This window comes from Choloepus didactylus, chromosome 12 (genome assembly GCF_015220235.1).
Source record: "Choloepus didactylus isolate mChoDid1 chromosome 12, mChoDid1.pri, whole genome shotgun sequence".
Lineage (NCBI taxonomy): Eukaryota > Metazoa > Chordata > Mammalia > Pilosa > Megalonychidae > Choloepus > Choloepus didactylus.
This window is the reverse complement of record NC_051318.1, coordinates 29,801,478-29,873,566: the sequence shown is the minus strand read 5'-3', so window position 1 is coordinate 29,873,566 and position 72,089 is coordinate 29,801,478. Positions and strand designations below refer to the sequence as shown.

Here is a 72,089-nt window from a genome sequence, read left to right as displayed (position 1 = left end):
ATCATGAGGCTGTTCCTCGTAGTTAATCTCACCTATCCTAACTCTGGGTTTTTATGGAAGTTGGAACCCATATAGAATCCTTGAAGCACCATATTTCCAAACTTATAACTGATTTTAAAGTTTACTTCCTAAAATAGCTTTTGCTCAATGCAATATGTGATGATTCATTCAAATGTAGCCATTTACCAGAATCTATTCTTGCCAGGTTAATCTTCTAGTTAAAATGATGCTTTCATCTTACCATATCCATGCTCACAATAAAAATGTCTGTCTGGATTTCAAAACCTTCTAGCCATCAGTTTAATTCCATTCATTCCCCAACAATAGGGTAAGGGTGTGTATTTATTTCCTAGCTTCCAAATCATATACCAGGCAATAAATTGGCTTAAACAATGGCAATGTATTGGCTCATGGTTTTGAGACTGGAGAGGTCCAAAATCAAGGCATCATCAAGGTGATGCCTTCTCACAGAAGACTGTGGCATTCTGGGACTGGATGCTGACAATCTTTAGTCCTTAGATTTTCTGTCACATGGCAATACACATGGTGACTTCTCCTGGTTTCTACCTTCTCTTCCAAGTTCCACTGATGTTCAACTTTTGGCTGCTCCCCGTGGCTTTTTTCTATCTCTCACTCTGCTTATAAAAGACTCCAGTAATCAGGATTAAAGACCAATCTGCTTCAGTAAGGCCACACATTAACTGAAATAATATCTTGAAGAGATTTTATTTACAATGGGCCCATACCCTCAAGAATGGATTAAGTTTAAGAACATGTTTTTTGGGTACAAGGCTCCAAAGCCACCACAGGGCAGAAACTTAACTATTACAGAATTTTAGGGATTTTGTAATTTAGGAAAAAAAGATGAGGTAGTAAAATTGAATTCTTTTATTTGATTTTAAGACTTAGGAGTTTGTATTACTTGTCTAAAGTTGACCTAGAAAGTTAATGAAAAGTCAGAACCTGTCCACATATTACCCAACAAACAGGTCACTTCATTCCTATATTTCTGGACCTCATTTTTTAAGTTTCAAAAAAAAAACAGTTTTTGTTTGGAGTGATTACACACATATACACACAAACACCCCTATTCAAATCCCTCATATACTGATGAATGAGATCAATATCCAGACTACCTCAATAAAGTCTTCCCATAAAAGTGGAAAATGCACTGGACTGGGCATCACAGAAGGAATTCTGGTCCTGGCTTCAATCTCAGTTCAGTTACTTTCTGATCATGTTAACCTGAGGGAATGACTTAACTATTTTTGAACTTCATCTTCCCCATAGATTTTGAAAATCTTATTGATTTATTGTGAAACTCAGGTTGCACCATCATATGTAAAGCCTGACCCTTTGAGCAAGTCATGGTAGCTTTGGGTCACAGCTCTCTCTTTTTTTCCCCCTCTCCCAGTTAATTACTCAAAATCTCAGTGCACATTTTACCAGGAAGTCCAACAGCTCCTTCTGAAATATCCCCTCAAACTCAAATACTTCAGAGACTGGCTTAGTTCAAAGTGGTCAGTCCTACTTCCAAACACTAGACAAAGAAAGAGAACTGGAAAGCCAGATCAGTCCAGTAACACCACTGCTTTGATTGCTTCCACTTGCCACTACTGAACTAGCCAGCACTGAACTATAGCTCCGAACACTCTGCCTCAAGATGCCCCTGCTGGTCCAGATTCACCATAAACCAGAGTGGAGCCACACACTTGGAGGTGTGGAGACAAGAACAACAAAAAAAATAAGTCTGTGGGGTGAAAAATTCAATTGATGCGTAAAAGACTCCCAATATTTATTGACCTTGTTGTTTTGGATTTCCCAAATCACACTGCAAACCAGGCAACATGCTTTGTTGGTTATGATGGACACCATGGAGTTTAGATCCCCTCTGCTGCAGTTATATATTTAATTGAAAGAACACTGGAGAAGATGGTGAAGTGTTGTTTTTATTGTTTGTTTTTTTTCCTTGAAAGTTGGTGTTTATTTGAATTGTGGTTCATATTATTGGAAATACAACCAATCACACAGATGTGTATACAAATGTCTACTTTTTGAAAGGGCTATTGTAAGGGTAAATAAATAACAAGAGTCAAGGGACATTAACCAACACTCGTCAAGGAACTATACTAGCAGCTGAAAATATAAATAAGACATTTTTTTGTAGTATCTTTGACAGGCCTTCAATGGCAGAAAGTAAATATTACTTTCACATTTATTATTCTTTCAGTCCACACTTGCATGCCCTGCCTGTGTTTCCCAAAACATAGCACAGCAAGAATGACTGAGTCCTCACATGTCTTCCAGCTTCAGCCTCATGCTCTGCAAGGACCAGTCCTCCCCGAAAATGTTTAGGCCCTAAGTAATGCCACGCTCAGGTCACCAGTCAGTTTTCACTCTTTCCTCCTGGGAAGTTCCTCTTTGGAAACTGCACCCTTTCCTATTAGCAGGCTGTGGTCAGGGCCCCCATGTGTACCCCCAAAATATTTGCTTCTACGGGTTCCTCATTAAATTAATTCTTCCTCCTCAATGCCTCCCCAGTCTGCCACAGCCCAAGAACTTGGGCTAAGTAAAACCAAAGACCTGGTTACTCCTATTCCCCAATGCCAAGGGTAGCTCACTTTGCTTTTACCTAAAAATGACAACTTTAGTAAAGGATTCCAAAAGATGGCTGCACGCTTTACCATGAAAAATGGAAAAGCCAACTCAAATCAATTTTGTGTAGCTCTACCTGGCTCCTTGTTACACACTAGTTATTGGTATGTAGTATATTCAGGTATAAGTGGTTTGTTGCAATATAATAAAATACTTTCTTCACTCAATGTTCTCCCTTTCTTTTGAAACACTAGAGCACTTATTAAATGAACCACATAATTTAGCCACTAATGATACACCCTCCTATTTCAAGCAAGTTTTATCCCTTACAACTTAATTTTAAACTCCCTGAGGAGAGGGGTGATGTCTATATTTTTTATAACACTTACATAGCACCACAGTGCTAAGGACATATGAAGGGTTCTATAAACACTTGTCACTTTATTGATTTATAGTCATAACTAATTGTTACTGCTTTCAAATTGTTTCTCCTCAGGTAAACATTTTACACACAGGGTCTATTTGTTGGCTGTTAGATGCTTCAATATTTGCTTTCCTTTACTGATGTCTTTTCAAGGATGAGAAGAGATGTCTCATCTATGTTTTTAGTTACTTGGAATGTGCTTGATGGCTGATTAGTACATTTTCATGGACTCTTGGTATTTATTTTTCCTCACAGTAGCCTCATGAAGAAGTGGGCATTTGCATGCACATTTGTGTGTGAGTGTACATTTCAAGTAATATGAGCTCCAATGAAATAAACACCAAGTGTAAAAAAGCACACTTCACAGCCTACTCTGTAGCCCACTCCCAATTAAATACTCCAAAAGAAGAATCTGAACTCCATGGCATCCATGGTAAAAATGGAGCTTGCTGCCTGGTTTGCAGTGCAGTATGCAAATCCAGGGGCCAAGACCAGGAAAATTCAGAGTATTTTAAGACCCATCTGTAGTTTTTATTTCTTGCTATCCTTTCTTTCTGTATCATCTCCACATTCAACAGTATGTCCTTCTGTGCCACTGCAGATGAGAAAATAAGTTTACAGCTTCAACAAAGTGGTATCAGAAACATATTTCACGCTTTCCTTGCATATGGTAGCTTATTATTATATGACATTTTCTAGGTAAGGGCTTCATTTTTCACATGAACATCTAGCTGACTCAGCATTAAAGTAACCATGGACTTTGCCTCTGCCTTGAAGTAGAAATGCTTATATGGGTAAAGCTGTATTTGTGGGAAATTACATGAAGGAGAAGCTGTGGGGGAGGGAAGTTATCCTGTTTTTCATTTCAACTCACAAAGTTACATTTTCACTTACCAGAAGACACAGCCAGTGAACATACAGTTTACCTTTGGCAGTGAACCAACCCTAGCAATTCAAAAACCTCACGGGATTCTGGCAGATAACATCAAACAGGACAAGTAGAGCAAAAAACTAGGGTGAAATTGAATGTATCTTGGGGAGGAAAAACCCTGACCAGGATCAGAGGTTTTATGAAATTTTTAAATAATTCAAACATTGCTGGTTTCAGGGAGTTTAATGAAATGCATACACGCTTTAGATAGATAGGAAAATTCAGTCTAAGCTGAGCTAGTAAAAACTCCGTTTCAATCTCCCAAATAGGCAATTTTTTTAAAATCAAGTACAGGAAGGCAAAAAGCATAGGATTAAGTTAAGTCACAATTAGTCAGAGTAAATAAATAGGAAGTAGAGAAAAAGGTGGCACAAACAATAAATTGGAGGCTCAGACTGGAAGCCAAAGAGAATATGTGCTGAGTACGGGTGAGTGTTGCAGACGAGTCAGGGGAAGTGGGTTCTAAGGGCTGAGGTAGCCTATATAGTAATGAGTGCACTCACTGAGTAGGGCAGCTGTTTTAGGGGCAACTGCCTAGCACACATAGGTCATCGCAGGAACCCAAACACTCTGCTCCAATGAAACGGCATTGACTCCATCACTCACTGTTTTACTCTCAAGTCCCGATGACCCACGCTTATTAACATTCTTCACAGAAATCAACCTGAGATTCCCCAGTAGTAATAAGATCTAAAATGCCTTGAGGGCAAAACTGTGTGGCGGTCATATTCAACCAAAAACTAAGCAAGTCTGGTAAAAAGCTGTTCTTATGGGGCAGAAGCCTGGGTACCAGAAAGTAAACAAAAGATGAGAAGAGGAAAGGGTAAAGGGCGTGGAAACAGAAAGTCAGAATTTGTGGGAGTTTGCTTATTTTTCTCATTTTACCTAGCCAGGTCTGCCAAGAAACATGAGCAAGGGTCTTGATTTTTTCATTGAGAATACATAGAGTGAGCACCTACTGTGTACCAGATCCCGTACTAAAGCACTGAGCTTACACTGAAAGATGAATGGCCTACCTTTTCCCAAGACATGTCAACAAACTTCCCTGCAACTGTTGTAAGGGCTATGAAGGCATGCAGATAAAGCACCTGAGTGCACACAAAGGAATGTGACTATATTAGGAAGTAGCCTATTCTGCCTGCATTTTCTCCTCAAACTCCTCCAGTCAGGTTCCTGCCACCACCATGTCACACTCCAATAAAAGTTAATGAGGTCACCAAATCACACTCAAGTTGATAAAAGCCTCTCCAAACCACGTATTTTTCATTCTTCAAGATCCGGATGGACTGCTATTTCCTGTGATGAGCCTCCCTCAATTTCCCTTAGAGAGCCAAGTGCCAGCACCCTGTTTCCAGGGAAGAACTTCAGGCACAGGCTCAGTCAGAGTGAAGCTTAGCTGGGCACAAAGACAGTACTGTGTCAGCAGCAAGGACACGCTCTCTCTCCTCTGTAAATATTACCAAGTCTGGCTTCTGTGAACACCACAAAAGTTCCTCCCCTTACCACCTCTTTCTGCTACCATTTTTCTCCTACTTACCTTTTATCTGCCTGTGAAGCAAGCAGATAGAGTTGGAAATAATGAGTCTTAAGGAATAATTTTCACACAGAGACCAGACTACTTAATCATTTCAAATCTTATAATTTAAGCCTATATAGACGCTTTATGAACTGAGGTTTATGTGTCTTATTAGTTCATTACACTCAGGCATAGCAGCAGTATTCCCAGACACCGTCAGGATGTAACAAGTGTCAATAAGAATGTTCTGGGCATCTTGAAACTTTTTAATGTTAGAAGAGAAAATCCAGCTCTTCTCCTATCCCTACCCGGTTCTTTCATTCATGAATGGAATGAAACCCTTCATTCCATACATATTTGAGCTGAGCATTCTTCAACGAGAAGGATGCATCAAATCTGGACCAACATGGGAGAGGAAGGAATTATAATAATGAAACTTAAGTGAATTTTTATTCTAAATGCATATACTTCCAAAAGGCATAGCCATGACTATAATCCTCAGTAGTTGTCAAAGTGCTCAGGACATAGAAAGTGCACTCAGTTGTTGATGAATGGACAAACAGCATGAAGACCTATGACAGCATCCTGGAGTGGAGACAGAAATTACCACTGGGTGCTCCCTTATAAAACCAATCGCTTCTACACTCCACCCGTAGCCTGAAAACATGAACAAACAAACAAAACCATAAAAGACTGACAAAAGAATGATGAATAATATATAATATTACAGAAGTGTAGCTGTGAGGAGCAAATAGTAAATAGGGACTGAACTAATCATCAACTCAGTGGTTCCTACTCTTGTTACCTCAGTCAATTTCATTAACATTTCTGGCCTCAAATTTTCTCTTCTGTTTTAAGGGCATTGCCAGAACTGGATTTCTGTGCTCTCTAATGTCCTTTTACCCCAAAGCACTATGCTTCTTTTGCTTCTTGGGAATCAATGTGACATGGATTTTAAACCTTTTTAAAGCAGCAGGGCAGTTTCTTCAAGTGAACTTTTATTGGAGAGCATAATTTAAATATTAAAAGAAATAAAAAGCCAACATTGCTGAAGTTTCAGAGGAGGTCCCAAGAAAGGAACCCTCTACTCCACATCCATGCCCTGAATATGTTGAGATGAGAGAGAGAGAATGAGAGAGAGAAAGAGGAAGGTAGAAAGAGCGGGGCAAAAATATCATTTTTATTATTGATAGAGTCAGAGTTGGAAGGAGTGACCTTAACTCTAAGAGCTAAATGGACTTGCTAATATTTAATCCCCAAATTAGGCAGACTTTCCCACTCAGTCCCAGGCAGGACTTGATGGGACAGAGCTGGTGTCCTGGGGAGGTGGGGCATCCAGGTCAGACATTGGGGGGGAGGGGGAGCCTCATGTCCTCTAGCGAGGATCACTTCTAACACTGAGGAAGAAGAGCCAGCAGAGACCAGCATGCACCGTTATTCTTTCCAGGACAGAATGTATAAATTATTGAGTACTCTTTGTGGGTAAGACATACTACTGTAAATGGTTTTAGGAGTAGTAGTCACAGGATCTTTTACTCCATTTATTTTAAATTCTAATATTCTATTCTATTCTACTCTATTCTATCCTATTCTATTCTATTCTAGTATTCTAGTATTCAATTCTTACTCTAAATATACAAACATTTCATCCTTAAAAAAGAAAATCTATAGTATTCTGAGCATTAACATTCTCCTTTCATTCAGCCCATCTTCAAATTTGATATTCTACACTGAGGTCATCAGGAACATATTCAAACAATTGTAATTTTCTACTAAATTTTAATCAAACATCAGAGGAATTCAATTTTGTGTCCAAGAAAACTTAGATAACTTCAGGGGATAAGTAAGAATCTTTCTTCTCATTCATGAAAGGAATGATCAGGTTCATCTCTAGAATATATTAAGAGTCAGACTTTATTCATCAACCCAGAAATATTGGTCTGAATGGCATGCCCTTAACATGCTATTTTAGATTCTCTATAGTTTCTTGCAGTAACATATTTGCAGCAGGAGTGAAGGAATTTTTTTGTTTTGAAAAGCATCTTGGGACATATCAGGCATCTTTTCAAAAGTGGCTGCCCAATTACAAATTAGAATATTATGGATGAGGGGTGCAAACAGATGGAACTTTTGAATTTCTTTACTGAATAAAGAAGTTTATGCCAACAGGGTATGATTAACGATTTACACATTTTATAATCACAAAATGATTCATGGGAGACTGAGAGTAAGAAATTTGATAGGAGAAAGCACAGTGTAGTAGACGGAAGTAATGGCAGGAAGTTTGCTGACAAACTTAATAAACAGCAGGGTAAATTCAGTCATGATTCTGAGCCATTATTTGTTTACCTGATGTCTAATGAGAGAAAATTGTTTTCAGGAGTACAGAGCTTATGGTTTATATTTAACCAATGTTAGCGACTGAATCATGTCTCCCATAAAAGGCATGTCCTGGTCCCAATCCCTAGTCCTCTGGGTGTGAACCCATCTGTAAATAGGAGCTTTGAAGCTGTTGTTAGTTAAGGTGTGCCCACACTAAATAAGGCTGAAAGATTTCTGAAGTCCTTATACAGAGAGGAAGTTGGACTCAGAGAGGAAGCCTTGGGAGGCACCCAGAAGCTGAAGTCAATGGAGTCCATAAGAGAAAGAAGAAGATGCTTCCATATGCATTGCCACGTGATGAAAGAGCCAAGGAACCCAGAAGATTGCCAGGCAGCTATTAGATATGGACACAGGAAGAAGCAAGCCTTCTAGACTCTGAAACTGTGAGCCAAAAAATTCCTGTTCTTAAGCCAATGAATTGTATGGTACTTGTCTTAGCAGCTGGGAAGCTAAAACAGGCAATAATAAAACAGGTGATTGTTTCTCCTTAATGACATAAAACACCGAAAGTAAACTGAGCTATATAACAGGATCTGAGTATTCCCTGCTATACTTGATCACAATTAATGCCATGCTACCTTCAAATCAACCATGGTCCCCAAACTTCCAGAAATGTATTGAAAAATAAAGAGATTTACTTCTTAAAATGTTGTGCCAGTTTGGATATAGTACGTACCCCCCACTCCCTGAAAAAGCCATATACTTTAATGCAGTCTTGTGGGGGCAGATCTATTCATCTTTCTGATTAGGGTGTGACCTTTTGATTGAGTGTTTCCATGGAGATGTGACTCACCCAAGTGTGGGTAATACCTTTGATTAGATTATTTCCATGAAGGTGTTACCCAGACCATTCATTGTGGGTCTTAATTAAATCACTGGAGTCCTATAAGACTCATAGACAGAAGGAGCTCGGTGCTGCAGCTGAGAGATACTTCTGGAAAGAAGTATGCTGACACTTTGAGATGCTAGCCAAGAGTTTGGTCTGGAGAAGTTAAGAGAGGACAAAACGTCCCAAGAGGAGCTGAAAGAGACATTTTGGAGACGACTGTTGAAAGTACATTCTTGAAAACATTTGGAGATGCTAAGCTAAGGACACACAGGAGCTGAAACACAGTCCAGGACAGAAACCAGCCACATGCATTCCCAGCTGAACAGTGGTGCTGTGGACACAATTGGCTATCCTTAAGTGAAGGTATCTTGTTGATACCTTAGCTTGGACACTTTTATGGCCATAGAACTGTAAATTTGCAACTTAATAAATCCCCTTTATAAAAGCAATCCATTTCCAGTATTTTGCATAATAGCAGCATTAGCAAATTGGAAAAATTGGTAATCAGGAGGGAAACAGGGGTAAAGTCAAATAAAATATGCTAAGTTAGTGGTCACAGAAGGGAAATTCCTAATTTGAAAACAGACACACAAGAAAAAATTAATATGGGAAATTCCTTCATGTATATAGTTACTCATCCATTCATTCACTTAGATAATCAATAAGGAAGAATAAAGCATTGTGGGTTAAATACTTAGTATTAGCTAAAGTTTTTGAGTATGAGTGTGATTTAACCAAAGCTCTGCTTTAGGACAATGAATCATGCATCAGTTTTTTGGATGAATAATGGAGAGGGGAGACTTGACTATAACAGTGCTTCAATAAACAGTAATAAAATAGAAAATTCATAAGATATTGTGAGATGAAAGCTATCGGCCATGGTGACAAATCAGTTGTACTGGATAGTCTCATCTTAACTATCATTTCCCTCCAGAAACAGGGAATGATATTATTGTTGATATTTATAAAAGAGTCTGCTAATGTTAGGTTTGGGTTTTTTTTTTAGGGGAGAGACATGGGGAAGATACATGAGCTCAGTATTAGACTCATTTAGATGAAAATAACCTCTAGGTAGAGTGTGAAGCAAGAATTTAGAAGCAGGAAATTTGAGTCAGTCAGTTTCTGATTGTAGGGACCATCTCAGCTTACATAACAGCCCACAGCAGCTATGTGACATATTTGCTAATTTAGTTGTTCATTTCCAAGGATGATATAGCTTTCACTTTTGCATCTCCAGCATCTATCCAAATGCCTGACAATAGGGCTACTGAATAAATGAATATGTGAATGAATGACTCAAGAAATTAACTACTTCAAAACCAGAAGCATATAAATTTAGTAGCCACACCCATGGGGTGGAGGGCAAGACGTAGTAGAACTGCAGAAATCAAGTCCAAATCTTAGGAAAATAACTACATGTTAAGAAGGCGGTGGTGGGGGGGGGGTGGCAAGGAGGAAAAGGGGAACAGAAGAAAACAATTAGGGTATAGTTTGTGGGAGCAGAGTGCAGTCCAGAGGGTCAAACATTGCAGAGTTAAAAGATAGTGTGAACTATGGAAAGTATTAGGGACTCTCAAAAGCAGTTTCCAGAGAGTACTGGGAACAGATATTGTGGGTGATGAGTAGTAGAAGCAGGGAGGAGAGAAAAAAGACCAGAGAGCCGAGGATGGGGTGGACCAGACCGGATGTCATGAGAAAGTAGAAGTTCTAAACTGTCACTAATAGAGGAAGAGAGAGTTGGGTTGATGTATGGAGAGGAGCAGAGACCCAAGGAAGGAGACCCTGGAAGCAGTTGGGCTGGCCAGCCACCAGCTTTTCAGGCAGCTTTCCGGACTGCATTTCAATGCCAGTGCCCAGCTCCTTTGCAAATCCGTCTTCTTCTGAAGTGCTTTGCATCCCAAGAGCCCTCCCAAAGGTCTGGCACATTATGGGTAAGGGAATTCCTGACTGTGTTTCCAGGTTAAGGGAAAAGAGTCAACAGAGAGATTTATAGTTGAAAGGAAGAAGAATCCTTCTTCTTTCAAAACTGGAAAAACAGAAAAAACGAGGCAAATAAGCTTAATATTTAAAATACAGTATGTTTAAAGTTCTAGAATGAACTTCATTTCTTTTCCATAAGAAGAAAGAATTAAAATACAAAAATAAAACCAAAAACTCACGTAAAATTAAAATAACCATCTATGTATAAGCCAGGGGCTTTTTCACATAGAGTCAATTTCAAGAAAGAGTCCATCAACCAAAAGTAGTTTTCAATAATTGAATCATTACTTGACTCTCTTGAAAATACATTTTTAAAAGATTCAATTCACAGCCTGCAGCAATGCATCAAAACCACATTTCTCTCCTTTCTAGTTCTAAGACATTCTGAAGCTGGACTAGAGCGCTGACTCACTAACCACCCCGTTCTCCAGCAAACCTCTCCACAACCGACTCTTCTGACCCCACTCCTCCTACCGAAGGGCCATTCCATCACTTATTTCTTCCCGTCCACACTATGCAGCCTCTCAAGTCCTCTCTCCCTCTTCTCGCAATTCTGCTTCAAACAAAGCCAAGGACGATTCTGGATAACAGTTTCCTTTGCCTACAAAGACATGGCAAGTTGAAGTGACATTTTTTTTAATTGTCTTGGAAAGAAAATATAGCTAAACATCACATTACTTCTAATACTTTCACTCAAATATCACTTACTCTTGCACTTGAGAAATAATGTCAAATTAAGGAAGACTTTTGAGCTATCCGTATCTTGTTCACCCAGCTTAAACAATCCTAGAAATACTATATCCATTTCATTTTACCTGTTTACATCCATTCTTTAGCTATGGTTCATTTTAGAAGGAAACTATATGTTTAAGGGAGGAAAAAGAGTAAATAAATACAGTATATGGAAAGGGAGCACATGATTAATGTGGAAGAAGAAGAATTAGATAACTCCATCTCCTTGGCTAAGGTGTACAAATGTGTGTCTGTGTGAGTATGTGTCTGTGTGCAAGTGTGCATGCATGCCTGTGTGTATGTTTCTGTGAGGCTTGTAAGTGAATGGCCATTAATATGTCTTTTCACTTTTGGATTGAGGGAAAATAAACCCCCTCTTATTTCACTAAATTAGTTCTAAATGACCATATGTCCTTTTTTCCCTGAAAGTTTGGCCTTAACGAAAAGCAAATTTCACACTCATAACCATGATGCAATTTTAATTAGCTTCATAAAGATATAAAATGACTCAAATTAATATTTTAAACTAAATTGAAGAATTTAGCACATTTCAAATCACATACAATATCTGTTTTTATCAGACGAAAGCCCATAAAGTGTCTGACTCAAGATAATAGTAAATTATATGCATATTAACAAAAGTGAAACTTCCACCTTCAAACAGCATAGGCTAAAGCCTTAGAGGAAACCATTAGCACTCACCACAGTAAAACAGATAAAACATACTTTGGACAATAAAGTTTCATCTTCCATAATAAAATACAGTGGGTCTTTGTTATTTTCATGAGCTCAAACTTTCAAAGCATTAAGTATAAAAAGAGGCTACATAAGAATAATATGGCTTGTGGTGTTTTGAGTCCAGTTTAGTAAATGTCAAGCGCAAAATATAGACAAATTTTACCCGGGGCAACATGTATACAGGGTTCTCGGAATCTAGCATGTGAAAGCCTGAGAACATGGTATTTGCTTCCTTGCCTGTCTCTGCTTGGGCTGAGTAAAACAATATTGGATAACTCAAGATCCAAAATAATTATGAAGTTGTCTAAGGGGATACAGTGGCCTGAAATAAAAATGGAAATGGCTTCAGAGCAAATAACAGAAAAAGGCAAAATTAATCTATGGAGGCCCTGTGTTTGCGAGTCTTCTCGTTTCTGGTGATGTCCTCTCCGTCAACAAACTCCTTCCATCTTCCACAAGTACCCAGTGTTTTCATGTAATAATGGGCATCTCTACCTGTGCCTTGGGAAGGAGGCCCTTCTCGCTACACTCCATATTCCAAATCCTTTCTCACATTTTTTGTCCATCCAAATTTGCTATTTCTCCTGGACTTGACTTTTTGACCATTACAAATGTGCTTCTGAGAAAAAAATTGCAGGATGCTACTATGGACAGTGCTGGTCTAGCAGGAAAACATATTTGAAAGAGTAAAACATGATGGTTATATGTGCAATAGAAGATGATACCATCGATTCTGAATATATTTGGTGAGACTATGGTGATTCTGAATGTAGCTTAGACTGTAAAAGTACTTGAAGCCACTGGCAAAGTCTCTCAAAAATCAGATACTTTTGTGTCTGTCTCAAATCCCTTTGGGCACTAAAATAGCATATCGGCCAGGACTCTCGGTTGCACATGACTGGGATGCATCTCAAATAACTAAAGTGACAAAGGGCCCATGTTCCTGAGAAGAGGAGCTGGTCTCAGGCGTTACTGGATCCATGGACACAAACAACATTTACAGTCAGGCTGCTCTGACACCAACTCCCAAACTCACCCTTCATATATAAGTTCTTCTCTTTTGCAGTTCATTCTTCCCACTGCCCCACCATTTTGTATATATCAGTCTCAGCAAAGGAATCTAATTGGCCCCATTTGGGTCACATAATTCATCCCTTATCCAATCAAAACAATGTGAAATACTGCAGGTGGTCCAGCCAGAGCCACAGATCCATTCTTGTAGACCAAGGTCATTATCAAGAAAAAAGGGAGAGGAAATCTTGTGTGATGGTCAAGAAGCAAAAACAATAACACGATTCCACTAGTGAAGGCATTACATAGATACCTGCTGGTTCTGGTCAGTTTGGGTTTTAATCCTGCCTTTGAGAATTAAATCAAAGAAGTCACAAGGAGAGCAGCTTTGTGTAATGGGATAAGCGCTGGACCGGGAAGGTAGAGATAGGGTTTTCATGCACAACTTTATCCAAACAACTCCACCTCTCTGTATTTTTTTATATAGGTGGTCTCTAAACAACTTTCCAACTTTAAAATTTTCTTTTTCTATGAGGCAATAAGAAACATATTTGGTAAATCCAGGAAGAAAAGGCAAGAAAAAGAAATTTTAATTTTAGTGAATCAGATATCCCTTTGCTCCCTGTTCTTTTCCTTGCTGTCAATTCCTCTTTCTTTCTCCCTCCATTGAAAAAAAAACAAAAACTAAAACAAAAAAAAAACTGAGTGTTTTGACAATCCAGGGATTTTGAGCTGCTGTCATACCCAATTTGACCATAATATTCACTGACATTCAGCTCAGTTCCTTCCCTTCTTGCATTTTCCCTCCTGTTTTGAAAAAGTAAATGGAAAGAGATAGGGACAAATAAATTTGTTTCACATAGTCATATTCACAGAGAAGAATTTTCCACTGCAATCTAGGCTATTGGGAACTTTGAGCATCTGAGTTGTGTTTCAGAAACATCTCAAGTTCTCTAAGGTGGAAGGGTGGGAAATGGAAACCACTGGACTAGAAGCCAGAAGCTGTGGGAGTGGTCTGTTTTTCCACTTACTGGATACCTTTCTAGGGCTCTCTGAGCCTCAGTATCCTTATCTGTGAAACGGGGAATGACAGTTCTTCTCTCACAGGGGAATTGTTAAGGCTGAAACAAGGAAAACATATGGAAAAGCACAATAAATTATAGAGAGCTGTTCCAGCTTGCTAATGCTGCCATTATGCAAAATACCAGATATGGATTGACTTAAAAAGGGGTTTTATTTGGTTACAAACTTAGTCTGAAGGCCATGAAAATGTCCAAATTAAGGCATCAACACAAGTATACCTTCAGCAAAGGAAGGCCAATGGTGTCCAGAAAACCTCTGTTAGCTGGGAAGGCATGTGGCTGGTATCTGCTCCAGGATTCTGGTTTCAAAATGGCCTTCTCCCAGGATGTTTCTCTCTAGGCATCTGAGGGTGTCCTCTTAGTTTCTCCTAGGCAAACTCCAAACTAGCAAAAGTCTACTTTCAATGGCTGTCTCCAAAATGATTCTCTCAACTGCAGTACTCAACTCCTTCTGTCTGAGTTCTTACATAGACTCCAGTGATTAAATCAAAGACCCACACTGAATGAGCAGGGCCACATTTCCATGGAAACATTCAATCAAGAGCTCACACCCTAATCAAAGGTGTCATTCACAGTTGGGTGGGTCACATCTCCATGGAAACACTCAATCAAAAGGTTCCAACCTAACCAACACTAATACATCTGCCCCCACAAGATTGCACTAAAGAACATGGCGTTTTGGGGGATATGCTACATCCAAACTGGCACAAGAGCCATACAAATGAAGTACATTATCTTACTATCTTATGTATCTGTGAGTTAGCCAGTAATTTACCCATAAAGTCAATATTTGAAGAAGCACGACTATACTAGTGCTTTCCCCTGTCTCTGATCTGTCTCTGAACTGACTCCACTGGAAACACACCTGCTCTTAAAGGGCAATCTAGAACACACTGGTATCTCTGGACTTAGGCCTCTTACCACCATTATCAGGATGGGACATCACATGTTTAAACCACCTTCCATAATGACCCCACCAGCCCCACCCTCCATCCTTGGGCCCATCTCTGCAGATGCAGAAGCATGCCGATCACACCGGCTAGAAACCTATGGTCCTAGACTTCTCCATTGGTAGTCATTGACAATGTCCCTCTCACCGCAACAATAATACCTCCTTCTCAAGCCAGGAAACTTACTTCCTGCCTAAATGTGGTTTTCAGTAAAGGGATTAAAAAGCCTGAATGGGAGTCAGTAAATGGGAGATAAGAGAAAAAATAGAAATAATAATTATTCATTATTGAATATTTCCTATGGGCCAGGCACTAAGCTAAGTGTTTTATATATATTATTTCCTGTTACACTAACTATAAAATTATTAGACAGATAACACTATATATGAGGAAACTAAGACTGAGAAAGAAGAAATAACTTGCCCAAGATCACCCTGCCAGTGAGTGGCAGAAGAAGAATAGAACCAGATCACCCTGAGTCTACACTTGGTGCTCTTAACCCAAATATTTGAACCTTGCTAAACAAGTGTAGCCCCAGAGCAGAGCATGTAAGGGATGCAGGCATTTACACTTTACCCATGATCTATTGAATCAAAATCTGATTTTTAACAACATCCCCAACGGAGTCACATGCAAGTTAAGATTTGAGAAGCCCTATACTAGACTTCAAGAGAAGAGGTAAGTGGGTAAAAGAAAGGAGACCTAAGAAAGAGAAATTCTACTAAAATTCACTGAGGACTTTGGGAAACATAAAATGCATGCTTTGGTACAGCTAATTACTGTCCAGATGTTTATCCAGAACATCTATAAATAGTTTTCTCATTAGAAACTTTTAATGTAACTATCAGAAAGGGTATGACCACTTCTTGTAGGAAGGTATTGATTTATGTAGGATAAAAAAACACTTTTGAAAGATGTAGTGTTTAAAAAATGTTTTTAACAGAGTTAAATGGACTGACAATAAAGGCCTTGCATTTGTTAAAGGTTTTCATTCATCCTGTCCTGTTTTTAAGATTATGTTGCTGAGAAAGAATAAAATGCAGAGACTAATGACAGGCAAAATGCTCTTCTTATTTATCAATTACCACTAGGACTGGATTTTTGGACATGTGTCCTAGTAGACATTTAGACTGCCAAAAATGAAACTATGCATAATACATTGAGCAAAAAAATGCCATAAAATTAAAAAGGCAATAAATTTAGAATCAGTAAAGCTAAAGTGCTTCTTTGTATAGTACCTTTGTATACTACACAGAGCACGGGTAGTTAGATAAATGCTGAGGTAGGAACAAAAACTTGGAGTCCTTTCCTTGCAGCCATTCACAGCTGTATAGAAGCAAGCCAAGAATGCCTCTGACAACCCTATAAATGAAAGTTTGACTGAATCCACTGTGAGGAACAGGAAAACAAGTTGCCAAATCAGGCAAAATGTGTTCACAAAATTTAATCCACTCTACAATTGCAATGCTTGGGTCCTTACCAGAAGAAAACAAAGATACATTAACAGTGATTGAAACTGATGGATGAGCTACACAGGCTCTCTTGGTTCTCAGCCCTCCCGAGCAAGGAGTCACAGGGATGTAGGCTGGGAGGGAGACAGGAAAGGGGTGAAGGAGGCAGGATGTGGGGACAGCTGGGGACCAGCTGAAATCAAAGGGCAGCCTGAAAGACCAGTAGGGGGTGGACAGGAGACCTAGTCGATTTTGAGCAGCATTGTTTTTTGTTGGTTCTTTTTTTTCCTTTCTTTCTGAACTGGAAAAGACAAGGAAACAGCTGTGCTTTGAGCCCAAGACCCTGTTTAAACCCTAGGAATGGCCATAGCTCATTTGTTCCCTAATGAAATCCAGAGTGGACACTTTTATATTGAGAGCTCTCCATAATCTCCTGTCCAACAAATAAAAGTCTACATCAACATCTGGCCCTGCAGAGAAGCCCAATACATCATTTACAAAAACAGAGGGAGACTGTGAAGATTGATTCAGTCAGTAAGAGGCTGCTTTAAAATCTCTCTGGAATTTAGGCTGCAGCTTTATTTAGAAAAGTACTGAGACCAAAAAAGGAGGATTTCAGTTCCTCTGTGATGATCCCAAATTTTTCATGTTAGTCATCTGGCCTTAGCTCTGCAGCAGAACAATATTTCTATAAAAGTTTTCATTGAACCAAGGGCTCCACAAATAGTCCCTTTTTAGGTTGTTTGTTGTTTCTTGGTTGTTGGTGGGTTGGTTGGTTGATGTGCTTTAGAGCTTCCAAATGGTAGGGCAGGACATACCTTATCGTTGATCCTGGGTCAGTTAGGCTCTGTGTCGATATTAGTCTTGTATTGTTGCTATAAACAATTACCACAATTTCGGGGCATAAAGCAACCCAAATGTGTTATCATCTAGGCTGACCAGCTGGCTTCCCTGTTCCAGGTCTCACAAGCCCAAATTCAGGTATTAGCCGGCCAGGCTCTTATCTAAGGACTCTGGGAAGATTTCCTTTCCAAGCTCAGTCAGGGTGTTAGCAGAATCATGTGTCTCGTGGTCAGAGGACTGAAGGCCCAGTTTCCTTGCTGGCTGTCAGCTGGTAGCCACCCTAAACCCTAAATGTTTCTTGTCAGACAATATATGTGGGCTCCCACCTCTCAGAGCAAGCAAGGAAGGGCTGAATGCTTCTCTTACGTAGATTGCCCACGACTTCTCCTTTATCCACATCTCTTTGCATCCAGCTGCAGAAAGTTTTCTTCTTTTAAGGGTTGAACCTACCTAAGTAATCCAGGATAGCTCCTTAATTTAAGGCCCATAAACTTGGTTATATCTGCAAAGTCTCTTTTGCCCTGGAATGTGAAACAGTCACAGATTTGGGAGAGTGAGAGTAGAAAATCTTTGAAAAGCAATTATTCTTTCTGCTCTAGTCTCAGAATAAGGCCAGATGACAAAATTCCTGTACACAGACAGTGCACTGTGAAGAAGACTCGAGACCTCTGGGGATGTCTTGGAAGGAAGGAGATAATCTTGCAGACAAGACTCTTTTTTGGGGGGTCCATTGTGTTTTTAGAACTATAAATATTTTATTTCTAAAATAGCATAATAATCTCTTGCCTTTGTATTTAATACTATGCATCTGCCTATTTGTGTGTGTGTATTTATGTATGTTATATATATATAAATATATAAATACATATATTTATTCTCTTTTTTCCTCTTAAAAAAAACCGGGAGTTATGTTATAATGTCAGTTTTTCAAATTAAAAATCTAAGTCTTAGAGGTTAAATAACTAGCCTAAGTTTACACTGCAAATGCATGCTAGAGACAGCCCCTGAACTCAGGCATTCTGAAACCCAATACACTGTGTACTATATCACATCCACTCACACAAAAATGTTTTTAATAGAAGCCATGATACTGTAAAGCCTTCCAAAACTGGAGTTGGAAAGAAAAAAGATACATTCACATGTAACTCTCCTTGTTTTATCCACATATACAAATTACACATCCACCCACAATTTGTTAAAAATAAAAATAAATGGAGGGAGGCGGGGCAAGATGGCAGACTGGTGAGCTGTATGTTTTAGTTACTCCTCCAGGAAAGTAGGTAGAAAGCCAGGAACTGCGTGGACTGGACACCACAGAGCAATCTGACTTTGGGCATACTTCATAAAACACTCATGAAAACGTGGAACTGCTGAGATCAGCGAAATCTGTAAGTTTTTGTGGCCAGGGGACCCGCGCCCCTCCCTGCCAGGCTCAGTCCCATGGGAGGAGGGGCTGTCAGCTCCCGGAAGGAGAAGGGAGAACTGCAGTGGCAGCCCTTATCGGAAACTCATTCTGCTGATCCAAACTCCAACCATAGATAGATGGGGACCAGACACCAGAGAATCTGAGAGCAGCCAGCCCAGCAGAGAGGAGACAGGCATAGAAAAAAAACAACACGAAAAACTCCAAAATAAAAGCGGAGGATTTTTGGAGTTCTGGTGAACATAGAAGGGGGAAGGGCAGAGCCCAGGTCCGAGCTCAGGCCCTGAGGCGCATATGCAAATCCCGAAGAAAAGCTGATCTCTCTGCCCTGTGGACCTTTCCTTAATGGCCCTGGTTGCTTTGTCTCTTAGCATTTCAATAACCCATTAGATCTCTGAGGAGGGCCCTTTTTTTTTTTTTTTTTTTTTTTTTTAATCCTTTTTTCTTTTTCTAAAACAATTACTCTAAGAAGCCCAATACAGAAAGCTTGAAAGACCTGCAATTTGGGCAGGTCAAGTCAAGAGCAGAACTAGGAGAGCTCTGAGACAAAACGCAATAATCCAGTGGCTGAGAAAATTCACTAATCACCACAACTTCCCAAGAAAAGGGGGGTGTCCGCTCACAGCCATCATCCTGGTGGACAGGAAACACTCCTGCCCATCGCCAGCCCCATAGCCCAGAACTGCCCCAGACAACCCAGTGTGACGGAAGTCCTTCAAATAACAGGCACACACCACAAAACTGGGCGTGGACATTAGCCTTCCCTGCAACCTCAGCTGATTGTCCCAGAGTTGGGAAGGTAGAACAGTGTGAATTAACAAGGCCCCATTCAGCCATCATTTCAGCAGACTGGGAGCCTCCCTACACAGCCCAGCAGCCCAGAACTGCCCTGGGGGGATGGCACTCACCTGTGACATAGCACAGTCATCCCTCAACAGAGGACCAGGGGGTGCACGGCCTGGAAGAGGGGCCCACTTGCAAGTCTCAGGAGCCATACACCAATACCAAGGACTTGTGGGTCAGTGGCAGAGACAAACTGTGGCAGGACTGAACTGAAGGATTAGACTATTGCAGCAGCCTTAAAACTCTAGGATCACCATGGAGATTTGATTGTTAGAGCCACCCCCCCCTCCCTGACTGCCCAGAAACACGCCCCATATACAGGGCAGGCAACACCAACTACACACGCAAGCTTGGTACAACAACTGGACCCCACAAGACTCACTCCCCCACTCACCAAAAAGGCTAAGCAGGGGAGAACTGGCTTGTGGAGAACAGGTGGCTCGTGGACGCCACCTGCTGGTTAGTTAGAGAAAGTGTACTCCACGAAGCTGTAGATCTGATAAATTAGAGATAAGGACTTCAATTGGTCTACAAATCCTAAAAGACCCTATCAAGTTCAGCAAATGCCACGAGGCCAAAAACAACAGAAAATTATAAAACATATGAAAAAACCAGACGATATGGATAACCCAAGCCCAAGCACCCAAATCAAAAGGTCAGAAGAGACACAGCACCTAGAGCAGTTACTCAAAGAACTAAAGATGAACAATGAGACCATAGTACAGGAGACAAAGGAAATCAAGAAGACTCTAGAAGAGCATAAAGAAGACATTGCAAGACTAAATAAAAAAATGGATGATCTTATGGAAATTAAAGAAACTGTTGACCAAATTAAAAAGATTCTGGACACTCATAGTACAAGACTAGAGGAAGTTGAACAACGAATCAGTGACCTGGAAGATGACAGAATGGAAAATGAAAGCATAAAAGAAAGAATGGGGAAAAAAATTGAAAAAATCGAAATGGACCTCAAGGATATGATAGATAATATGAAACGTCCAAATATAAGACTCATTGGTGTCCCAGAAGGGGAAGAAAAGGGTAAAGGTCTAGGAAGAGTATTCAAAGAAATTGTTGGGGAAAACTTCCCAAATCTTCTAAACAACATAAATACACAAATCATAAATGCTCAGCGAACCCCAAATAGAATAAATCCAAATAAACGCACTCCGAGACATATACTGATCACACTGTCAAACACAGAAGAGAAGGAGCAAGTTCTGAAAGCAGCAAGAGAAAAGCAATTCACCACATACAAAGGAAACAGCATAAGACTAAGTAGTGACTACTCAGCAGCCACCATGGAGGCGAGAAGGCAGTGGCACGATATATTTAAAATTCTGAGTGAGAAAAATTTCCAGCCAAGAATACTTTATCCAGCAAAGCTCTCCTTCAAATTTGAGGGAGAGCTTAAATTTTTCACAGACAAACAAATGCTGAGAGAATTTGCTAACAAGAGACCTGCCCTACTGGAGATACTAAAGGGAGCCCTACAGACAGAGAAACAAAGACAGGACAGAGAGACTTGGAGAAAGGTTCAGTACTAAAGAGATTCGGTATGGGTACAATAAAGGATATTAATAGACAGAGGGGAAAAATATGACAAACATAAACCAAAGGATAAGATGGCTGATTCAAGAAATGCCTTCACGGTTATAACGTTGAATGTAAATGGATTAAACTCCCCAATTAAAAGATATAGATTCGCAGAATGGATTAAAAAAAATGAACCATCAATATGTTGCATACAAGAGACTCATCTTAGACACAGGGACACAAAGAAACTGAAAGTGAAAGGATGGAAAAAAATATTTCATGCAAGCTACAGCCAAAAGAAAGCAGGTGTAGCAATATTAATCTCAGATAAAATAGACTTCAAATGCAGGGATGTTTTGAGAGACAAAGAAGGCCACTACATACTAATAAAAGGGGCAATTCAGCAAAAAGAAATAACAATCGTAAATGTCTATGCACCCAATCAAGGTGCCACAAAATACATGAGAGAAACACTGGCAAAACTAAAGGAAGCAATTGATGCTTCCACAATAATTGTGGGAGACTTCAACACATCACTCTCTCCTATAGATAGATCAACCAGACAGAAGACCAATAAGGAAATTGAAAACCTAAACAATCTGATAAATGAATTAGATTTAACAGACATATACAGGACATTACATCCCAAATCACCAGGATACACATACTTTTCTAGTGCTCATGGAACTTTCTCCAGAATAGATCATATGCTGGGACATAAAACAAGCCTCAATAAATTTAAAAAGATTGAAATTATTCAAAGCACATTCTCTGACCACAATGGAATACAATTAGAAGTCAATAACCATCAGAGACTTAGAAAATTCACAAATACCTGGAGGTTAAACAACACACTCCTAAACAATCAGTGGGTTAAAGAGGAAATAGCAAGAGAAATTGCTAAATATATAGAGACGAATGAAAATGAGAACACAATATACCAAAACCTATGGGATGCAGCAAAAGCAGTGCTGAGGGGGAAATTTATAGCACTAAACGCATATATTAAAAAGGAAGAAAGAGCCAAAATCAAAGAACTAATGGATCAACTGAAGAAGCTAGAAAATGAACAGCAAACCAATCCTAAACCAAGTAGAAGAAAAGAAATAACAAGGATTAAAGCAGAAATAAATGACATAGAGAACAAAAAAACAATAGAGAGGATAAATATCACCAAAAGTTGGTTCTTTGAGAAGACCAACAAGATTGACAAGCCCCTAGCTAGACTGACAAAATCAAAAAGAGAGAAGACCCATATAAACAAAATAATGAATGAAAAAGGTGACATAACTGCAGATCCTGAAGAAATTTAAAAAATTATAAGAGGATACTATGAACAACTGTATGGCAACAAACTGGATAATGTAGAGGAAATGGACAATTTCCTGGAAACATATGAACAACCTAGACTGACCAGAGAAGAAATAGAAGACCTCAACCAACCCATCACAAGCAAAGAGATCCAATCAGTCATCAAAAATCTTCCCACAAATAAATGCCCAGGGCCAGATGGCTTCACAGGGGAATTCTACCAAACTTTCCAGAAAGAACTGACACCAATCTTACTCAAACTCTTTCAAAACATTGAAGAAAATGGAACACTACCTAACTCATTCTATGAAGCTAACATCAATCTAATACCAAAACCAGGCAAAGATGTTACAAAAAAGGAAAACTACCAGCTAATCTCCCTAATGAATATAGATGCAAAAATCCTCAACAAAACACTTGCAAATCGAATCCAAAGACACATTAAAAAAATCATACACCATGACCAAGTGGGGTTTATTCCAGGCATGCAAGGATGGTTCAACATAAGAAAATCAATCAATGTATTACAACACATTAACAAGTCAAAAGGGAAAAATCAATTGATCATCTCAATAGATGCTGAAAAAGCATTTGACAAAATCCAACATCCGTTTTTGATAAAAACACTTCAAAAGGTAGGAACTGAAGGAAACTTCCTCAACATGATAAAGAGCATATATGAAAAACCCACAGCCAGCATAGTACTCAATGGTGAGAGACTGAAAGCCTTCCCTCTAAGATCAGGAACAAGACAAGGATGCCTGCTGTCACCACTGTTACTCAACATTGTGCTGGAAGTGCTAGCCAGGGCAATCCGGCAAGACAAAGAAATAAAAGGCATCCAAATTGGAAAAGAAGAAGTAAAACTGTCATTGTTTGCAGATGATATGATCTTATATCTAGAAAACCCTGAGAAATCGACGATACACCTACTAGAGCTAATAAACAAATTTAGCAAAGTAGCGGGATACAAGGTTAATGCACATAAGTCAGTAATGTTTCTATATGCTAGAAATGAACAAACTGAAGAGACACTCAAGAAAAAGATACCATTTTCAATAGCAACTAAAAAAATCAAGTATCTAGGAATAAACTTAACCAAAGATGTAAAAGACCTATACAAAGAAAACTACATAACTCTACTAAAAGAAATAGAAGGGGACCTTAAAAGATGGAAAAATATTCCATGTTCATGGATAGGAAGACTAAATGTCATTAAGATGTCAATTCTACCCAAACTCATCTACAGATTCAATGCAATCCCAATCAAAATTCCAACAACCTACTTTGCAGACTTGGAAAAGCTAGTTATCAAATTTATTTGGAAAGGGAAGATGCCTCGAATTGCTAAAGACACTCTAAAAAAGAAAAACGAAGTGGGAGGACTTACACTCCCTGACTTTGAAGCTTATTATAAAGCCACAGTTGCCAAAACAGCATGGTACTGGCACAAAGATAGACATATAGATCAATGGAATCGAATTGAGAATTCGGAGATAGACCCTCAGATCTATGGCCGACTGATCTTTGATAAGGCCCCCAAAGTCACTGAACTGAGTCATAATGGTCTTTTCAACAAATGGGGCTGGGAGAGTTGGATATCCATATCCAAAAGAATGAAAGAGGACCCCTACCTCACCCCCTACACAAAAATTAACTCAAAATGGACCAAAGATCTCAATATAAAAGAAAGTACCATAAAACTCCTAGAAGATAATGTAGGAAAACATCTTCAAGACCTTGTATTAGGCGGCCACTTCCTAGACTTTACACCCAAAGCACAAGCAACAAAAGAGAAAATAGATAAATGGGAACTCCTCAAGCTTAGTAGTTTCTGCACCTCAAAGGAATTTCTCAAAAAGGTAAAGAGGCAGCCAACTCAATGGGAAAAAATTTTTGGAAACCATGTATCTGACAAAACACTGATATCTTGCATATATAAAGAAATCCTACAGCTCAATGACAATAGTACAGTCGGCCCAATTATAAAATGGGCAAAAGATATGAAAAGACAGTTCTCTGAAGAGGAAATACAAATGGCCAAGAAACACATGAAAAAATGTTCAGCTTCACTAGCTATTAGAGAGATGCAAATTAAGACCACAATGAGATACCATCCAACACCAGTTAGAATGGCTGCCATTAAACAAACAGGAAACTACAAATGCTGGAGGGGATGTGGAGAAATTGGAACTCTTATTCATTGTTGGTGGGACTGTATAATGGTTCAGCCACTCTGGAAGTCAGTCTGGCAGTTCCTTAGAAAACTAGATATAGAGTTACCATTCGACCCAGCGATTGCACTTCTCGGTATATACCCGGAAGATCGGAAAGCAGTGACACGAACAGATATCTGCACGCCAATGTTCATAGCAGCATTATTCACAATTGCCAAGAGATGGAAACAACCCAAATGTCCTTCAACAGATGAGTGGATAAATAAAATGTGGTATATACACACGATGGAATACTACGCGGCAGTAAGAAGGAACGATCTCGTGAAACATATAACAACATGGATGAACCTTGAAGACATAATGCTGAGCAAAATAAGCCAGGCACAAAAAGAGAAATATTATATGCTACCACTAATGTGAACTTTGAAAAATGTAAAACAAATGGTTTATAATGTAGAATGTAGGGGAACTAGCAATAGAGAGCAATTAAGGAAGGGGGAACAATAATCCAAGAAGAACAGATAAGCTATTTAATGTTCTGGGGATGCCCAAGAATGACTATGGTCTGTTAATTTCTGATGAATATAGTAGGAGCAAGTTCACAGAAATGTTGCTATATTAGGTAACTTTCTTGGGGTAAAGTAGGAACATGTTGGAAGTTAAGCAGTTATCTTAGGTTAGTTGTCTTTTTCTTACTCCCTTGTTATGGTCTCTTTGAAATGTTCTTTTATTGTATGTTTGTTTTCTTTTTAACTTTTTTTTCATACAGTTGATTTAAAAAAGAAGGGAAAGTTAAAAAAAAAAAAAAAAAAAAACAAGGAAAAGAAAAAAGAGGTAGTGCCCCCTTGAGGAGCCTGTGGAGAATGCAGGGGTATTCGCCTACCCCACCTCCATGGTTGCTAACATGACCACAGACATAGGGGACTGGTGGTTTGATGGGTTGAGCCCTCTACCACAGGTTTTACCCTTGGGAAGACGGTTGCTGCAAAGGAGAGGCTAGGCCTCCCTATGGTTGTGCCTAAGAGCCTCCTCCTGAATGCCTCTTTGTTGCTCAGATGTGGCCCTCTCTCTCTAGCTAAGCCAACTTGAAAGGTGAAATCACTGCCCTCCCCCCTACGTGGGATCAGACACCCAGGGGAGTGAATCTCCCTGGCAACGTGGAATACGACTCCCGGGGAGGAATGTAGACCTGGCATCGTGGGACGGAGAACATCTTCTTGACCAAAAGGGGGATGTGAAAGGAAATGAAATAAGCTTCAGTGGCAGAGAGATTCCAAAAGGAGCTGAGAGGTCACTCTGGTGGGCACTCTTATGCACACTTTAGACAACCCTTTTTAGGTTCTAAAGAATTGGGGTAGCTGGTGGTGGATACCTGAAACTATCAAACTACAACCCAGAACCCATGAATCTCAAAGACAGTTGTATAAAAATGTAGCTTATGAGGGGTGACAATGGGATTGGGAAAGCCATAAGGACCACACTCCACTTTGTCTAGTTTATGGATGGATGAGTAGAAAAATAGGGGAAGGAAACAAACAGACAAAGGTACCCAGTGTTCTTTTTTACTTCAATTGCTCTTTTTCACTCTAATTATTATTCTTGTTATTTTTGTGTGTGTGCTAATGAAGGTGCCAGGGATTGATTTGGGTGATGAATGTACCACTATGTAATGGTACTGTAAACAATCGAAAGTACGATTTGTTTTGTATGACTGCGTGGTATGTGAATATATCTCAATAAAATGAAGATTAAAAAAAAAAAAAATGGAATAAATAAAAATGCCCTGAAATGTTTTTGCAGATTGAAAAGTTCACACAATTAAAAAAAAAAAAGGATGAGAATTATATGCATTCTCTGACCTTTACCTTATTGAAACCATCCTTCTAAATCCATCAGATTAAACTTGATTTAATACCAGCTACTACACTTTTCCTTTCTTTTCTCTATTTTTTTTTTTTTTTTTTTTTTTTTAAATCCTGGCTTAATTGACAGAGGAGGAAAGTGAAATCTAGGTCATGGGTATTTCTCTGTAAATGTTCAACCTCCAAATGTCAGATTCAAATATTGATAAATGAAGAAAAGAATCTTGGCTACTAGAGAGGCCCTGAGGACAGAATATAGTCCCTTAAACAATCTGCCCAAATGTATACAAACAAGCACTTGCACAAAGAATTTATTTAAATGGTTTTCTGTGGATCTTTATGATTATTATTTTTTTTACTCTGTTCTAATGAGAAAAGTTAGATTAGATACATTTATTTTTGGAGAGCATTAAACCTTCTTGCTTAAGTACCCAGTGAGGGGCTGATACAGGATTAGAAATTTATTAAAAGTAATTAGTTCTATATAAAACATTTCACATAAAATATACTGAGTCAAAAATCTTATGGGAAGGAAAAACACAAAGAAATACTGCAATAAGAGAATGCAATTTCCAATTTATTTTCAGGATAAATAAAACCCCTTTCTGAATGTATTTAAATCCTATAACTGATATCCTAAAAGGGTAAGTCATAGAGTAATATTAGGAACATAAAATTGCTTCTGATGACAATTTTAAGCAGAATAAATATAGAAGAAAAAGAAAGAAGTTTTCATTCAAACACCAAGACCTAACTTAGATTTGAATTCAACTGTGAATTTTCTCACCAAAGGAGGTTGACTACATAATAAAGTTCAACTATTTGCTGGTGAAAACAAAGAGCAACCCTTGGAGGTAAAAGGACTGGTCTCTGCCAGAATCCAGGTCTACTGACTTCTACCTCTTTCCTCATTCTAATGCACCAGGCAAGTAGAAAACAAGTTTGAGAAAGGACATGATAGGCAGTAAAATAAACAAACAAAAAAGAGAAAGCGCTTTTATTAAAAATAAAAGAATCCAGGAGTAGTATGGAAATTCTTTCCTTTGGTTCTTCTTCAATCACTGCCCCGATTTGTTAAATAAAGAGAAATCAATATGCACTCATTAAGCACCTCCTTTGATCAGAATATGCTGTACTTTTCTTATAGCATAAGAAGTACGCAGCCTCAATATTAAACAAGAAAAGCATTGTTCTGATGACTACTCGAGTTTTCAAAAGACAGAAGGTGCAATTCAATCTGATATTGAATGGCAAATTCTATGACTTTTTGTTGTTGCTGAAAATATTTATTTTAAAAATTTTATTTTATGAAAGTAATATTTGGGGATATATCTTTTCTTTTAAAAAAAAAAGAAAAAGGTATATTTTTCTCCCACAGTTTCCTAATGCCACTTTGAACAATAACAACTATTAACAGATTAGATTCTTACATGTGTGTGCACAAAAAAATGCACAAAGATATGCATACACTAATGTAGACACATGTACATATATGTGAATCTATGTATATGTCCATGTACACAAAATATATCTATAATTATAAAATAACTACATAATATCATATTGAGCAACTATATAAAATGGGATTTCTTTTAACCAACTTTCATTTAACTCATCTACTGAACCTCACTCTTTGCGTTATAAAGTATACTAGTATCCTCTGACTGTTGATAACTAGCAAATAATAAGTTTTGCTCTGGTGTGTCCCACTCACCCTCGCACTGTCTATCTACTGAGAGTTAGCTGTGTCTGTTACTACTACAAGTTATATTTGTTAGTGTAATTATGTAATTTAATTAAGCATTATATAAATTGATTGAATATGAGTATGAAGGAAAGAGATGTTTCCACAACAGCTAGGTTTAATGCATTGCAAAAGTTCTATTAATTCCCAAAATAAAAAGGAAATAAAGTTTAAATGTGAAGTGAGACAACTGTAAAAGAGTAAAAATTGGGGCAAAGATCTATAAATCTAAGACTCTGCATTCATTTTGCTTCACACATGTCATGTTGTCTGGACAGGCTTAGTGATTATATATATACTGACTAAAACAATTCCTAGCCAACCATCCTAAGATTTCTCTGACTTAAAACCACACACTTACACATTCCATTCCATTTTCAGTTGGTGAGAGACTCTGTCCCATTCATTCTCACTCAACTTCTGGATTGTTGGACGCATCTACCATCAGGAACATTGGCATTTCCATTTGAGAGGCAATAGAAGGGAAATTTTCAGTACCAGTTGCTACAGGTTTCCCTCTGGAAATGAGATGTTTCCACTCACAATACATTGAACAAAGCAAGTCATATGGTGACTTTAGGTGGAGCATGAATGTACACCCTTTCATGTGCTAAACAGAAGAGGGCAACTGATTCTGGTGAACATGTTTGCTAAATAAAACTTTAAGTTGTCTTTAAAAACATTCTGGAAATTGTAGATAAAGTTTTACTGGTGAACTTATACAAAAAGGATGATGCAGCATCCCAGTCTATATCTAAAGGAAAAGGCTTAGCCCACCTATTTTGCTGGTTTCTCTATATACTTCCTGGTTAAAATTTGTTCTCTGATGTTTTTTTCAAAAAGATTCAGGGGAAATATATTCCCTGTATTTTTGTTTACTTTGAAAAGTATTTTTCTATTGCCTTTCCATTTAAAAGACAGTTTGGGATATAGGAACAGAATAAGATGGCAGCATAGAGAGGATTGGAAGCTAGTTTGTGCCCCTGGAACAACTAATAATCAATCAGGAACAACTAGTAAATAATCTGGAATAACTGTGGGGGGACAAATGTGACTGTCCCCTCATCATACACTGACCAGAACTGGGAGGATTGCCCAAGATTGCAGCATAAAATCTGTAAGTAAAAACTGCAGATCCAAGCCGGGAGCCCCTCCCCCCCATGGCCCAAACTGCAAAGCCTCATGGTACTAGAGAGCAGCTCTTTCTGAGCAAGTGAATATAGGTCAGCTGAGCTCTAACTGGGGTTTTAATTAACAAACGTGGACTGCTCAATACAAGCTATGAATCCCCAACAAGCAGACAGAGGCTTTTGGTTATTACTGAACCTGGACACCCGGAAGGTGGCTGTGGACTGGCCCTGAAGGGGGCTTTCTGTCCCTTTTTTGGCTCAGTGGAGAAAGCCTCAGCCATTTTCAGTTCCTAGTGCTCTGACCCAGACAAGGGTGGAGAGAGTACATTCAGAGAGACTATTCAAATGTAAATGACCTCTTCCTAGGGAGTGTATCTTCCCTAAGAGGAAGAAGATTGTGCCAAGTTCTACTACCCACCTCCCATTCAGAACTGGACCCCAGAGCCTGGGGGAAAACAGCCACGGGCCACACCTCCTTACACCAGTCTGGAGCTACAGGCTGACAGGTGTCACCTGCTGGGCAGAAAATCACAGTGACTTGAGGCCCCACAGGGTATATCAGTCTTCTAAGACACCCTCAGGGAAACCATATATTATTACCTCCTGCCAAGTCCTGAGCCTGTTCTGGTCTGGGAAAATCTGATTGGAGTAACCAAGGAAACCAGATGCCTAGACAACAGAAAACTACAGCCTACAGTAAGAAAAATGCAGTTATGGCCCAGTCAAGGGAACAAACTTACACTTCAACTGAGATACAGGAATTGAAAAACTAATGCCAAATCAATTAAAAAAGCTTAGGGAAGATATGGCAAAAGAGATGAGGCATATAATGAAAACACTGGGCATATATAAGGTAGAAATCAAAAGTTCGAGAAAACAACTGGCAGAATCTATGGAAATGAAAGGCACAACGCAAAAGATGAAAAACACAATGGAGACATACAACAGCAGATCATAAGAAGCAGAAGAAAACACTCAGGAACTGGTGAGCAAGACACCTGAAAGCCTACACACAAAAGAACAGATAGAGAAAAGAATGGAAAAATATGAGCAACATCTCCAGGAATTGAAGGACAACATGAAATGCAGGAATGTACATGTCACTGGTGTCCCAGAAGGAGAAGAGAGGGGAAAAGGTGCAGAAGCAATATTAGAGCAAATAATCAAAGAAAATTTCCCATCTCCTATGAAAGACATAAAATTATGGATCCAAGAAGCTCAGCGTACCCCAAACAGAATATATCTGAATAGGCTTACACCAATTCACTTAATAATCAGATTATCAAATGTCAAAGATAAAGAGAGAATCCTGAAAGCAGCAAGAGAAACGCGATCTATCACATACCAAATACAAAGGAAGCTTGATAAGCCTATGTGCAGATCTCTCAATAGAAACCATGGAGACAAGAAGGAAGTAGGGTGATATATTTAACACAATGAAAGAGGAAAACCACCAACCAAGAATCCTATATCTGGCAAAACTGTCTTTCAAATATGAGGGAAAGCTTAAAATAGTCTCTGACAAACATACAATGACAGAGTTCGTGAACAAGATACCTGCTCTACAGGAAACACTAAAGGAAGCACTGCAGACAGAAAGGAATAGACAGGAGTGAGAGGTTTGGAAAACAATTTTTGGAGATAGTAGCACAGCAATGTAAATACACTGAAGAAAGATGACTGTGAGTATGGTTGAAAGAGGAAGATTAGGACCATGTGGGACACCAGAACAAGAGATGAAGGATAAAGACTGGGTCTGTATAACTCAGTGAAACCTAGGGTGCTCAATGATTATATTCAAAGGTACAAATATGTTTCTACATGAGGTAAAACAAATGAATGACAACATTGCATGGGGTTAAAAATAAGGTGGGATTGGGGGGAAAATACAATCAATGCAAACTAGAGACTGTAATTTACAGAAACATTGTATTATGCTCCCTTTAACATAACAAAGGCAATATACCAAAGTTAAATGCATGGGGGGCAGTGCGTAGGGTAAGGGTATGGGACTCTTGGCATTGGTGATGTTGTCTGACTCTTTATTCTACTTTAGTTTAATGCTATCTTTCCTTTTGTTGCTTTTTAGCTGTCATGTTTTCTCTCTCTGGAAGAAATGGAGATGGCCTTATATAGATAGTGGCAATGGTGCTGAATACATAAATACATGACTATACAGGGAACCAACAATTGTTTACTTAGGATGGAATGTATGGTGTGTGAAAAAAACTGTCTTAAAAAAAAATGGGTTGATGAAGCAACCTTAAGGGCACTATACTGAGTGAAATAAGATAGACACATAAGGACAAATATTGCAGGGTCTCACTGATATGAACTAATTATAATATGTAAACTCATAGTCATGAAATATAAGTTATCAGGATATAGAACAAGGCTAAAGAATGGGGAGTGGTTGCTTATCATGAGCAGAATGTTCAACTAGGGTGAACTTAAACGTTTGGAAATGGACAGAGGTGATGGTAGCATGTTGTAGGAATAACTAACAGGGCTGAATGGTGTGTGAAGGTGGTGGAAGGTGTAAGCTTAGAGTCAAGTATGTCACCAGAAGGAAAGTTGGAGGTTAAAAGATAAGAATGTATAAAAGAGTGAATCTTGTGGTGGACAATGTCCGTGATTAGCTGTACAAATATTAGAGATCTCTCCCATGAACTAGAACAAATGTATGACACTATAACTAGAAGTTAATAATAGAGGAGCATGTAGGAAAAAAACTATATACCTATTGCAAATTATATACTACAGTTAGTAGTATTTCAACATTCTTTCATCAATAGTAACAAATGTACTATACCAAAACTGTGACTCAATAATGGAGGGGGAGTGGTTAGGGGTATGAGAGGATTTGAGTTTCTTTTTTTTTTTTTTTTTTTTGTCTTTATTTATTTTCTGGAGTAATGAAAATGTTCTAAAAATTGAAAAAAAAATTAATTGTGGTGATGGATGCACAGCTGTATGATGGATGATGGTAACATGGGCAAGTGATTGTACACTTTGGATCTTTGGATAATTGTATGGTATGTGAACAATCGCAATAAAAAATTTTAAAAAAAGTTTGGCTTGGAAGAAAATTTTATTTATTTACTTATTTTTTATTTGAAGGCTTTATAGGCCATGTTCCACTATCTTTTATCACTAAATATTATAATGGAGAACTCATTAACATGATTTTTCCTCTTTATAGAGGATTTACCTGTCTGTATGCTTAAAGTATATTTAAGGTTCACAAATTTTTGAGACATATTTCATGTATGTATATATGAATTATTTCCTCATATGTAGAGTGTGCTTTCAATCTGTAGAGTCAAGTTATCTTTTATTTTTGAAAAATGTTTTCGAAAAGTATCCACATTTTTTTTGCCTTAGAAAGGCCAATTATGTATATTTTCCTTGAACACCTGCATACTTAATATTTTATTCTTCCCTGCATAGCATTATTCACAAATCTTTATTCCAATCCATGTAATTCATCCAGAGGATAGCATAACAGCAAGAGTATGGACTCTAAATTCAGGCTATTTGAATTATATTATTAGTTTTGTTAGTTTAACTATACTTTTTTTCATCTTCTGTAAAATATGTTTCATGATAGTACCTACCTCATAGGGCCACATGAGGATTAAATAATACAGGTAAGATGCTTAGACTAATTCTGGGCACATAGGGAGCACTAAGTAAGTGTTTGCTGGTAAAGTTATTTTCTTGATCCTGTCTTCCTAGTTCTTTCTTATGTTTCCAACAGTATCAACTCTCCAGTTTGCTGTTCCAATGTAGCCCTCATTCCTAATTATTTTGCTATACAACATATTGTGCAAACACTGCCAACGTACGTTTTATCTCTTCTTGCTATCTTACCATGATTTCTTTGAGCACTGCTTTGAGATCTGCTTCGTAGAAGTAACTGCTTCTTTTTTCTTGTATTTTCTTTGCATGAATCACTTGTTGGTTCTTTTCTCCTTGTCCCCTATTTTTGAATGAGGTAAGTTCTTCTAGAAAAAGATATTTACAAGAGCATTATGTAGTGGAGGGTCATGGTCACGTTCCATTTCATCAGGAAATGTGAATGTACACAAATGGCATAACACACAGTAGTTAGTTGATAGAAGAAATAGCATTTCCTGCTATAGTGAATACACGGTTTTGCAAGAGATCTGGGATCTCACTGTTGTCTGGGAGAACGGGTAGGTCTTTGAAAGTAGATATGGTTAGCAGGTAGACACAGTTAGTGGGGAGAGAACTGAAACAAGACTAACATTATAAGTAGAGGTGGAAGAAAGGCAAAGCACGTCATGTGCTGAGTAAGGGAAGAGAACAATGACATACTGAAAACCCACCATGTCCCACACACCATGCATTTTACCACAATATGCTCAAAAATGTGTTATAATTTCCAGAAAGAATTTACCTTATAAAATCACAGAACTTTTTTGATAGTGGTAGGAGAAGAGGAATCCTTGAATCATCTCTCCAGCTGTGTTGTTTAACCCTGGAGCAAACGTATGTTCTTTTTTCTCAGCTACATCAGAATTCTTATAACAGGATTTTATTTTTGGTCTTTTGATTCTTTATAAAATATTAGTATGTTTTATTTCAAAATGTTCTTACTTTCAGAATTATTTTAGTGTTTTATGCCAGGCAAACCTTTTTAGCTTTGTATCTTGAAGGTAAGTGTCTTTCATTGACTTTATCATAAAGAAGAAAACTACAAAAGTATTTGTGACATGACAAACCTATATTAGCATTGATTTAACTGTAACTATAAGTACAACAGAAATAGTCTTTATTAGAATATAAAATTAATGAAGGCAAAAAATTTTGTTGTTTTTGTTCATCTAGAACCTATAATTGTGCCTGGCATATAGTGTTTCAAGAGTATCAATAATTTCTTCATCTGTGGAAAATCAAACACAAAATAAATGGTAATATGTACAAAATTTATATATGTGAAATGGACACTTTTAAAGTTTGCAATGAAACTACAAATAGAATTGAGCAACAATCATGGTAATTAGAAAACTGTATAAGGCCATCAAACCAAGCACCATGACCAAAAACGTATTTACCGCTGTCCTAGATAAACAGCACCCAGTCATAGTTTGCAGGATCAAATGAATAGTTTGCTAGAAAAATCCATACACACACAGGGAAGGCTTTACTCACTATTGCCCCCCCTCTCTGTTTCATACCTCAAATATTTATTCATCAGTCTTCTAAGTACATACAGAAAGGAATAAGCCATGGTCCATGCTGAAAATACTAAATTTTTAGAAAGTAGACAAGCACATAAATTATAAATGACAACAAAAATGGATACATGTAAAAAATCAAGATACATATCAAGGGATATGGAAATGTGGAGGAAATCTGGGGCTAACCCTGCATGAAGGCCTCACTGAGTGAGGAGTGCTTGAGCAAACCTTAAAGGATGAGTAGGAAACCATGCAGCAGAGAATGGCATTCAAAGAGAAGAGATTAAAATGTGCACATTCAAAACAGAGGATGAGCAAAACTGCACCCTAGACACAATGAAAACTTTGGTGTGACTTGATCATGGAAGCGACTGTAGGGGCTCATTTTTGTTAAGACATCTGACTACTGGTAGTTAAGAAATAAGGGATAATTTTCTCATGTAAAAATTATCTTAGAGTTAGCATGTTGCTGGTATAATTTAGCAGTTCTGCTGCATTATGGTTTTGAATTGGCTCCTTGATTATTTCCTTGGCCTTTCCCTTGGGGTCACAATACGTTTGCAAATCCTTCAAGTATCATGTCTTCAATCCATTGCATTCAAAAGCTGAAAGGAAAGTTGGTTCATCTCTGGACAGAGGAAAAGCTTTGCCCAGAGGCTCCCACAAAATTTTTCCATATATATCACATAACAATAAAGAATCACATGGCCACCTGTTAACAAGTGGCTCAGCCCCTGCTACCCTGAGATAAAGTGGTCTCTTCCAGACCTCTGATTAAAAATTGAGTTATGGAGAGACAAAAGAAAGGGAAGGCTTGGGGTGGGCAATAAATAATGTCTTTCACATGCAGCTTGGGGGCCAGGTTATGAAATCCTTATTTGACATGCTAAGTAACTGGGGTTTCATCAGGCAGTAAAGAAAGACCATTAAAAGATTTTGGTATGAAATCACCATGACAAGATTTGTAATTTAGAAAGGTAACTCTGTTGATAACAGAAAATGTAGCCTGGGCAGGAAAAAAAATAGATATGGGAAGAGCAACTAGGAGGAACTTAGATTAGATGAGAGAAGAAGAGGGCCTGAAAGAACACAATAAAGTGGTTCTAATAATATTTCCTTGCTAGTATTAAAAGTAATGGATTGGGGGTTGAGGAATGTGTTAAAAGAGGGAGAAGCATAAAGATTTCTCTGTGTCTTTTTTTTTTGTTTTTTTGTTTTTGTTTTTTTTTTTTTTTACTTTGGGAGTGACTACTGAGGTCATTGGCAAGAAAGGAAATGGTACAGACATTAGACATTCTCTTGTTGATAAGTCAAGGAGTTCTGGTTTTGAATTTGGGATATATTTGGGGCCACAAGGTATATAAAAGTGCACTGAAAAAAATGCAATCTGGATCTCAGGAAAAAGGTCCCCAGTTAAGCTAGTATTTGTTAATTAATGGCATGGAAATACTTTTTAACAGATGGAAGGACATAAAGTAGGCAGAGAAGAGGACCAAGGCAGAATCTGAGGAAACACATTTAAGTCTTCAAAGAAAGTTTCTAGAACATAGGTATTCAAGATAGAAAAGAAACTGGGGAATATATTGTCCCCAAAACCAAGGAAGATGAGAACTTTAATGGAAGAAAGATTATAGTTAATGGTATCAAATACCATGGGCATGGACAAGGTATGTAATTAGGAAAATAATGCAAACTTACAAATTGGGAGATTCTTTGTAATATTGAGAGCAGACAACAGAATGTTGGAGCTGAAGTTAAATTGCAGTAGGTTATAGTGTGATTAGAAAGTTGGAAGTTAAGGCAATTACTATTATTCTAAATGTTTGAATAAATGTGAATAAAATTGATATCTTGAAAAGAAGGCAAGGTCAAATGACAATAATTTTGACAAAAGAGAGACAACAAGCATATCTATAAAAAGAGGGAAAGGAAGATTCTAAGGATGGTATAGGTAGGGCAAAATTAAAGGAGCACAGTTACTTAAACAACTGGAAATCCCCTGGAATGGATTAAACTTGGAAAGATTTAAGAAGACATTAAAATGTTCAATTGAAAAATTTTATCGAAAAAAAATATATCATGAACTGCACAAATCCAAAGTATACAAGTAGAAGAATTTTGATAATAGCATAGCTCCATGTAACAACCAATCAGGTTGCAGAAATTTCCATAACCCCAGAAATTTTCCTCTTCCTCTTTCCTGCCCCCTGCAGAAGCAACCACTGTTCTAGTATCTTTCCCACACTGTGGTTTAAATTTTTCTAGAACTTCTTAAAAATGATATCATATGGTATGCACTCTTTTATGTCTGGCTTCTTTGGCTCAGCAAAACATATTTGAAATTTACTCACAATTGTGCACATGTTAGTTGTTTGTTTCTTTCTATTGCAAAGTAGTACTCCACTACTGATATACCACAACGTTAATCCATTATGCTGTTGAGTTGTGGCTAATTCATAGCTATTATGAACATCTGTGTACAAGTCTGCTTATACCCATACATTGTCAGTTTTCTTAAGTAGATATCTAGGAGTGAATTGTAAAGTAGGTGATCATTTAATTTTTTAAGAAACTGCCAGTTTTCAAAAGTGGTTGTACCTCTTGACACTACCACTAGAATATATGAGAGTTTCAGTTGCTCCAGATCGTTACCAACATTTAGTTTCATGGGTCTTTTCAATTTAGCCATTCTAGGAGCTGTGGAATAGTATCCTGTTGTGTTTATAATTTGCTTTTCAAGTAAGGGTATTTGGGCTCAACAGTCTCCATGAAATGATTGCTTCAGCCAATACCAAGCGGCGTAGAAGCAAGACTAGGAGCAAGGAAGGGAGGAGAACATTTTGGTTGATTTTATGTTAATATTATAACAAATTTTAAAAAGGAGATAAGAAAATTGCTAGTCTAATTAGTGTGCAATTGAAATTATTTCCATGGCATCAAAGTGAAATGAGGAATTAAAAGGTGTCTGGCAGAGAATGGTGACTGGAAGACTAGGAATGGTTTAAAGGACTGGAAATCTTGTAACCAAAGGGTAGGTTTAGAGCAGGCAAGAAATGAACAATTAGAGAGAGATAAGTCTATTGTTGTTAGAAAGTCCAATGTTTCTAAAGTTCGGGGGTTCCAGCTGTTGACAAAATCGAGGTTTTAGCATGAAAATGGTTTGCTAAAAGAGAGTGGAGGAAAAAGTAATTTGAAGTAAAGAAAGCCAAAGATACGTGTAGCTAGAGCATCGGTTTATCTCATGAGAGTTTGTAAGCAGACTATCAAATGTGTGTGCTGAACAGTAAAGGCACTGAGAAAATACAGTTTGAGCAGCTGGATATTTGATTTTCAGGAGCATCTTTCCAAGTCTCCAAGCTCTCCTTCATACCATAACACAGCAGGGAGTTGGGGAAACCTTCCTCATGCTTCCCTATACCTAAAATGTGTGGGAAACAAATAGAGAGAATACCCACATAGCTTTTACAACTAATTTCTCCCCACTTTAGCAAGAAACCAATTCTACTTTTGATTTATTGATCGGACCCTTTATTATATTAGCTGGATGCAATTATATGTCTTATGTTCACTAGTTAAAAATGATAAATATAAGGCCTTGAGCAAGTTTTTAAAGTTGCTTATTTGAATATTTTGTAATTTTCAACTTGTTAATATTCGTGACACTAAGTGGTTAGGAATAGATTGTGATTGCAGAGTTAATTTCAGAGTAGTGCTCTATGAGGGTGCTCAATGATTATTAAACACTACCACTACTTATACAGTCAAGGGCCAGGCTGGGACACCATTCAGATACTGGCATGAGACACAGAGCACCTTCATTATTCATTAGAATCAGAAAGCCAGTACTGTTGGCAAAAGCCTAAGGGGGCCAATTAGGATAGGATGGGTCAACAACTCCATTCTCCCAGGTACTGCCTCATGCTGATCCGTGGTGGTGGCGATAGCAAGCTAATATATTCACTGCACCCCTGGAACTTAATGGAAAACGCTCATCATAGCTCTTATTTCACTAAAGGTAATCTAGAAATGATTTTTAATTTTATCCATTTACTTGAAGTTGTTTATTGAATTGTACAAAATGAACAAGGCAAAAATTAGTATCTCGATTTCTTGAGAAAAGATTTGGAGGTACTTAAGCATTTCAAAGGAGTTTTTGTTGTTTTGCTTTGTACTATCCTCTGAGTCTATCATTCAGACACCTTCCTGCATCTTTTTTGCACTTCAAATTAAATGGTGTTGACACTGCATTTCTGAATGCTACTATTATTGCTGAGGAGTAGGAAGATAGAGGCTAACCAATGTTTAGATGTTCAACTTGTAAAAACTGAAAATATGAATATATTTTTAGAAGAATACTCCTTTTAGTGAGGACGTTACTGCAATATCACTGAGATATGCTGGTTTATATAAATAAAACTATCTTACCCTACTGGGTTATATGTTTTTGACATTACATTTCTAAAAGAAAGTTTTAGGTTTTGATCATTGTCTTGAAGTTTTAATTTTTTAAAATGCCTTCAAGAACATTTTTATTTTAAAGTTGATATGACTCTCACATTTGAATAATGGATATAAAGTAACACAAAGCCAGGGGACCTGCCATTCTAGGCTATACTGGCATTCTGTGTGCATGGGAACGTTCTCCTTCACAATCCTGCTGATGGATAATAAATAAAAAGGAGATTCACATTGTCAATTATGTCATAATTCACTTTTAATAAATCATAAAGGAACAAGGATTGAGAGAATGCAGAATAAATTGACTTTCAAATTCTGAATTTGCTTTACAAATCTGGAAGGAAGCGCCTTGGAGGTGGGAATGTTTATGGACCCCAATGTAAAAAGGTACTTACCCATTATTTTGTACAAGACGGTTTTAAAATCCTCTTCCAAAGCCTAATTCTGATGCAGTACTGGCTGGGCAAGTTCTTAAGACACTATACCTTATGCTACATGCCCAATAGAAGCTTCAAGAAGTGAGATAATCAAATGCATCAAGCTAAACTCAGCTCACAAATGTTGACACAATCTGCCCACGAAATATGTTTCTTCTTATTCCATGGCAACATAGCTAGGAGACATGTTCCCATCTTCCCTGGAGATAAGGTGTGACCATGTGATGGAGATCTGGTCGGTGGAAGTGCATGGAAGTCATGGTTCCAACACTGGAAACAAGTCAAATGGCCATTAACAGGTGAATGGAGAAGCTGTGTTTCAACCATACACTGAAATACTACACAGCACTGAAAGAGAATTAACTATTGAGAAAACCAACAATGTGGATGAATCTCAAAATAATTATGCTGAATGAAAGAAGGCACACACAAAGAGTACATACTGCATGATTCCAATTATGTAAATCTCTAGAAAATACAAACTAATCTATAGTGACAAAAGACAGATCAGTTTTTGCCAAAGGAGGGAGGTAAGAAGGTGAGACGGAAATATTACAAAAGGATATGAGGAAGCTTTGGGGGGTGATGGCTATTGATTGTGATGATGTTTTCATAGGTTTACAGATATGTCAATAGTTACCAACTGTGCAGTTTATTGTGTGTCAAATGTGCCTCAATAAAACCTTTTTAAAAGGCCATTTACCACAGCAAAATGCAGGTTAAACAAATATCATTGGCATTGAATTGGGCAAATGCCAAGATTTTGTGACTGGAAGTTAATCTGTGTATTCTAGGTGTTTGAAACTCAGTTTAAAAACTTAGTGATACTTATCTGCCCTCCTTATCATGTTAAGTCCAAACGCCTTACTCCCTTTTAGACTTTAGCTACTCCCACTCCTTTCCAATGCACATACACCCCCACATTTTGCCCAAACTAAACTACTTAGACTTTTCTATTTGTAAGATGCAATTTCATACCTTCATTTTGTTAGTTTCCTACCCCTACCTGACCATTCACCTTTCTCCAACTTTCTATGCTTTGAATAAGGCTCAAATGAATTTCTAGTCCTTTCTGATCTATTCCCACATTATGTTTTGAATTAGTTCAGTTCCAACAGTACTCAGTACACACTTTAATTTTGGAGTTTATTATATGACATTAGGCAAAGGCAGACCTATTTTCCTTCATCCTGTATCCCCAGCAATTGGCCTCATCCACAGAAGCTGCTAGAGATCCCAAAACAGTTCAGTGAACAAAATAATAAATGAATGAACAATCTTATTAATGATGTTAATAAAAAGAAATTACTTTTGGCAAAATAAATGTCCAATGCTTCACATTAAGTGCTTCTAAATGTCATAGCAATTCTGCAAAGTAGGTATGATTATGCACTTTTTACAAATGAAGAAACTGAGGCTCAGAAAGGTTGGATGATTTGCCTAAGTCCAGAAGTTTGAAAAATGCCAGTGTTGGAATCAGAAGCCAGTTCTCTCCCTGATTCAAAGCCTGCTCTGCAAGGGCAGCAAATGAGAGAATCTTAATATGTATCCCAATACAATGATCTTTCCATCCATGAATGCTTCTATCTTCTTACTGATTAAACAGTTTATATTATGGAGTCAGATTTCTTTACCAGCAACTTTTAACTTTTCTTCAAGACATTTTGAATTTATTTTAGTATATAGGCATATACAGGGATCTCAGCATGGTTGTCTCTTAGCATTGGCCTGAACACACAATCACCTAGACCTTAAAAAGACTTCACTGTCTTTAACACTTTCTTGTTACATGTCATCTGTCTTCACTATTAAAATAAAGTGTACTTTAAACAGAACATGTATAGAATATCCAACAGAAACTGAGGACACTGGAACAAAATCTCTACACATTCCTTGACAATGATTATTTAAAGGTACATCTAGGCTATCCCTGAGACCAGACATGCTGGGTGGTAAGACCAAATGGTGGTATTAGCTGAGTGACTGTTACTTGAAATTCTCACAGGAATACAGTAACAAAAAGATTGTTTGAGAGGATAAATGCAGATGACCTAAAGCATTTATGAAATTGCAGAACCTGTAAATGAGGCATGCCTTCAGCCTCTGCCAAGTTGCTTGAGCTAGACACCAGAAGTCACTGTGGACTTCTTTCTCTTTCTCAACCTCCACATCCTTCCTTTAGCAAATCCTGCTGACACTGCCTTCAAAGTCCATCCTAGATCTGTCCTCTCCTTCTCTTCCCCTCTAAGGCCACCTTCTATTCTGGTCTCACTTGCAGCGTTATCATGGCCTCCTCATTGGTCTAGGCCATTCTACTCTCAGACTACAAATCAAATTGAAGATAAACTGTTTAAAACCACCAATGGTTTTCCATCAAGTATGGAATTAAATCCAAGCTCCCTGCCCTGGCCGACGAGGCTCTATGTGGTCTGGCCCCACTGGCCTCCAGGCCACCTTTCCTCCTCAGGCCCTGAGAGAAGTGTTCTTTTGGCCATTTGAGTGCCCATACAATGGTTTATAAAACAGGCATTATTCCTGCTCATAGTAGAAAAAGTTCAATTCCAATTACCTTATACCTGCTGGCATCATGTATTTGTTCACTTCATGACTGTTCCAGGCATTTAGATTTTCTATCCCTAGTCAAGCTGATTTAAAAATATGCCTGGAGCCTGGCATTTGTATTCCTTTTTGGCCATTAGCAGGGGTCCTTGCCCCTCATTCTACACTCACACCTGTCTCCAGGAGCACAGTAAGAGGGATTCAAAGAACATAATGTTCCTCAACACTGCACTGAGCCCACTCTACTGCTACACCAGGGCTTCTACCTCGAACCCGAGTTCTAGAACCAGATTCCAGACTGTGGTACCTGTCTGTGACCCTGATTTCAGTATCCAACAAGATGATTTCAGGTCTCCCAACTGGTGAGATTTCCTTGACATTGACCTTGAATTTCCAAGTATGTTCTTCTCTAGAACTTTCCAATGCTGGACTCCACTCTCTGTGGAGTATCTCAAGATGCTGCTCCTCTTTTTAAGTCATTCCAAGTGGAGTATCTCAAGATGCTGCTCCTCTTTTTAAGTCATTCCACTTTTTTTTTGAACTGGCTTATTTTAATATTCTTAGATATACTTAGTACTATATCTATGATCAAATTTATTTCAACTCTTAACAGTTGTTGTTTTAATTAAGAGGAGACATATTATTCCCAATAGTAAAATATAACTATGTTTTGCAATAAACATGAAAGGGAAACATTTTATTAAAGCATGTTCTACCTTGACTCTTATTGATTAAACAAATTTAATACTATAATTATGTTAAGGTAGCTCTAAGAATTATGTAACACCAAGGCAGTATTAGCTTTTAATTTTGACTAAGAGAACTGCTTCATATATATTTTTGTGAATTTAAATTAGATTTGAAAAACTGAAAATTATTTTAAGTTGCATGATTTAATTTCAACATATATGCATTCATATTTTATGAATTATTTTATTAGATAATTCATAGTTGTTAATTTATTTAAAAATAGAAAATATCTACCATTCTATTTTAGATTAAGGTAAAAAAAATCCTAATAATTAAAAACAATGATAGTAATAAATCACAAAGCCAGATAATTTTCAAAAGCCTTCGAAAATTTGCGATTGTCTGAAAAATTCAGTAACTGTTAACTTAGAATCTAAGTTTCTGGAAGAATTAAGTTTAATTTTACCTACATTTAGCTTAATCTCTTTTTCTGGTAAAGCATGACATAAAGCCCTGAGTTGCAGCCATATGTGGGTTACTGTCTTATGCATCTCTATTAAGATTGTAAATTCCCTAAGGATACTATCCCCTTAGGTAATTATTCCAATATATTCACAAGTTTGATCTCAGCTGTCACTCAAAAGGACCAAAAAGATTTCCAAAATTAAAAATTAGAACCCAATTAATCTTCAGCATAGCATCAACATGTTTCATATTTCCTTTAGTAAGCCAAGAAATTTTGGAAGGTGACATCATGTCTGAGAAAATGTCACACCCGGCAGGAAAGTTTCTTTGGCTAATTAGAGTAGTCCCTCTGAGGTGATACTGTGCAGAAAGAGTGCTGAAAAAGTACAGTTGTCCAAAAAGGGATAAGCAGTTCACTTCCAAGTTACACAGTATTTGAGATCCACTGCTCAAGAACTCACAATCTCATGAAATCATTTTGCTTTTGGCGGCATAGGCCTCATAGATTACAGGAATGGTTATCTTGTGCTTTCCCAGTGTTTTATATCAATGAGAAGAGGGTGAGAACCAAGATTAATAACTGCAGATTCTAGGGCAATGAAAATTAAATGTAGCAAATGGTTACTGTCATTGATAGGAAAGACCAATGAACTTTTGTTCCATTCTGGTTATAGAGAGCTGTGCAAAAATCAGACTTTCCTTTCACATTAATTGTTCCTGTGAGAAGACTGAAGAGATAATCATTGCTTAAATGCAGTTAAAAAGGCAGGCTTCTTGGATCCAATAAAATGTTATTGTATATTGTGGTTTTATTTAAAAATTTATCAGTTTTTGGCTGCAAAATATTATGTTTATCAGAACTATATTAAACAGCATAAATATTTTGTTAAAGACCTTGCTTAATGTTCATTTCAGTGCTTAAAGAAGCATGAAATAAAAATGGAAGCTAATATAGGAAATTTTTTTTCTTCTTAGAACCAGTTTGCTCTTATAGGAATTTGGCCAAAACACAATGTGTTCCAATCATGAAATCCATGTATTCTTTTAAGGGAATACATATAATTTAAAAATAGTGCGCGTGTGTGTGTGTACTTTGAAGAAGTTTAGTTATCTCATAAAATATACATTATGTGTTCTTTTTCTTAGTTATTTCATTCCTTATATAACATAAACTGAGATTTCTTTGTGAACTCCCAAAATTTATTTCCACAAATACACAGACCATTTTCCAAAATTTGGTCCCAAATTTCCAACTACCTTCTGACATTTAAGCCTGGCTGCCCTACTCATCCCCCACACTCAGAATGTTCACGGCAGAACTCACCCCTTTCCTAGACAAGCTTGCTCTTCTCTCTTAGGTCCTTGTTATATCTCCTTCCCTAAACCAGGGCTCAACATCTCAGTCAACTTTTATTCTAATTTTATGGTATCTCCCAAACCCATCTTCTCCTCATTGTCCCCATACCCCTTCCCTGTTTCAGGCCCCTACTGCATCTTATATCTTGTCTCCATTATGACAGTACTTTCCTTGATCGTCTCACTAATCACATTCCTTTCCCATTATAATCAATCTTAACCATCACTTCGGGTTCATTTTGAGAAAATAAGATTTCTGACCAATTACTTGCTTAAAATTATTCACTGGCTTACTCATGTGCTAACAAACATGGCCCAGGTTCATTACCATGGTTTCTCAGGCCTTACCTACATACATAGTCTAACTTTGTAGATTATTTCCCATGACTTCCTTTCCTATTCTCTAAGCCCAATTAAATACAATTTCACACATCATGCTTTCCTGCTTCCATGCTTTTCTCCATTGCAGCTGCTTAAATGTTCATCCTCTTCATCTTTAGACATCCAAAAACTACACTTCCTTCAGGCCCTGCTCAAATGCCACCTTTCCATTAAACTTCCAGTCTCAAGTGGCTCTCTTTTCTGAACTGAAGTAACATATTTAACGGTACTTCTATCAGTTAACATTTTCCATATTGTGTTAACAGTCATTTTGCTAAGAATTTTTTTCTCCCCACCAGAAGCTAAACTTCTTAAGAGAAAGACAGTGTCTTATTAATATTTATGCCACATTTATCTTAGGGGCTAAAAGAAATAGTTTATTGAATTCCATATTGTTTCAATTTTGCTTGTAGTGCATGGTATACCATTTTTATTTGTAACTATACATAAGGAATTATAAATTAAATGTTAGTTTTCTTTGAGGGAGAAGTTGATTCTTCAATGTTTGTCTCATTGTCAGAAATATTCAGTCAACTGACCTTAAAAGATATATATATATATCTGTAGTACCTTAATTGATCTAGCATAGTTGAAGCCTTCACTTGTACTTCCTATATAAGAACATTAAGTGTTTTATAAAGCATGACCTTAAATTTGGGAGACTGATTCTACAAGTCAAATAAGAAAATTGGAATCATTATTTAATGACCATATGTCAAAATGATACCAAACATCATAACCACTATGATTAAGAAGTGAATCACATGATTATGTGAAGAATGAAAACATATTCAATAGAAACAGCCATACAAGAAGGAAATGAGGCCATATAAGAAGGGAATGAGGCACTAATACATACAGATTACAATAAATTGTGTAATTAAAGAATGGAAGTAGAATTCTAAAAATCATTATCAATGTTTCTCTCAGTTTAGAGACTACATTTCTCAAAATCCTGAGGACTAATTATCCAGCCTCTTCTTCTAACTGCCTTGTCAGGCAGCCCTTTATGTTACTTATACAATTCAGAGAGTTGTAAATGTCATCCTAACATACTTAAAAACTGGTCAAAATTTTGTCCCTCAACACACTCTATTTTGTTTATTCATTTAACACACATTTATTAAGGAGTTTGTATATGAAAGCATTAGGCTCTAACCTGTGGATGATACAAAGATGGATAAGGTAATATACTTGCAAAGTACTCCTTTGAATCTCTATGCCATTATTCCATTATATCTGCACTGAGGATCTCAAATCATTTTTTTGTTATCTTGCAACTGCTGGTGTGACAGCCAACTTTGAATTATGCAGGTCTGAGAACTTCTCCAAAAAAGGGCCCTTGGCTGAAAGTTCCAAGAAAAACTAGTATTCCATATAAAATCCCAATGAAAGTTTTAAGCATATCATATATACCCCAAACAAAGAATACCATTGCTTCATACATGCGTGTGGCCTGTATGGAAAGTAAATAACACGAAGGCTATCTTTTAATATTGGTCTTACATATGATAAGGTCTAAAAAAAATCTGTGCCTGATTTTGATTTGACCACCTGTACTGTAGAGTGAGTGTAAGAGCTGGCAAAGAGAGTCCATCTGAGTATAAGAAAACATCCAAGTGTGGCTAAACTTTGTAGAGGAAGGGACTTTTTCCAAGGATCACATAATATGATATGTGTACCTACTCTTGGGGATGGAAACCAGTTATATATTCTAGCTTTTACTATTTTTTTTAAGCCAAAGCAGAGATGTGATGAGTCCAACTCATAAAAATTCAGGAGAATGACTATATACACACACACACACACACACACACACACATATACACTTTTTTTTTTTTTAACAGATGTGGTAGCCTGCTATTTCAAACAGCAGAATTAGGGCAGCTTGGAAGTATAGACACAGCTCCCTGACTGCCTCTCTGAAGGAATTACATAAATGATTTTAATTACTCCTGCATAAGTGGAAACTATAGAATAATTATTTGAATTTTATCACAGTTTTAGCTACTACCACTAACTTTCCTGACATACGGTATAACACGTGAGGTTTTGAACTTGAACACTTGCATTGGCCAGAGGGCTGGGCCTCTGCTCAGGCCCTACTGTGAAACAGATCAAATCTTTAATGCATTTCTCAGTTTCCCTGCCTCCCCTAATAACAGGTATGCACTCTTTACTCATGCCAACCCTTCTCCCTACTGAAATATCTAAAAGAGGGATCTGATAAACTCACAAAATGGTATTAATGATTTATTATACCTCCCAGCAGTGTTTGCCTTTTTATAGGGGTCAAATCTGTAAAACAGTCATCTCTCGTGGTGGAATTTCAGGCACGATTGGCAGAGCAGAGCAGAGGATTGCCATCTCGGCTCTCTCCGTAACACGCCCCACAGACAGCTCTCAATTTTGCCTACAAGTAAGGACAGCTCTGAAGATTGTCATTCCTTATGATTCATAAAATGAAAACAGTTGTTTTACAGGCTCAGATTATAAGGATGGATGAACAGACATAGATAAAATTACTTCATGGTGTCCTTTTTATTAAAAAGCCCCCTACCCTCCTCTTCTCTTTGCCTTCCACAAAAATGTGTTGAATATTCTTTGCTGACAATAGAACAAGGTTCTTTTCCCTGGCTAAACAACCAGATCATCAGCACAGCTCTGTACCTGGGCCTGGGATGGCGACCTGGCTTCTCTTTTTAAAAGATGCTAAAGATGGATTTGACTCCTAGAAAGACTGAGAACTACCCTCATGGGACTGATATTCTGCTGCTGTCACATTTCTTGGTAGATTGTGGGTGGCTGGACTTGACTTGTGATTGAGGATGCTTCTTCAGGAGCCGAATGTCCTCATCCAGCTCCTAACTCTTGAAGAGCTAAAGCTATCCTTCTCTCTGACTCACAACAGGGTTCCCTTGCCACCTCGAATGAAACCAAAACTTGACTGAGGTTTCCAATCTTTAAAATCACAGCGCGTATGGAAGAAATGCACTTAATTCAATGTCTTCCGAAACAAGAGCCCCAAAGTAACAGCAATTTAAAGGCAGAATCTATCATTTTGAAGTTCTAAAATAAAATTCATAAGAGGAAAAAGAAGACAGAATAAACAAAATTAATATGATCTCTAGATTATAAACCAAGATATATATATATTAACAAATATGAGGCACCTGTTCCAAGAATAAAATATTAACTTCCAGAGACGCAGGTTTCTTGTCTTTGTTTTGCTCCACAGCAGCTGTATAGAACGGTTTTTGCCCAGCTTCTCCCCTTCCAGTCTTTCAGTCCATTCTCTAAATAGAAGTCTAAAGAATCCTTTTAATATGGAAGCCAGGTTGCCACGCCTTTGCTGCAAACCCCCCAGTGACTCCTGTTTCTCTCAGACTGAATGGCAAATTCCATACAATGGCCTAGAAGACCCTACATGATCTTGCCCGTTTAGGAACCTCTCTAATCTCATCTCCTACCTCTCTATCTAGAGTGCGCAACTCCAGCCCACTGACCTCCCTGCAGCTCCACCACACATCACCCCTCCTCCCTTCCCAGGGCCTTGCACCTCCTGGCCCTCAGCCTGGAATGTTCTGCCTCAGGTAGCTTTGAGGCTTAATCAGGCACTAGATTCAGAGTTCTATTCAAATGTCACCTCTAACAGGGCTTTTCTTGACCAGTTTATCTCTCTACCTTATGCACCCTGTTTTATTTTTCTTCAGAACACTTAACACTATCTGGCATGTATTTATTTGTGTATTGTCTGTCTCTCCCACATAGAATGTGAGAACAGGAACTGTGTCTCTTGTCTCAGGCTATACCTTAAAGCCCACTGACCCTTAATAGGTGTTCAGTAATAGTTGATTAATGAAATAATGGATAAAATGATTGTTACTGTGTGCCGTTCATGCATGATTTCCTTTTTAACCCTTACAATGATCCTGTGATTTAGGTGTCATTAACCCCATTTTCAGTTGTCGGAATTGAAGCTCAGGAAGGTTAAGAAATTTTCCTGATGTAATAAACAACCAAATGGTGGAAGAATGCAAAGGCATGCCAATCTCCAGAGTTTGGGTTCTGGCACTCCAAACTACTGACTAATACAGAGAAGAGAAAAATCACACGATGTTTATGGATATACACATGTCTCTTGGTACAATGCCCTCCTGTTTGTGAGTTTTGTGGATACAAATTTCAAAAGAAGACTGGAAACCATTTGAAATTTTAAGGCTTCTCTGTGTCATACACAGCTTCTTGGGTCTAACTCACTTCACAGCATTCTAAGTAAGAGAAAAACTGTTGAAATTAAGGAGTCTTAACACTCACTCTTTTTTAAAGGGAAAAAATAAAACAGAGGGAGAAAGAGATCACGAAAGCAAGAGAACAAGAAAGCAAGCAAGCAACTTCCCCTTACCAGATGCACTGAAACAAAACTGTCAAATGCAGCAAAATCTTGTAAAATATTCCTCTGCTGTAGGCCATAGAATAGAACTGTAATAAACTCTGACCCATAAAAAGTCATGTAAACATTATAACCTGTTTTTACTAGCCCTTTAAGCACGGGGAGCAATTGATCTAAAACAGCTTGGCTCTCTTCAGTTCCCAAGTCTTCATGAGAATCCAGTCTCCAGCATGGGTGTTCAAATGCCTCTGGCACTGAAGGCCAAAAATAGGATTGGGCTAGAAAATTGCAGCTATTTGGTTATTTGCCCTGGGCAGATGTTTGGTATTTCCAAAAGCAAAACATCCAAAAAGGAAAACTCCAGAGGAAAAGCTACTTTGCAACACCTATTGCTATGGAATTATTTAATCTGCAATGTCTATAACCCAAATATTTATCTACATGGTCCTTGGCTCCTGGTTTTAGCCATCCCTAAAATCACACTAAAAAAGTTTTTAGGGCAGTGAAAGTAGTCTTATCAATGCCTCGGGACAAATCAGCTCTGACTATCTCCCTACGGCTAAAAAGCTTTACCATATGAAATATAAATGTGGAAAAATTCAAATAGGATCTGTCAAACATGAACACTCACTCCGTTACATATTTGTGGAATGCTAGTTGAGCCTGCCTTGAAAATATATTTTTTTCTATATTCCTAGAATCTAAAAAGAAATCAGGAAAGACCTAGGGGGAATTAGGCAGCAAGCCCAAAGTTACATTAATAGATGATTATAAATCTTTACATTTTTCTCATCTTGGTTTTGACTGTCCTTCCAAGGGACTTGATGTCTGTGAGTTAGTCTCCTTTCAAAAGGGTATGATCAGATGGCAAGCGGGCCTTGCACTTTGGCTGCCACCCCTGCAGCGACCACACTTTTCCCCGGTGGTGCAGATGGCTGTGGGCAACATGGCCTTGGCCACACACGCGATGTGCTTTTGCCCAGCAACTGAATGACTTCTGTCAACCTGGATGTGTCAGAAGGATTACAGGAGGAGGGGGCCACTCTACAGTTGTCACAGATAGAGGAGGCCTTTTTCTCTGTGGCTTGAACAAAGATGGGCAACTGGGACTTGGTCACACAAACGTTCTGTATTTTACCCCCTGCATGCCCCTCCTTGTCTGTCCCATCCAACAGGTGGCCTGTGGCTGGGATTTTACCATCATACTTGCAGAAAATGGTCAGATTCCATCATGTTTAGGGGTTCCTCATGGGCCTCGAAGATGTGTGGTTCCCCAGGCCATTGAGCTCCTGACAGAGAAGGCTGTGTGTACTGCTGTTGGCCGGAGGCATGCAGTAGCTGCTACAGCAAGTGGCATCATGTTCCCGTGGGGGACTGGTTTGGCATCACCTGGATGGTGGTTGTGTCCCAGAAAGGCTCTTCCATTGTTTTTGACAGCAAAGAAACTGAGCAGAGTGACAGGCCTTGAGAATTCTAAATCAAGATGTGTTCTTGCTGGCTCAGACCACTCAGCTTCCTTAACAGAAGCAGGAGAGCTGTATGTTTGAGGGGAGCAACAAACATGGTCAACTAGCAACCCAGACTGCTTTCCCTCCTATGCCCCAGAAAATACAAGCACATTGTTTTCAGAATGTAAAGGTCACTTCTGTCTGGAGTGGGTGGTCACACCTGGTTGCCCAAACAGGTATTTGTGGAATGCTACCTATATGTATATAGCACTATGCTACAGAATACAGAGGAATATGAAATCCAGAACTACCTTCTGGAAGTATGTACTTGGATGAAAAAGGGAACATTGAGTAGAAGACTAAAAAGAATATAGCCTAGGGAAGCATCTTCAAGATCTTTTGGTAGGCAATGGTTTCTCAGACTTGACACCCAAAGCACAAGCAATGAAAGAAAAAATAGATAAATGGGACCTCCTCAAAATTAAATACTATTGTGCATCAAAGGACTCTGTCAAGAAAGTGAAACAGCAGCCTAATCAACGGGAGAAAATATTTGGAAACCAACTATTCAATAAGGGTTTAATATCCAGAATATATAAAGAAACCCCATAACTCAACAATAAAAGGACAAACAACCCAATTTAAAATGGGCAAAAGACTTGAATAGACATTTTTCCAAAGAGGAAATAAAAATGGCTAAAAAACACATGAAAAGATGCTCAACTTCACTAGCTATTAGGGAAATGCAAATCAAAACCACAATGAAATATCATTTCACATCTACTAGAATGGCCACTATTAAAAAACTGAAAACTAAGTGTTTGAGAGGATGTGGAGAAAAGGAACACTCATTCACTGCTGGTGGGAATGTAAAATGGTGCAGCCACTGTGGAAGGCAGTTGGGCAGTTCCTCAGGAAGCTAAGTATAGAATTGCCATATGATCTGGCAATCCCATTACTAGGTATATACCCAGAAGAAGTGAAAGCAGGAAAGTGAACAGACATTTGTACACCAGTGTTCATAGCAGCATTATTCACTATTGCCAAAAGATGGAAGCAACCCAAGTGTCCATCAACCAATGAATGGGGAGACAAAATGTGGTATATACATATGATGGAATATTATTCAACAGTAATAAGGAATGAAGTCCTGAAGCATGCAAAAACATGGATGAAACTTGAGGACATTATATTGAGTGAAATAAGCGGGATACAAAAGGACAAATAGTGTATGATCTAACTAATATGATCTAATCCTAATAAGCAAACTCATAGGATTAAAATCTAGAATATAGGTTACCAGGAGATAGAATAAAGATCGAGAATGGGGAGCTGATGCTTAATTTGTGCAGAATTTTTAATTAGGCTGATTGTAAATGTTTGGTGATGGATAGAGGTTATGGGAGCACATTATTATGAGTGCAATTAACAGTGATGAATTATGTGTGTGATTGTGGTTGAAAGGGGAAGTTTAGGGTTGTATATGTCATTAGAAGGAGAGAGAGAAGATAAAATGTGGGACTATATAACATAGTGAACTTTGCTGTGGATGACGATTATGGTTAATAGTACAAATACAAGAATGTTCTTTCATGAACTAGAAAAAATGTACATCACTATTACAAGGGGTTAACAATAGAGTGGTAAATGGGAAAAATACACCTAATGCAAACTATGGACTATGGTTAACAGTACTATTTTAATATTCTTTCATCAGTTGTAACAAAAATACCACACTAATGCTAAAAGTCGATAATAAGGGGACATAAATGAGTATGGATTTTTTTTCTTTTTGGAGTAATGAAAATGTTCTAAAATTGATTGTGGTGATGAATACACAACTCTATGAATATACTGCAAGCTATGGATTGTACACTTTGGATGGATTATATGGTGTGTGAATGTATCTCAATAAAACTGCTTTTTTGAAAAGGGTATGGTCAGATGGCTGAGAGCAGATCTTGAGTAGTTCTAAAATGGAGATATCAGTTAACTGATGGGAACTCAACAGTGGACTTATCCTCACGGCAGCAGAATGGTCTTTTTTCCTCATGTTGAATGGCACTGTCAGTTTATCTCCTCAGTGGCCTTGTTAACAGCCACCCAGTTTTGATAGTAGCATCACGTCGTGAAGGATGGATTGATTGACTAAGTTTGGCAGTTCGGTTCACTTCAGCAAACACACTTTTACTAACTACCTGTATAGAACCAAAGATAGGGCTTGAGGCTGATGAGTGACATGGACCCTGCTCTCAAGGAGCTCACAAAGCCTAGGAGCCTTCCAGGTAAGGGGTGGGTTCTGCCATCCATTTAAAGTCACTTGGGGTATATACGACAAAGGAAGGTTCCCATATTCTTAACACGTGACACAGGAAACAAGGATGTCAAAGGTGCTTGCTACATGGTCAGAGCTGATCTCCATTACAGAGAAAGTAAAGAGAAGTTAGAATTAAGAAGATAATTCTTTTTTCTTATTTTAACTTATACTTTTTGAAAATTATTTGAAATTTGGAGAATGACATCAAAGTTTTTGTTTTATGCATATGTTTTACATAAATACATGTATGAAAGCATTTCTTAATTGGGACAGCAACTTTCCTAAGGTGGATTTATATTCCAGATTTAAAAAAAAAAAAAAGAGTAACAAACCCTGAATGTATCTCTGTCTTAGCACGTAGAGAATTTACAACACACCTTACTGGTTTTGAGGGAGGAAAATATTTCTGTCCACCTTCTGGAATTCCTCACTGCCTGTTTCAGGCTTAAACCAAAACAGAGAGAAAGAACAAATCACAATTTACATGTGTATAGTCTTTGTAGGTCACTCAAATTTACCAACATATTTAATCTTCAAAATAACCCTGGGAAATTGATTGATCAAGGTATTATCTCCACTTTATAAATAAGCAAAACTGAGGGGAAGTTATTGTTAACTATGCAGTTAATAGACTGCATAGCTAAGTCAGATCCTCACACTCTTAGACAGTGTTCTTTCCACTACACCAAACTGAATGCAGACATTCCTGTCCCTCACAGTTTATGTGTCCTTCTCTTTTTGACCACACTTCTTGAACAAGTTAAGGTGGTATCCAGAGAGAAGAGCTTCCAACTAGAACTGTAGCACTTTGTGAAACATAGGCTGGCAGTCTAGCTCCACCTCCTAACCAAAACAGGCATACTGGCTTCCCTTTTCTCGAAATAAAGAAACTGTAATATATCTATCATTACATTTGGATCCTGATACCTGCTCAATGGAAGAGAACTTAAAATTAAAGATCCAATCACAATAATTATATAGCTATCATACACTGAATGTTTGCTCTATACCAGGCACAATTCCAAATGCTTTCCATGAATCTCATTTAATCTTCATAACATACATATAAATTAGGTATGATGATTAATCTCATATCACAATCTTGGGAACTGAGTAACAAAGAGGTGTCACTTGTCTTGGCTCACACGGCTGGTAAGTGGTAGAGGCAGGATACCTACCTGGGAAGTCAGCTCCAGTCTTAATTGCTACACAGTACTGATGGCAACACACCCAATATTTATAGGACAAGTACTGCCAAATGTTAAACATATATCAATATACTATTCGTATAAACAAGCTGAGACATGAACTCAGAACATTTGGGAGATCAGACTTTAAATAAGTTAGTGAGCCCTTTTCTCTCTAAAAAAATAGATCAGGGGATTTGGGAGCAGAGAAGGTGTATTAGTTAGGGTTCTCCTTGGAAACAGAATCAATGAGAGATGTCTCTTATTATCAAATTGTAAAAGTGACTCACGCAACTGCGGGAGCGCACGAGTCCAAATTCTGCAGAGCCGTCAACAAGCTGTCAACTCCAAGGAAGACATCCAACGAACTCCTCGGGAAACGAACCGACAACTTTGACGAACTCCTCAGGAAACGAACCGGCAACTTTGAAGAACTCCTCAGGAAACGAACCGACAACTTTGACGAACTCCTCAGGAAACGAACTGGCGACTTCGACGAGCTCCCCAGGAAAAGCTTCACTGAGCAGCTGAAGAAGAAGTGAAGGTTCTCTAACCGTCCGGCTTATAAGCCTCCAACTGATCACCCGGACCAAATCCAGCCAATTGCATTCTCTCACTGTGGAAGCACGCCCCTTGATGAGTCATCAGTCAGCTGCAGTCAATTGACTGATGATCCGACAAACCAACCAGCCTCAAATAGCCTCACAGGAATCGTCAGGCCAGTGCCCGCTTGACCAGACAGCTAGGCCACCCAGCCAAGTTGACACATGAACCCAACCATCACAGTCCACCCCTTGTCAACTTGGCAGTCATACACATCACCTAAAACCATATCTTCAAAATGAACGTTACAGCTTATGCCATATGATAAGGGGATAAGACAGAGAAGAAAGCAAAAATATTTTCTTCACAGACAAATACAAACATAATCATCACAAAACGAGGAGGAAATATTCATATCATCATAGTCCTCGTTTCTGTAACTGGTCACGTGGCCGTAGTTCATATTTATCACGACCTTCTTCCACTACCCATTCCATGTTCCCTTTACCCTCAGCAAGCACTTCAGCTGGCCGTGGTTCTTTGCCTGGTGGGGTGACCCAAACCTTCATTCCTGAAGTTTCTTGGCCATTGGTAGTCCTGCCTGGATTGGGTTGTTGCAGTTTTCCATTGACTTGAATCACGGGGCATGGTAGTACTAAGAGACGCCCCAGGGGATCTCCTGTATGCCAGGAAAACTCTTCTTTACTTCCATTGTGTAGTTGCAGTGCTATTTCCCCTTGATAGTCAGGATCAATCACCCCAGCCAGTACAGTAATCCCCTTACTTGCCTGTTGATTCAGAGGCATAAGAAGCCCAAAGTGGCCAGGTGGCAGCCTTAACTTCCAGTTCAATGGGATTATTGTTGTGTTTCCTGGTGGAAGCACTCCTCCTTTTGGAACCAAGACTTGTAGACCAGCAGAGCTTAAACTTGCAGGGACAGGAAGCAAAAATTTCCCTAGTGGATCACTAGGAGTGATAGTGAGTGGTGCTACTCCTGTTTCCACCCCTTGATTCCTGGACCCATGAATCCTGGCTATGGGAGAAACAGCACCATAGAGTGGACGCTGATTCAGAGCATACACAGCCTCTTGGAGAACACTGCCCCAGCCCTGCAAGGTATTGCCACCTAGTTGGCACCATAATTGAGTCTTCAATAGGCCATTCCACCGTTCTATCAACCCAGCTGCTTCTGGATGATGGGGAACATGGTAAGACCACAGAATTCCATGAGCATGTGCCCATTCCCTCACTTCATTTGCTGTGAAGTGGGTTCCTTGGTCCGAAGCAATGCTGTGTGGAATACCATGACGGTGGATGAGGCATTCTGTAAGTCCACGTATTGTAGTTTTGGCAGAAGCATGTCGTGCAGGGAAGGCAAACCCATATCCGGAGTATGTGTCTATTCCAGTAAGAACAAATCGCTGCCCTTTCCATGATGGAAGTGGTCCGATGTAATCAACCTGCCACCAGGTAGCAGGCTGATCACCCCACTTCTGGTACCAAAATCTGTCCTAGTTTGCTAATGCTGCAGAATGCAAAACACCAGAGATGGATAAGCTTTTATAAAACGGGGGTTTATTTCACTACACAATTACAGTCTTAAGGCCACAAAGTGTCCAAGGTAACACATCAGCAATCGGGTACCCTCACCGGAGGATGGCCAATGGCCTCCAGAAAACCTCTGTTAGCTAGGAAGGCATCTGGCATCTGCTCCAAAGCTCCGGCCTCAAAACGGCTTTCTCCCAGGACGTTCCTCTCTAGCAAGCTTGCTCCTCTTCAAAACATCACTCCCAGCTGCACTCTCTTCCTCCCCCCGAGTCAGCTCATTTATGTAGCTCCACCAATCAAGGCCCACCCCGAATGGGTGGGGCCACGCCTCCATGAGAACATCTCGTCAGAATCATTGCCCACAGCTGGGTGGGGCACATTCCAAGCAAATCCAACCATCACCAAAACACCTGCCCCACACAAAACCACAAAGATAATGGCATTTGGGGGACACAATACACTCAAACCGGCACATTCCACCCCCTGAACCCCAAAATGACATTATCTTTCCAAATACAAAATATATTCATTCCATCACAATATAACAAAAACTTAAATCATTTCAGTAACAAAAGTTAAGTACAAAATCTCATCAAAATCAGTTTAGGCTTGGTCAGTTCTAAGGCATAATTCCCCTCTAGCTGTGGATCTGTGAACCTAGAACAAGTTATGTGCTTCCAATATTCAAAGGGCGGACATTCATAGGATAAACATTTCCATTGCCATAAGGAGAAACAGTAAGGAAAACAGGGTTAACAGGAGCAAAACAGTTCCTAAAACCCACAGGACAAAGTCCATTAGATTTCAAAGTCCAAGAGTCATTTACAGAACAATGTTGCATCCTTGGGGCTTGAGAGAGTGGGAGCCTAACCCTTCCCAAGGGACTTTTCGGCAGCCCGTTCCTCTCCAAACACTTAAGTGAGTGCTCCAACATTTCCACACATTGGGGAGACCACCTTCTCGGCCCCACTCTCCTCAAACATCGGGGCAGCTCCTGGATTCCCTTCCATCTCCGGGTCACACGCTCAACCCCTTCAGAACAGTGTGGTGGCAGCCAGGCTCTCCCCAATTCCCTGGAAATGTGCTCCACCCTCTTTGGGACCTGAGGTGGCAAAACTCTTCCAGAGCATCGAGGTGGAATGCCCACCCTCGACCTCTGGGGCAAACTCACCCTTTCTCCAAATGCTTGGGTGAGTGCTCCAACATATCCACACATTGGGGAGACCACCTTCTCGGCTCCACCCTCCTAAAACCTCGGGGCAGCTCCTGGATTCCCTTCCATCTCCGGGGCACACGCTCAACCCCTTCAGAACAGTGTGGTGGCAGCCAGGCTCTCCCCAATTCCCTGGAAATGTGCTACTCGCACAATAAGAGACTGCGTCTGATTTTCAGAAACCTCCAGTCTGCGGGCACACTTTCATGGAGTGTTTCTTTCTTTCTTTCTTTCTTTCTTTCTTTCTTTCTTTCTTTCTTTCTTTCTCTCTCTCTCTCTCTCTTTCTCTCTCTCTCTCTTCCTCCTCCTCCTCCTCCTCCCTCCCTCCCTCCGTCTCCGTCTCCCCCACCACCACACCACTTCTCAGTATTTATTCATCCACATAGTACCATTAAAAATTTCCAACAAAGGATGGTACTTGCCCACTGGGTATCTCTTTGATTTTTAGGAAGAGAGAAACCTATCATTATCTCTATCAAACAGAAAAAAGTGATTAAGAAGCTTGGGAATAAACAAACACCCAAAGCAATTGTGACTTCACACAGAGATATTACAAATTACTCATTACGGTTCTTTCCTTGTCAAGGTCACAAAATTTGTTAATACCTTCAAATAAAATAACTTTTCAGGCTCTCATCATTTTCTCTCTCTCTGTGTTTGTGTGTGTGTGTGTGTGTGTGTGTAAAGAGATCATTAACCTTTCAAAATAATCAGAGCAAGTGAAATGCATACACCAATTCATAAAACTAGCATGGGTAGTATGATCAGAGTATAATAGAGATGTACATGTGTTTCTAATGAAAATCAAGCTGTGATTCTGAAATAAGCAAGGAACCAGACTTTGCCAATGATAGTAATTTTATCCAGTTACGAGGGAAGTTATGGTCGAACCCCGAATGAGTCCGCTTAGAATAGACGTTGGAAAACATCTCGCCTTTGTGCGAGAGGAGAGTATAGGCAAAAAGAGGAGCAGCAGGAGAAAACATAGAAAAGGAGGATGTACATTTCACTGACCAAAGGCAGTTTGGCAGGAATGGTGGTGGTGTGTTTTTTTTCAATTACTTTATTTAAAAAGGAATGGTGTTTTTGCCAATGAACACATATGTTGACATTAAAAAGTTTTCAACAGATCATACACATTTCAGGTGAGTGGCCTGAAATAAGTCAGGATTTATATGAAACATTTTTCCACACATACTTTGTGTTTCCAATTCATTGTGCATACTGCACAGTTTTTCAAGTTTATTGGCCCGACAGTTAGTTAAGGAAGAAATCCAAACTTTGATCTTCCCCAGTGGTTGACCGTAAGGATGAGGAGCCACCGCATTACTGAGGCTGTAGGTGCCAGTGCTTGCTTTATGAATCCCAGAGCTAATGAAACTCTCTCGGGCTGAGGCTAACCACCGTGCACAGCTGGAAACTAGTGGTCATAATGAACTACAGAAAATGGAAAGCAGGGCATCTCCCTTCTACTGGAATGTGTACATTCCCAAATTTAAGAGAGCAATCCAAGGATGCTACCAAGAGTGAGGTGGAGATGGGCAGTTGAAGGAGTTATTCCACCTGCCACCTTCATGGCTGGTGATTTGTAAGGATCAAGGGAAGTCCAGCTCTATCTTCACTGCCAATCATTGAAAAGCGGCGGGGAGGGGGGGAGCAGACGGATAGCTAACACTTAATGGGTACTTGCTAAGAGGCAGGCAGTGATCTAAGAGCTTTACATGTATTAACTTATCTAGGCATATATCCACCTTCCTCTAAAGGGATCCAGTACTCTAAAGAAAATTCAAGGTACTATCCAACTTACCATGCTGTAATTTTCTGTGTATGGATCCTTATGTTAGGGTTAGCAGGCTGCCATCACTTTAGATAGTTTAGAGAAAAATTTTAGGAATTCATTTCTAATTAGAGATTCTTAAAATTTAGAAGCCTGTCTAGGTTTAATGTGATGATTAAAAAATATTCACAACTTACTGTAAAGCAAGTAACCACCTCAATTCTAGGAAATAGCTGAGGAGTTAAATAAATCAGACCAGTTGAGGGAGTAAATTTCACACATAAGAAGAGAGCCAAAGTCAGGGGTGATTTTTGCAGGCCTAAGGCTGGCCTGACCAGAGCAGAGTTGCCTTTGGAAAAGTGTAGAAGAATGGGTGGGCAGAGTCAGACCCACTTTTGTAGGATCTTGAAGTCACTCAGATAAACTGTCTCACTTTGGAAAAATAGGCAGTGACTCTTGCAAGGCTTCTCTAATGTGTACCCCAAATCCCTCCAGGTTCCTGGAAGGATCAGTTTTATTGAAAGCCTTCCTAAGTTAAGAGCATTTGTTCTATGGCCCCACTAGATTTTGTGAGTATACACAGTGCCTGTATAAACACTGGCTGGGTCCTCATCCTGTAGGAGGTAATCCCAGAACAGAGTAAAATGGGCACTGTCATACCATTTCCTGCCTCTAGAGTCCTGCAGTAGAAATGAATCAAGCAAGACAGCAGGAACCTGAAAATTTTGTTTCTGCGATCTAAAAGCTGCCTGGAATTTACTCCCACATGGTTTACTCACCTGAAAGCGCAGACCCATAATCACCATGTTTAATACTGCCTGTCTGTACTTACATGACACCGCGGCTCATGGCTTGAGATTGCTCACACCCCCAATATTCCCAGCCTAACATCCACGCACTTTCATCTCTCGTCAATTATCTCGCCCTTAGTTTCAACAGCTTAGCAAGCTGAGTTCATGATACACAAGACTGGCGTTATCAGAAACTCCAAGTGTGGGGAGAATGACAGAGAGACACAAAGAATGCTTCCCAGGCTTACTGGTTTCCTCCCTGGATTTGCTTGACTCTAATTATTGGAAGACCTCCAGGGGCCAAGACTGCCTGAGCTTGTCAAGGGATTATTTTTTTTTCCCCGTCAGAGGATGCCACCACCCAGACACTAAATCAGAAGAGAGGGAAAAAACCCTCACAGCAATATATCTCTGGAACAAAAGAATGACTTGAGACACCTTCATTTGTATTCTGCTATTTTGATGGGAAAAAATTATTTATAAGAAGTAAATTAGTAGATTTTTTTCTGCTCCCTGTTTTTACTGCTACTTTGTTAACAAAAACATTTTTTTTTATTTTCTCCAGTTCCTCTCTGTGTTTCTGTGTATGTGTGTGCTGTTGAGTTTTTGTTTTTGTTGTGTTGGAAAGTTTAAAAAAAAAATTATTTTGAATATCAGATTTTAAAGCATAAAATCTGGCATATAAGATACCAAATGCTTTTGTTTTTATGTACCACGCTGTGTTCAGATATTTTTAAATATGCAATTGCATTTTCAGGGACAGTTCTGGGAAAAAAATTAAATAGTAAATCAGTAGAATTCTCTTAAGGTTTCCGTTCAGTTCTTAGAGTCCGATTTCTACTCTAGGGTGCCCCTTCTTCATTCCTCTCTCCAGGAATGACACCTCGTGCTGGTGTTTGGCTACTCAGAGCCCCATAACTAAAGGCCTGGGTTGGCTGGGGGTGTTTAATTCTTTCTTCCCTCCCCATCACATTTCTCATTCTATGATCAAAGAGCAAAAGAAGATGATTAAATTAAATTAATTCACATTAGGGCAAAATTAATTAATATGTGGTTCACACAAGAGTATTTGTATTAACAGAAGACAATGTTAATTCAAAGGTTATCAATGAAGTATCTGAAGAGATTCATGGAGAGATGGTAGAGATCCGGTGACACACAAATTAAATGACATAGGTGACTGCCTTTTTCAATGGTATGTACAGTTAACCCTCCAGTCATCTTATATCCCAACCCAACAAAGCTGTCACTGGCATCTTTGCCAAAAACTAAACCCTCAATTCTAGCTGTATGGATTAGAAGACTTTATTAACTATTCTGCTTTTATAATAACTGATTAATACTATATAAAAAGTAAATCTTTATAAAAGCAGCATCCAAGGCTTCCAATCAAATAAGAGTGTTTATACCTATTCCACATCTTTTTAGCTATTTTATTCCCACACTATTGCTTTTCAAGCTATATAATTCAGCAGTAAAATACAGTTGGCTTACAGAAGAGTTTCTATATAGATATGCTGTTGACACATACTATACCAATACGATCATATAAAATAGAAGGTGTTTTAAGTTTTTATTATTAACTTGAATTAAGTTTTGCTTGGCTTCCATATAAAAAGTTCTGCAAATATTAACTGCAATTATCATGCCTTCTCCACATTAAATATAATAACTTAAGAAATAATATCACATCGGATCAAACCAATGGTTTTAACTCACTGGTGATCTATTTGGACACACACCAAAATATTTATACAGTATAATGGAAAAGGATAATATAACAGGTCTTGAAAAACTACATTATGTTGGAGATTCCAACTAACACCTTGGGTGGGCTGCCTGAAATACAAATTCTGTTATTAAATCTTGAAAGGTTTGAAGGAAATCCAAAATGGATTCTAGGTATTCAAGATTAGTTTCAAATTACTTTTAAAAATGAAGAATTAAACTTTTAAATAAGTTAATATCATTTGATTAATGGTCTAATGTCATGTGAACATAGCAGAGAAACAGAAAATTTGAGCTTATAAACCGTAGTTCCATTCATTACAACTCATGTTTATGGTAGATCAAGGTGACTGGATTCCAGAACCAACACTTTTGCTAACTTTAAATAAATTATATGCATCAATGATAACTGACTATGATACCATTCTAATACAATCAGTTCTTTTAAACAAAGTAAGAAATCTTGAAGCTGCTAAATAACAGACTCATAAGTCTTACAAACCAAGAGATAAAAAGGTCAATGATGGTGAGAAAAGAAAAGAAAACTAATGGGGAATAGGTTTATTTTTACATGAATTTCTTTTTCATTTGGAGAAGTATGAAAGAGAGAAAAACTGATTTGTTGTTTGTTTTAGGACTTCACAAAATTCCCAGTTTATTAGATTAGCAAAATCATTTCATTATTTTTTAAATGTTTTCAATTCCTTCTTGATGGCTCTCAGGTCTTTGGGAGCTGAGTTTTTCCAGTCCTTTCTCTGGCAACTAGTTCTAGCATAGTGATCAGGAGAGGATCAAAAACATGGTGAGCTGCCCCTGATCCAGCCTGAGCACTGACAAGTGGGATTGCTCTGTGAAAATTCTGAAGGAAAGAAAGATCATTTTTGGTGCCACACCTGATTGCTCTCCTCGCTCTAACACCTGACAGACCCACTGCTTCACACCACATCCTCCTCCGATGATCTGTCCTACTTCTTAGGCAATTCCATTTCTAGGATCTGTCTCCTTCTGCTAAATGCTGCTAAAGTATAAATGATAGTAACGTTTATAATAAAGGCTCAAAAAAAGAGACTTTTCAGCAGTAGTGACACTTCCAGGATACAGCAATGGTTCTTGAACTATTCTCTGCAGAACCACATCGGTCTCCTGTTGTACAATTACTGAGGGTACAATGAACACTTCCAGGTGTTCCCATAACTATGATGTAAATAGTACCCATTAAAGGTGTGTTACACAACTACACAACCACATTCAGACAGCCACCCCACCACTCCCCATCCCAGAAACCTCCCAGGAGGGAAAAAAACAGAGAAATGTAGGGGGCCAGGCCTCATGTATTCAGAATCTAACTAAAAAGGTGCTGCTTTTATCTCTTTTACATATTGGACTTCTGCCAGAGGTTTCCTTTGAACCAAGGCTTCCACAACGAAAAACTTTTAAAAACCGAAAATCCTTTTAAAGACTGAGAAATAATGGAAGGCAGAGTGTGTAGTAGAGGAAGCCTGGGCTTTGAAGTCAAGCACTTCAGGGCTAGAATCTTGGCTCTACCACTTATTAGCTCTGTGAATTGCAGGTGCCATTTCTGTATAAACTGCAGAACTGCTTTCTACCTCTGAACAAAGAATCAAGTTGGAATGGCCAGGGTCAGGGACTCGATCTGTACATCACCCACCAGCAGAGGGTCAGACGATTCCTGGACTAGACTCTAAAGCTAGATGCTGAACTGAGGAATGCAATGGAGGGTCAGGAGAGGAAAGGTTCAGGGCAAGCCCGTGGGATCACACCTGTGTCTGATATAAATTCGCTCTGTTCCTCTTGTAACGTGCAGTAAGCCTCCTCTTGTTTGAGTGTATCCTGGTTGGGATGATTATTTTTGTGCTTGGCCAACTCATAAAGAGGAAAGTGAGTCCACATGTTTCACAAAGGAGGGACTAGATAAAATAGGAAGGACATAATCCCTTAGCAGACAAGCATGTGTTAGGAAAGGGAGCCTAGGAATCTGAATAGAAATGCATAGCTGGGACCCCAAAAGGACACAAGTAATGACTGCCACACAAAATATGCTCAAAAAGAGGTAATTTTTGTTGACTGTTATGGATGACCAGCCTAGTTTTGGGAGTAGGAGCCGCTGCCTATTAGCTCCTCAAGCCACATTATATAGGAGGTTGCCTATTTCTTATCCATCAAATAAAACTTGCTGGAAAGGATAAATGTCCAGACAGATAGCAATCTACAGACCAATGGAAACTGCAACACAAGGAATGGTCATAAATCCAGGATTCCTTAAAAAAAAACAAAAGGACATTGCATGCTGCATGTGTATCAAATTGAAGACTAAGAATCATCTGTTCCGTCCAAATGCACCCTTTATGGGATATGACATGCATAAGTGCACAGTGATTAAGAGAGTCCTTGTACATCCACAGTAAACTTTAAGTTCAAGATTGGGGGCTTTTTAAAGATAAGCAAAGATTAGTTTTGAGTCCTCAACTGAAAAAAAAAAAAGTAAATAGCTTCAATATGGAAATTCAAGGCAAAGAGCAAGAGAAAGGGGTTCCAAGTGCCAAGGATGGGAGCTTCAATACAATAGCCAGTCATCACTTATCAAAAATACCCTGACTAATATTAAAGTTTTGGATCTGACTGCATGGATATGACATGCTTTATTTATATCAAGTACTCTGATATCCTGTTTTAGCAATTGAGCATGCCAATTCATTTTTAATCTGTGGATGACTACAATTCTCTAATTGTGTGTTTGTTGAATTTGGGTTTTACCTGTATTTGTACACCTAATTGGGTAGGTTGCCGTTGAAGTTTCTTTACGTTAATTTCTGGCTATTGCCTAACCTTAAAGCATTCTAAATACCTGTGCCAGGACTATAAAGAAACAAGGTTTACAATACTGATTGGTTATTAAACAGGCTCAAAAATATAAGTTTTCATTTTGGCCAAAGAAAGAAAAAATTCTCTGAATGCATTTTTAGTGCCCTGTTGGTAGTTGGTTCGCTGAAATCCTGTCATAATTTGTTACCAGGATTGAGGTAGATTTCAAAATAGGTTAATTCCCTACTCCCTTCTCCTATGAAATGGTTCTTGCATTGTAAATTCCTTGGCTTTGACATAAGAGGACTTTAGAGCCAAAACAAACACATTCCCGATAACAGTTTAGAGCACCATTCCCACCAGAATGGAAATTCCAGGATATTTGAGCCAAAGGCCCCAAATTATTCTGCAGCGAGTTCGAACACAAGACCATCAAGTCCTGAAACAAGCCTCAACGACAGCAATTTGGTCTTTGTTTCCCCTCCCTGAATGTTTACTTGCCTTGCCTCTGCTCCAGCTTTTCTAGTCTAGTCACAGCGATTCAGGTGCTGTGCTACACGTCCTCTTACTCTGCCACCTCGGTAATCATGTGCCTTCTTTCCTGCAGAAGCTGCTGGAACACACAATCAGAAGAGAGATGTGGCAGAGGTTTAGGGATAACCATTTTTCAAGCTACATCTCTGTGACTCTGAAGTTGACTGGCTAAGGAGAATCGGGGAGGCCACTCGCAGCACAGTTAAGTGGCAACGTCAGGAGGTCAAGCAACATCTTCTCCAGCCAAAAACATTTGGAACCCTCTAGGTGGTGATTTACAGTGTGTTGCCTGGCTGACCGTCAGGAAACCAGTTATCTTAACTCAACCAGGCCACACTCTGAAAAGCTAATCTCTGCCTTTTTAATAGGATCTCATTTACAGAGTATCACACATTCTCAGGATATACCTCACCAATTTCATTGGTTGAAATGACTGATGCTGCTTTCTTGTGATGTTCGTGAATTGTCGCTTCCTTCTCATCTTCCTTGGTGCAACTCTTATTATAACCTATGCTGGAGTTATCACTGGGAAACACTATATCAAACTATATTTCAACCATCTATGTATCTATTGGAGACTTCTTGTTAAATCAATCAAAAGACTTTCCTTACCTGAGGACTCCACAGTTAAAGGCTCCTCCTGAGATATCTTAAAATTTCCTCTGAAAAAGAGAGAATGATAAAGAAATGTTTTATTCCTGTAACAAATCACAAAACTCTCATTTGTAATCCTATATATCAAAATGGCATTCTATATTTTGACTAGTTATTATCTAATGGCCAGTAGACTTCCAATATTCCACTTAGTTTCTTCATCCATTCCATTGACTCTAATGACTATTTTTATTCATGAAAATAAAATTATTAAGCTAAAAACATAATGGAAAGAGAAAATAAAAAATCTTTCAAACAATAACTCAGTAATATCACTACAGTTTTACAAATATTTTAATAAAATTATATCTTTGATTTTTATCATTAATTTTAAACAATGAAATCCTACCATAAAGCTCCAAATGGGCTCCAAGTTGCAATCACATCAAATTGCAAAGTCATGCTTCTGTGAGGTTAATGAAATGACTCTGTGGATCTGGGAAGCCAGCAGTCCCAGAGGTCAAAGAGTGGGAGCAAATTGCCTATTGTGTTATATCCAAATTTGTATTAGCATAGGGATTCACTGTATCATCAAAACTGCAAAAGTTTTTAAAGAACAACTAATGAACAGAAACCAGTTTGTGGCAACTCAAACAAAATGAATTGGTGATTGTGATTCCAACTTGCACACACAGTTAAAGAAATGTAAGTTTCAAAAACAATGAGACTCTGTTTTTTACCTGACAATGATAAATGGTGGCAAGAGTGTAGGAAAACAACCCTTCTCATACACTGTTGTCAGCTTTGTAAATAGGTGCAAACTTTTTGGAGAGAAACTTAGCAATACCTATCAAAATGTAATATTCTTGTAGCCACTGTCTCTGTCAGTCCATTATTAGAAATGTATACCGTGGATATACTCCCCTACCTGCAGAAAGAATATGAACGAGGGTACTCAAGGCTGCTAAAGTCTTCTTTCTACCTAAATAACCATCAACCAGGAGACTCACATCATTGTACATCCTTATGAAGCAAGCTGATAGAATTGTTGGCAAGAATAAGGTAGAACCATATTTGTATATTGTAAGTGAATAAAAGAAGTAAAACAATGAGTAATACAGTGTGCTCCCATGAGTTTTTAAGGTTAGATACATAAAATATGACAGACAGATAGACAGATGATGATAGACAGATGGACGGATGGATGGGAGGGAGGGAAGGATGGAGGGAGGGAAGGATGGAAGGAGGAAATGCCTGTACATCATGGAAAATATCTATAAGAGAACACTAGAAGCTATAAACAGTTGTCTTATATGCAGCAAACTAGGGAAGATGGGACACTTGATTCTATCATTTATTCTTTTAATGATATTTCTATCATTTATTCTTTTTATGATATTTCAATTTCTTTTACAGCAGCTTGCCTTATTAATTTTTCAATAATTAGTTAAAATAGAACATGTTATTAATATGAAAATACATGGAATTATTCTCAATAACCCCCTGTATTCCTCTACTCCATCCCGTGCCACATTAAAGTATTTCAGCCTCCTGCACATGTTGTTTCTAAGCCTTACAGAGCTTCTAACCAATTTACCCTTAACCAGTTCCCTTCAGATCACTTCCGCTACATCACCAAAATGGCACCTCACCAGTCCTTAAGAGCATCATGTTCCCTTACATCTTTGCAAATACTATTTCTTCTGCCAACTGTGCTCTTTCTCTCTCGAACTTCTTTCCATCCATCAAGAACTCCTTGCTGCCTCTGTGAGGATTTTCAGGAGTTAGTCTTTCTTCTGGATTTCTTATCCTTTTGCACCTAGATCTTGTACAGCATGGGTCATGTTGGATTGCAATTTCTTGCTTGTATCTGTGCCTCTTCTGATGCTACTCACGGGCACAGATCTTAGCTTATTCTTTTATGTGTCTGCTCCAGCACCTGGCCAAAGATTCAGTCTACCCTGGTGACACATCAGAATTATATGTGCAAGCTCCTAAAAACACAAAGTTCTGGAAAGTCTGGGTTTCAGAAATCTGTATTGTCAGAGATATGCACAGGTTATGGTTATGATCAATCAAACTTGACTCTTAATTTAGCTAGTACCTAAACTTTGAAAGTCAACAATGAATGTTCCAAATCCTCCAAGCTCTTTTAACCACCACAATTTCTGAGCATTTCGCACTGTAATCTACTCACCAACTGCATTTTTTTCCCCTTCTTTGAAAGTATCATTTATTGACTGCCTAGCCTGTGGCAAGTGTTCTGTTAGAAACCCTATAAAAGCGACCTCTGGTCTTCACAATCCTACACGAGTAATTGTTATTGCTACTTTTAGAAGGGGAAACTGGAACAGAGAGAGAGGTTCCATTACTTATCCAAGATGGGGCAGCTGGTTGATGGCTACAGAGGAATTAGATCAGCCTGTCTCCAGGATCCATGTATGTTCTATTCACTCCATCCTGTTGTCTTCCCTGAAACTCTCTCCCCACCACCTCCTACAGCACCACAGTGGCCTCCCGCTCTCAGATTTCTTTGATGCTCTCCCTGGTTCCAGCCTGGATTATCTCACACTAATGCAAAGAGATCCTAATAGCCTCCTTATCTTCACTTCTATGTCACTTCTTTCATTAAAACCTTCAGCGCTTCCCTATCAAAGACCAAATTAAGCATAAATCACTTGCCCTTGCATTTCCAGACCTCCACCATATGGCATTACCTCTCTTTCCAGTCTTATTTCACACCTTTCCTCTAGAAGTACCAACAGGGCTGTTTATGGCTTATCAACAAATGGTCTATGTATATGCCCCAATGCCTTTTACTAACATTGTTACTTCCATTTGGGGAGTTCCACCACCATTGAAAGTATACTCCTCTTTCAAGGCCCATTTGAAATTCTACACGGCTCACAAATCATTTTCTGATTGACCCAACTGAATGGGCTTTCTCCTCTGAATCCCCGTAAGTGTTCATATTACCTCTCACGTCACTTTGTACTCATTCCTGATGTAGTATTTGTGGCATTCATAGTAACTACTATGCTGGATTGTAACATTACTCATGGCAGAGGTTTGTTCATATCCTTCTTTGTACACACTCTAGCACCTAGCACTGCCTTATACATTTTAGATTTTCTTAATTATTTGTGTAAGAGAGTAGTAAAAGTGAGGTCAGTTCCTCACCACTATTCTCCTAAATAATGGGTCTCTTACCTGGCCTTCCTGACTCATACCTTTCCAATCCATTCTGTGCCTCCTACAAAGTAACCTTTCTAAACACAAGTCTGATCATGCTGACCCAGGCTTAGGACTTGGAGCAGCTCTCATTGCCTATAGGAGCAGTGCAAATTCCTTTGTGTGGCATACAAACCCGACTGTGTTCTGGTTACCCTGGTTAATCTCAGCAGTCCTACGCTAAACCATATTCTTGCAACATACTGATGAGCTGTCGGTTCCTGCTGTCATGCCAGGCTTCTTTCCCCATGTCTTCCATACCTTTGCTCATGCTACCCCTTCTGCCAGGAATGACTTTGCACAGTGCCTACAACATCTGTTCATGTTTCACCTTTGTGCAAGGAAAGCCCCTACCCTTACACAATGGACCTCTGCCTTCTTTGGACTCCCACGTGACCCTAAACATACTTCTATCACAGCTTCTGTAATACTTTGCTGTGCTTACTTTTTTATACTCTTGACTCCAACTACTAAATAATAAGCACACAGAGAAAACACTCCTTTGCATTCCTGATGCCTTGCATAGTGCTTGACAAAGGAGAAAGTTAGTGAAAACCATCTTGCCAACTGAGAGATTGAATGAATGATCAAATCCAAACCAGAAAATCAGTCTATTTTAGTTATCAATTAGGAAAGTAAAGACTCTATTTATAAATTATTCACGTCAAATGTACGAAATACCACCACCAAGAAAGTCTATGTAGAATTTTAAGACCTTAACTTTGCAACACCCCCTATCTGACATCAAGAGAGGAGATAATGTGAATGAGTACATTTTCCAGTTTATTGTCATTTATCAGTCTTATGTTTTTAAAATTCTAAACCGCATTACATATTTCCCTGACTTGGTCAATGGAATAGTCAGGAAATACATTCACTCTCTTTCTATATCGGAGTTTATCATTATGAACTTAAATTTCCATGAGTGTTTTAATTCATTTATGCCTGAAAATACATCAGAGGAATAACCTAGTGAAAAGCACCAGAAAGTCTGCCCTTCCCTCTGATTCCTCCTTTTCTAACAGTTATTGTTTTTCATTGCTGGTGGGTCTCTACGTAAGGCATCATTCCATTTCGCCCCTTCCACTACTCTTTGACTCCTCACCCCTCCCTCCATCTATCTTATGACCCAAGGGAGTTGTTAGGAAAAAAACATAAAAGCAGATTTGTTAAATAATACACTTATTCAGACTTTTTTTTTTTTACCAACAGGTACTTCTCTGAGGTTGCTATATTTCTGTCCTATAAAACAAAACTGAGTGGACGTTATAGGAGCTGTTTCCCTTGTGTTGCAATTGCTTTGCAAATACATTTCTGCATTTTGATCTCTGTTCCTGGTTGTTAAATTTCTGACATCCTGACCACCAGAGGTTTACCTGTCTTTGTTGAAAGGGGCTTCAGATAAGATCAGTAAAGACTGTTTTACATTTATGTTCTGTGGCCTATTTCTAAGTTAGAATAGGAAAATACCTAGAAAAACAAGCCTCAAATTTCATATGCCATAGTTGAAAGAATGTTAGAAACGAAATAAAAGCTAAGATGTTGTAAAACAAACAAGCAACAAAAAAAAACTTTGAAAATGGTATAGAGAATAATTTAACAAATTGGAGAGACCAAGAATCTGAAAAGAAAGTAGTAAAGTTACCTGTAATAGAATATTAAAATGTCTACAGTTATCATAATGAAAATGGGGTAAAAATTTATCCTGGTTATCTTAAAGAAGATGGAAAAAATAAAGAATTGGAGTTAAGGAATAAATAAAATGAACTGCTGGCCAACGAAAGGAATTTTAAGTCCAGAAGTAGGAATCTGCCCAAGAGAAGAATGCAGCCAAGTCGGGTATGGAAGGAGTCATCGCAGCACCTGGTCTCTGAACAATAATAACTAATATTTAGTGACATTTACTGCATGGTAGGCCCTAGGCTATGTGCTTTATATGTATTACATCATTTACTCTTCACAACAACTTTTAAGATCGTTATTAATATTTTACCCATTTTAGAGATAAGGAACCCAAGTGATTCAATCATCTATTACCACAAGATGGCTGTACAACAAATAATCTACACAACCTCAGTGGCATATCACAATAATTATATGCTCAGGAGAGTGCAAAGGTAAACTGATATGGCTTGGGCCCTGCAAACACCAGCTGGACCTGCTCAGGAATATATGACCAAATGCAGGTAAGCGACCCCCTGTTTGGGGGTCGGGCTAGCCAACCACTGCTTTGGGATGGCTTCAGCTAGGTATGGAGCAACTCAAATGTTGTCCACATGTCCCATCCTTCAGCAGGGTAGCTCAGGCATGTCCTTCTTATACCATTGGGCAGAGGACAAGATTGCAAATTGAAGTACTCAAGTGCTTTTTTAAAGCTTCTGCTTGAATCCCTCTGGCCAAAGCAAGTTATATGGCCCAGCCCAGAACTACAGTAGGTGGACAATGATAAAGTAACTTTTCCACAGGTGTAAACAGAGGGTAGGGTGAAGAATGGGCCCTTGTGCAATAAAGATACCACACTGTAGATCAGATTGATTAGGTAACTTGCAAAAGGTCACCAACTGCTAAGAGACAGAGCTAGGATTCAAACTAGTTCTATCTGCCTCCAACACTTCCCTTTCAACCCCTAAAGTACACAGCAGAGTCCCCAATATATCCACTAGGGAACTAAAGCCAGTTGGAAAGCAATTGTCAAAGAAGGTATGGAAACACTCAGATATTAAAGAGCTGGAGTAGAAATTCCAATTTAAAAAGAAAAGCAGAAGAAATCAAAATGAAATGTAAGATTGCAGGATGTTATGGGTTAGAACTGTGTCCCCTCCAAAAAAAAAAAAATGTTCAAGACCTAATCCCCAGTCCTGTGACTGTGACCCTATTTGGAAATAGGATCTTTGAAGATATGGTTAGCTGAGGTGATGT

General features: G+C 38.6%; 1 pseudogene; it reads left to right on the top strand.

Annotated features, from left to right (window-relative positions):
• Positions 1-50,300: 50,300 nt before the first annotated feature.
• On the top strand, positions 50,301-51,152 carry LOC119506798 (annotated as a pseudogene).
• The last annotated feature ends 20,937 nt before the right edge of the window (positions 51,153-72,089 follow it).